This window comes from Hyla sarda, chromosome 9 (genome assembly GCF_029499605.1).
Source record: "Hyla sarda isolate aHylSar1 chromosome 9, aHylSar1.hap1, whole genome shotgun sequence".
Taxonomy (NCBI): Eukaryota; Metazoa; Chordata; class Amphibia; order Anura; family Hylidae; genus Hyla; species Hyla sarda.
The window spans coordinates 163,992,822-164,050,132 of NC_079197.1; the positions used below are offsets into that span (position 1 = coordinate 163,992,822).

Here is a 57,311-nt window from a genome sequence, read left to right on the forward strand (position 1 = left end):
CCCGGACAGCCGTTGGCTGTCCGGGCATGCTGGGAGTTGTAGTTTTGCAACAGCTGGAGGCACCCTGGTAGGGAAACACTGGTCTAGTTGCTTGTTCCTTACAATGGAAGTCTTAGTATATTGGTAAGCCTAACCTGCAATGTAAAGCATGGGGGATGCACAGAGCCCGAGCCTTAGGCTGTAATTAGGCAATGTACAGTGTTAACCATCTCACCTTCCCCCACAGCTCCTCTGCGAAGGTGCGCACTTTGTCCGTCATGTCAATGGCTCCTGTGTCATTTAGACGACTCAGAAAGTCTGCAGTGTTTGAACTGCGCCGGGCGATGCCGACAAGGAATTGCGCCACGTGGCGATCGCTCATTCCCAGGACATCGTGGAGCCGCTCCTTCACCCACGCTTCTATTCCGTCCATACTGGATGACACCTACGGTTCTCGGATACGCCAGCCGCGCTCTGGACGTCATGCAGGAAAGACAGGGGAAGACTGGGGGAAGATGATGAGAAAAACAAAATATACAGTTAAAGGGATTTGATAGAGCAGGATACAGAATGAACAGAATGCTTTAAGGATGCCCTATGGCTGTCTCGGCAATGCTACAGCTTACGATCCGGCAGCGTCTGTCCGCGTCCGATAAGAGTTGTGCAGGAGATCGCAAGTAAAGAGACTTCTGTTTTGTTAATTGCTGCCACAACGGGATCTTTCAATTAAAAAAGAGAACTCCGGGATACAAAACGTATCCCCTATCCCAGGCATAGGCAACCTTTGGCACTGCAGATGTTTTGGACTACATCTCCCATGATGCTTTGTCAGCATTGTGGCTGTAAGAGCATCATGGGAGATGTAGTCCAAAACATCTGCAGTGCCAAAGGTTGCCTATGCCTGCCATATCCTAAGGATCAGATTGGGGTGGGGGTGGGTTCTCCGATCGCTGTGACCCCCCATAATCTTCAGCACAGGCCCGGTTCTCCTCCTGAATTGGGCGTGTTGACCACGGTGTAAAACTACAAATCCCAGCATGCCTTCGGCTCTCCAGGCATGCTGGGAATTGTAGTTTGGCAACAGTTATAGGCACCCTGGTTTGAAAACACTGGTTTAGAAAAAAAGGGACCTAAAAATTATACAGACAGTACTTTCCACGTTGCCCCTGGCAACCAGTCAGTTCCCAGCTTTTCTTTTTCCCACTGTAGGTTTGAAAATGACAGCAGTGTTTTGATTGGTTGCCCCGAGCAACCAATCACTAGACGCCTCCTCTGCATCTGCGGAACATACCACGTGGCTCACCAGTCGATTACAGCACTACAAGTCCCAGAAAACTTTGCGCCTACGTCCTTTACAGAGACTCAGTGTCACAATATTGCAATACAATAAAAAAAAAAAAAAAAAATATTATAACTCACCTATAACGCGTCAGTAAAACGTACACCGCTTCCCCGCACACAAAACAAGACGGACAAAATATTCGGCACTGGCGACTATTGATGACGTCATTCGCTCTCGTTGGTGCGCTCATCCGCATAGTGGAACGCATGTGCGTGTCGGCAACGTCACGTCCGGGTAATGCGGTACACATGCGCAATGGGATTCAGTAGAGTCGCGTGTTACTCTCAGTACTGCAGTCACTATGGAGCTGGTTGCTGCCATTGATGAGATACAATCGTTATGTGTAAGGATCGTTATTGGCCCCTAGTGGTCAGGCCTGGAAAAACAATAGTAATGCTCTGCGACTTATGTCAATAAGAAAGGACCTGTGCAAGTGATTCAGTTGCCCATAGCAACCAATAAGATTGCTTGTTTATTTATTTATTTATTTATTTTTTTATAAAAGAAGCAATTTGGCTGCTATGGCAACAGGTCAACTTTCCACAGTGTTTTAACCCCTTGAAGCACCAAATTTTCATTTTTACGCTTTTCGCTTTTCTCTCCTCGCCTTCTCAGAGCCATAGTTCTTCAATATCCCATCTAGAGACCCATATGAGGCTTGTTTTATGCGGGACTAATTGTACTTTGTAATGATATCTCACATTTTACCACAGAATTTGCTGTGAAGTTACTCCAAATAATTTGTGGACTAATATTGAGAAAAGAAAAAAATGCAATTTTGGGGGTTTCGTATATGGAATGGTCACTGTGCAGAAAAATTGACATGCTATACAACGATAAACAATTTGTATAGTTTCTGCTATGTTTTACTGCTTGTAAAACTCTTTAAAGGGGTACTCCGCTGCTAGATATCTTATCCCCTATCCAAATGCTAGGGGATGTGATGTCCCCAGCAGCGGGACCCCCGCGATCAGACATCATCTTCTAAACAAATGCCGGGTTCCTGCAGCGGTGATTGCGATGTCACGGCCACGCCCTTTCGTGACATCACACCACGCCCCCTCCATTCATGTTTATGGGAGGGGGCGTGTCGCAGACACGCCCCCTCCCATAGACATGAATGAAGGGGGCGTGATGGCACGCCCTTTCGTGACATCACACCACGCCCCATCCATTCATGTTTATGGGAGGGGGCGTGTCGCCCCCTTGTGACTCCACACCACGCCCCCTCCCATAGACATGAATGAAGGGGGCGTGGTGTGGAGTCACAAGGGGGCTCAACCATGACATCACAATCAAGGCCTATGAACCCTGGAGCACTGGAGTACCCCTTTAAGGCCAAGGTATATCACATTTTGTGAGAAAAAAAATGGAGTGATTCTTCCACAGCAACTAATCATTAGCTGAGTTGTGATTGGTTGATGTGGAAAAATCACTCCAGTTTTTCTCTCACAAATTTTGATAAATCTGGGGCAAAAATTGTATCCAGTATCACAAAACTTATGCCCTATGGGAGAGACGGAGATACAGTGTTCGGGTATCTCTGGCTCACCCATAGAGATGCATGGAAGGGTCATGTCGGCCACTTTGTGCCATGGTCGACACATTGCATTTAGAGATGAGCGAACTTACAGTAAATTCGATTCGTCACGAACTTCTCGGCTCGGCAGTTGATGGCTTTTCCTGCATAAATTAGCTCAGCTTTCAGGTGCTCAGATGGGCTGGAAAAGGTGGATACAGTCCTAGGAGACTCTTTCCTAGGACTGTATCCACCTTTTTCAGCCCACCGGAGCACCTGAAGGCTGAACTAATTTACGCAGGATAAGTCATCAACTGCCGAGCCGAGAAGTTCGTGACGAATCAAATTTACTGTAAGTTCGCTCATCTCTAATTGCATTCATGCAGAGAGCCAGGCCACCGGGCAGGAGATTGCTGGGGGTCCCAGCAGATCGAACCCTACCCGAACCGCCCCCCCCCCCCCCAAGTGGATGACACTTAAAGTGTATCTGTCATCAATAAAAACTTTTTATTCAATGTAGATAATACCATTATATGTTTATTTTTAATATACAGTGATTAAAACATTTGCATATTTCTGTGTAAAAAACACTGACGCTGTGGCTATTGCCTGTGTGTCTCTAAGAGGAGTCCAAATACAGGAAGTGAGAGCGGGACAAGCAGGACTCTGTGTAGGCTCCTGGCTTGTCAATCCTCCTGCTGTGTGAGCCAGGAGCATATCACAGAGACTCACTGCACAGAGCCCTGCTTGTCCTCAGTGTACAGAGCCCCGCTTGTCCTCAGTGCACAGAGCCCTGTTTGTCCTCACTGCACAGAGCCCTGCTTGTCCTCAGTGTACAGAGCCCCGCTTGTCCTCAGTGTACAGAGCCCTGCTTGTCCTCAGTGTACAGAGCCCTGCTTGTCCTCAGTGTACAGAGCCCCTGCTTGTCCTCAGTGTACAGAGCCCTGCTTGTCCTCAGTGTACAGAGCCCCTGTTTGTACTCAGTGTACAGAGCCCCTGCTTGTCCTCAGTGTACAGAGCCCTGCTTGTCCTCAGTGTACAGAGCCCCTGCTTGTCCTCAGTGTACAGAGCCCTGCTTGTCCTCAGTGTACAGAGCCCTGCTTGTCCTCAGTGTACAGAGCCCTGCTTGTCCTCAGTGTACAGAGCCCCGCTTGTCCTCAGTGTACAGAGCCCTGCCTGTCCTCAGTGTACAGAGCTCTGCTTGTCCTCAGTGTACAGAGCTCTGCTTGTCCTCAGTGTACAGAGCCCTGCTTGACCTCAGTGTACAGAGCCCTGCTTGTCCTCAGTGTTCAGAACCCTGCCTGTCCTCAGTGTACAGAGCCCTGCTTGTCCTCAGTGTACAGAGGCCTGCTTGTCCTCAGTGTACAGAGCCCCGCTTGTCCTCACTGCACAGAGCCCTGCTTGTCCTCAGTGTACAGAGCCCTGCTTGTCCTCAGTGTACAGAGCCCCGCTTGTTCTCAGTGTACAGAGCCCCGCTTGTCCTCAGTGTACAGAGCCCTGCTTGTCCTCAGTGTACAGAGCCCTGCTTGTCCTCAGTGTTCAGAGCCCTGCCTGTCCTCAGTGTACAGAGCCCTGCTTGTCCTCAGTATATAGAGCCCTGCGTGTCCTCAGTGTACAAAGCCCTGCTTGTCCTCAGTGTACAGAGCCCTGCTTGTCTTCAGTGTACAGAGCCCTGCTTGTCCTCAGTGTAGAGAGCCCTGCTTGTCCTCAGTGTACAGAGCCCTGCTTGTCCTCAGTGTACAGAGCCCTGCCTGTCCTCAGTGTACAGAGCCCTGCTTGTCCTCAGTGTACAGAGCCCTGCGTGTCCTCAGTGTACAGAGCCCTGCTTGTCCTCAGTGTACAGAGCGCTGCTTGTCTTCCGTGTACAGAGCCCTGCTTGTCCTCAGTGTACAGAGTCCTGCTTGTCCTCAGTGCACAGAGCCCTGCTTGTCCTCAGTGTACAGAGTCCTGCTTGTCCTCAGTGTACAGAGTCCTGCTTGTCCTCAGTGTACAGAGCCCTGCTTGTCCTCAGTGTACAGAGCCCTGCTTGTCCTCAGTGTACAGCGCCCTGCTTGTCCTCAGTGTACAGAGCCCTACTTGTCCTCAGTACACAGAACCCTGCTTGTCCTCAGTGTACAGAGCCCTGCTTGTCCTCAGTGTACAGAGACCTGCTTGTCCTCAGTGTACAGAGCCCTGCTTGTCCTCAGTGTACAGTGCCCTGCTTGTCCTCAGTGTATAGAGCCCTGCTTGTCCATTGTGTACAGAGCTCTGCTTGTCCTCAGTGCACAGAGCCCTGCTTGTCCTCAGTGTACAGAGCCCTGCTTGTCCTCAGTGCACAGAGCCCTACTTGTCTTCAGTGTACAGAGCCCTGCTTGTCCTCAGTGTACAGAGCCCTGCTTGTCCTCAGTGTACAGAGCCCTGCTTGTCCTCAGTGTACAGAGCCATGCTTGTCCCCAGTGTACAGAGCCCTGCTTGTCCTTGCTGTACAGAGCCCGGCTTGTCCTCAGTGTACAGAGCCCTGCTTGTCCTCAGTGTACAGAGCCCTGCTTGTCCTCAGTGTACAGAGCCCTGTTTGTCCTCAGTGTACAGAGCTCTGCTTGTCCTCAGTGTACAGAGCCCAACTTGTCCTCTGTGTACAGAGCCCTGCCTGTCCTCAGTGTACAGAGCCCTGCTTGTCCTCAGTGTACAGAGCCCTGCTTGTCCTCAGTGTACAGAGCCCTGCTTGTCCTCAGTGTACAGAGCCGTGCTTGTCCCCAGTGTACAGAGCCCTGTTTGTCCTCAGTGTACAGAGCCCTGCTTGTCCTCAGTGTACAGAGCCCTGCTTGTCCTCAGTGTACAGAGCCCTGCTTGTCCTCAGTGTACAGAGCCCTGCTTGTCCTCAGTGTGCAGAGCCCTGCTTGTCTTCAGTGTACAGAGCCCTGCTTGTCCTCAGTGTACAGAGCCCTGCTTGTCCTCAGTGCACAGAGCCCTGCTTGTCCTCAGTGTACAGAGCCCTGCTTGTCCTCAGTGTACAGAGCCCTGCTTGTCCTCAGTGTACAGAGCCCTGCTTGTCCTCAGTGTACAGAGCCCTGCTTGTCCTCAGTGTACAGAGCCCTGCTTGTCCTCAGTGTACAGAGCCCTGCTTGTCCTCTGTGTACAGAGCTCTATTTGTCCTCAGTGTTCAGAGGCCTGCCTGTCCTCAGTGTACAGAGCCCTGCTTGTCCTCAGTGTACAGAGCCCTGCTTGTCCTCACTGCACAGAGCCCTGCTTGTCCTCAGTGTACAGAGCCCCGCTTGTCCTCAGTGTACAGAGCCCCGCTTGTCCTCAGTGTATAGAGCCCCGCTTGTCCTCAGTGTACAGAGCCCCGCTTGTCCTCAGTGTACAGAGCCCTGCTTGTCCTCAGTGTACAGAGCCCTGCTTGTCCTCAGTGTTCAGAGCCCTGCCTGTCCTCAGTGTACAGAGCCCCGCTTGTCCTCAGTGTACAGATCCCTGCTTGTCCTCATTGTACAGAGCCCTGCTTGTCCTCAGTGTACAGAGCCCTACTTGTCCTCAGTGTACAGAGCCCTGCTGGTCCTCTGTGCACAGAGCTCTGCTTGTCCTCAGGTGCAGATCCCTGCTTGTCCTCAGTGTACAGAGCCCTGCTTGTCCTCAGTGTACAGAGCCCTGCTTGTCCTCAGTGTACAGATCCCTGCTTGTCCTCATTGTACAGAGCCCTGCTTGTCCTCAGTGTACAGAGCCCTACTTGTCCTCAGTGTACAGAGCCCTGCTTGTCCTCTGTGCACAGAGCTCTGCTTGTCCTCAGGTGCAGAGCCCTGCTTGTCCTCAGTGTACAGAGCCCTGCTTGTCCTCAGTGTACAGAGCCCTGCTTGTCCTCAGTGTACAGAGCCCTGCTTGTCCTCTGTGTACAGAGCTCTATTGGTCCTCAGTGTACAGAGCCCTGCTTGTCCTCAGTGTACAGAGCCCTGCTTGTCCTCTGTGTACAGAGCTCTACTTGTCCTCAGTGTACAGAGCCCTGCTTGTCCTCAGTGTACAGACCCCCTGCTTGTCCTCAGTGTACAGAGCCCTAATTGTCCTCAGTGTACAGAGCCCTGCTTGTCCTGGGTGTACAGAGCCCTGCTTGTTCTCGGTGTATAGAGCCCTGTTTGTCCACCCACACTTCCTGTATTTGGTCAGACAATAGACACACAGACAATAGCTGTTGGGGCTAAAATATACACCTTTTTTTTATTTATAACTTTTTATCCAACTTCAGACAGCAAAAAACAAAATATTACACACACAATTGGCCCATCATAAAGTCCCCCCACCCACCAAAACAGCCTAACAAGGAAAGGATAGCTGCATGGCCAAATCACTTTCAGGTAGACCTCAGCCGCCCAACAAACACACAGCAGACACGAAGACAGACCACAAACGCTCACACACACACACTCCCGGAGCACTCCTCCCAACTCTCTGCCCAGTCCAGACAGCCAAACTAACTCGGAGAACTAACCCTCTTAAGGGGAACCACCAACTCACCCAGCACAAGCCAGGGCATCCAGACCTTATCAAATTTCTTGGGGCAGTTACGGCTAGTATACAACATCCTATACCATGGTATATATTTATTAACCAAATTGAACCATCTCGAAATAGGGGGGGGGGGGGGGAGAGGTATCCTTCCATGCCATTATCAATACATTTGTTACATTGGACTGTTTCTTTCAAAAAAGTATATGTAGCTTCCTGGGATTACTGTTGTGTATTATCCTGCAAATTTATGAAGTGTCCAGTAGATGGCGGACTGCACAAGCATATGAACTGAGCAGTGACTAAAGCTGGGGAAGGTGGAGTTTTGTGGACATGTACTCATGACCATCCTTGATTTTTCTGTTGCCGCAGAGCAAAAAGAGAGGACACAGATTGACAGACTGTGAGGGATCCTGGTTCAAATAGTGTCTGCAACAGAGGAGAGGAATCTGATAGCTTGTTGAATAAGATCCAGTGCTGGTTGCAGGAAGCCTCTGTGTGCAGTGAGAGGAATTTAAAACTGGGCATGATCTGATTTAAACCTGTGCAAAGGTAAGCCTAAAACCTTTCTTTCTTTCCCACAACAGGGCACTCTGTACTTACATACTGAAAAAAAGACCTTGAGATCTATTCATGGACATTTTGGGAGTTTCGGCCTACTCCAAGTAACACTGTGGAGCAGGAATTTGTATGGGCCACATCTATTCAATGTGCACCAACTGAATGTTCTTAAAGTGGTACTCCGCCCCTGGCATCTTATCCCCTATCCAAAGGATAGGGGATAAGATGTTAGATCGCCGCGGTCCCGCTGCTGGGGACCCCGGGGATCGCCGCTGCGGCACCGCGCTATCATTACAGCACAGAGCGAGTTCGCTCTGTGCGTAATGACGGGCGATACAGGGGCCGGAGCAGCGTGACGTCATGGCTCCGCCCCTCATGACATCATGGCCCGTCCCCTTAATGCAAGTCTATGGCAGGGGGCGTGATGACCACCACGCCCCCTTCCCATAGACTTGTATTGACGGGGGTGGGCCGTGGCATCACGAGGGGCGGAGCCGTGACGTAACGATGCTCCGGCCCCTGTATTGCCCGTCATTAAGTGCAGACTGATCTCGCTCTGTGCAGTAATGATAGCGGGTGCTGCAGCACTAATCCCCGGGGTCCCCAGCAGCGGGACCCCGGCGATCTGACATCTTATCCCCTATCATTTGGATAGGGGATAAGATGTCTAGGGGCGGAGTACCCCTTTAATGGCCGCTAGGGTGAAGATTAGGGTGGGCCGCTGTTGTGATTGTGAGTGGGTTAGACCTATATACACATTGTATTTGTCTGATTTTGTGCTATACCTTATTGTTTATGGTATCAACTAGTAGATAGAGTAAGTGAAAAAATTGCACTAACCCATTGTGGCAATCTTTATCCGACTTTATACAAACTTCAGTGTATACAAACACGCAGCGAGGAGCTGCGTACAGACAAACAGGAGTGAAACTCAGCAGTTTGTTATGTTATTCATGGTTGTTTTTCTTTATGCAATACAAAGTTAGCTTCAAGTTAGCTTTGTCTCAGAGATGTTCCCAATGGGACCCCCATCCATGCCCTAGATGATCCGTTGGGTGGAGGCTCTGACGCAGATAGCGGAGGCCCAGGGTCGACTTGCTGAGCGCAAAGAAGTAACAAGAGTCAGGGACCACAGGGATATAGGGATATACTTATTTGGTTCAGATTGTGTCTAGTGTACAGTGGTCCCTCAACATATGATGGTAATCTGTTCCAAATGGACCATCGTTTGTTGAAACCATCGTATGTTGAGGGATCCGTGCAATGTAAAGTATAGGACAGTGTTCTACAACCTGCAGACCTCCAGATGTTGCAAAACTACAACACCCAGCATGCCCGGACAGCCAACGGCTGTCCGGGCATGCTTGGAGTTGTAGTTTTGCAACATCTGGAGGTCCGCAGGTTGAAGACCACTCGTATTGGAAGGCGTACTCACCTGTCCCTGCCGCTCCGGACCGTCACCGCTGCCCGGGATGTCGCCCTCCATCGCTCCGGCAAGGCCTCTGCTTCACCGTCATCCGCGCTCTCCGTCGCCGCCGTCACATCGCTACGCACGCCGCTCCTATTGGATGACGGGACGGCGTGCGCAGCGACGTGATGACGACAATGGAGAGCGCTGACGATGCAGGGGATCCCGAAGAGGACGCGCCGGAGCCCCGAGGACAGGTAAGTGATCGTCAGTGGACCACACGGGGAACCGTAAACAGCTATCCGGTGGCAGCTGAAGCAGTCTGCGCTGCCGGATAGCCGTTTATGCGATGGCCCCGACAGACAAAAGCATCGAATGTTGATGCTGCCTTCAACATGTGATGGCCTCTGAGAGTGATCGTATGTTGAAATGATCATATGTCAGGGCCATCATAGGTCGAGGGGTCACTGTATTTGGTGGCAACTAGGTGAGGAGCAAAAAGGAAAGTTTGTCTTGTCTACAGTCATATCTCAGGAGTGCCACGGCATACAGGAAAAAGACCTCTGACATCTGCGCCTCCCGCACTATTAGCCAGTATCAGCAGGTTAGAGTGGGTGACCCTGCTGTCAGTTTCCCTTTAATGCCTATACAGCAATATCAGCCATTTCAGCCTGGTATAATTGTGATGTGTTAAATGGGGGGTGGGGCGGCGGAGTCGGCCACTGGAACCCCCCCCCCCCCCCCCCCCCCGGCATTCTGAACACAATGGCTTTTCAGTTTTTGCATTTTCTTTTTTTGCTCCTTGCCTTTAAAAAATCATAACTATTTCAATTTTGCACCTATAAATCCATATGATTGCTTATTTTTTGCGCCACCAATTCTACTTTGTAATGACGTCAGTAATTTTGCCCAAAAATCTACGGTGAAACGGGAAAAAAATCATTGTGCGACAAAATTGAAAAAAAAACGCTGTTTTGTAGGGGCTTCTTTTGGGGGCTTCCGTTTCTACGTAGTACATTTTTCGGTAAAAATGACACCTGATATTTATTCTGTAGGTCCATACGATTAAAATGATCCCCTACTTATATAGGTTTGATTTTGTCGGACTTCTGGAAAAAATCATAACTACATGCAGGAAAATTAATACGTTTAAAATTGTCATCTTCTGTCCCCTATAACTTTTTTATTTTTCCGTATACGGGGCGGTATGATGGCTAATTTTTTGCGCCGTGATCTGAAGTTTTTAACGGTACCATTTTTGCATTGATAGGACTTATTGATCGCTTTTTATTCATTTTTAAATGATATAAAAAGTGACGAAAAATGCACTATTTTGGACTTTGGAATTTTTTTGCGCGCACGCCATTGACCGAGCGGTTATATTAATGATATATTTTTATAATTCGGACATTTCCGCACGCGGTGATACCATATATGTTTATTTTTATTTTTATTTACACTGTGTTTTTTTTTTATTGGAAAAGGGGGGTGATTCAAACTTTAATAGGGGAGGAGTTAAATGATCTTTATTCACTTTTTTTTCCACTTTTTTTTTGCAGTGTTATAGCTCCCATAGGGACCTAGAACACTGCACACACTGATCATTGTTATCCCAGAGGGACCTATAACACTGCACACACTGATCTTTATCATTGATCACTGGTTTCTCATAAGAAACCAGCGATCAACGATTCTGCCGCATGACTGCTCATGCCTGGATCTCAGGCACTGAGCAGTCATTCGGCGATCGGACAGCGAGGAGGCAGGAAGGGGCCCTCCCGCTGTCCTGTCAGCTGTTCAGGATGCCGCGATTAGCCGCGGCTATCCCGAACAGCCCGACTGAGCTAGCCGGCCACTTTCACTTTCACTTTTAGCCGCGCGGCTAAAGGGTTAACAGCGCACGGCGCCGCGATCGGCGCTGCGCGCTATTAGAGGCGGGTCTCGGCTTCACTATGACACCGGGCCCGCCGTGATATGACGCGGGGTTACTGTGTAACCCCGCGTTATATCAGGAGAGCAGGACCAAGGACGTACCGGTATGTCCTTGGTCCTTAAAGGGTTAAAGTGTACCTGTGGTCAACAAAAACTTTTTATGTAATGTAGATAATACCATTATATGTATATTTGTAATATACATTGGTTAAAAATTGTGTATATATTTGGGTGAAAAAATGCTGCAGCTATTGTCTGTGTGTCTCTATGATGAGTCCAAAAACAGGAAGTGAGGACAGGACAAGCAGGGATCTGTGCAGGCTCCTGGCTTGTCAATCATCCTGATGTATGCTCCAGGAGCATGTTATAGAGCCTCAGTGCACACTGTCCTGCTTTTTCTTACTGCACATATCCCTGCTTGTCCACCCTCACTTCCTGTATTCACTTCCTGTATTTGGACTCCTCATAGAGACACACAGACAATAGCTGCAAGGACAAAAATATACACATTTTTTTAACCAATGTATATTACAAATATACATATAATGGTATTCTCTACATTATATAAAAAGTTTTTGTTGACCACAGGTACACTTTAAGTGGCTGTGGTCATGACGTCACGCCATGCTCCCTCCATTCATGTCTAAGCGAGGGGGCGTGGCGGCCGCCACGCCCCCTACCGTAGACATGAATGGAGGGGGCGTGGCGTGACATCACGACCACAGCCACCAGAAGCCAGCGTTCTGAAAATTATGTTCAGAACCCCGGGGTGCCGGCCTGGAGATCACGGGGGGTCCCAGTGGCCAGACCCCAAACGATAAGGCATCTTATCCCCTATCCAAAGGAAAGGGGATATGATGTCTAAGGGCGGAGTACCCATTTAAGAATCAGATGATTAAATCTGATTAGATCTTGACCCCCACTAAAAAAGATACAGCTAGGGGCCCACTGAATTAGCAATGATTCTTACTGCGAGCCGTGAAATGTCACTGGTCACATTTTCAATGGAATTTGTCCAGCATGAATGGCATTCTTCCAAAGTGACATCACGGAGAGTATTGGATTAAGACTGACAATACTGCTTACTGTTGTTCTCAAGTGCTGTCCCATGCCTCCTCCACACTGCACACAGAAGGGCAACACACAGACACATTCATCCATTCAGGCTCAGACTGGCCCACTGGGGAGCTATTGGAACCCCAAGTAACTAGGGTGTTGTAGGCGCGTTTCAGCATTTTGCCGTGATTTATGAAAGGTTGTGGTAAAAATTGCATCATTATCCCGTGATTAGCAAAATGCAGAAACTCACGGGCAGCCCTTTAGCTCCTGGTGGTTGACAGAGCCAACACTAGACCCGCCTGCAGGCCATTCTTGGTGATATCATTAAAGAGTACCTGTCATCAAACCATATTTTCTAAACTAACTCAGATTATATTTCCTAACTACTCCTAACACCCCTCCTTCCGAGCTTTAAAAAGCTGTTTATCATACCTTTCCCCTTGCTCACATTGTGTGAGCTCCCGGCAGGAGAAAGTGGGCGTTCCCCAGCAGGGAGAACTGTGCCTCACCATGCCCCGTATGCACTTTCTCAGTTTGGACTTCTGCAGGTCTGGGTGGAGACCAAACTAACTGTTTGACTTGCGCAGGGAACACAACAGAGCCACCTAGTGGCTGTTTTTTCAATCACATTAAAAACATATAAAAGTTGAGAATTTTAACAGCAAGTAATAGCGAAGTGTCCTATAATTACATAAGGAATAATATATTAAAAGTATAGTTTGGTGACAGCTACTCTTCAAAGGTTCTATCTACTGCAGCATCTATCTAAGGCTCTATCTACTGCAGCAGTAAGTACTTGGGGAAGCATGGTGAAGGCTTCAGTGTGAGGGAGGGGGGGGGGCCCGAGCAGTCTGTGTGTAGGGGGTTAAAGGGGTACTCTGCTGCTCAGCATTTGGAACAAACTGTTTAGAACGCTGGAGACGGCGCTGGGAGCTTGTGATGTCATAGCCTGCCCCCTCATGACGTCACGCCCCACCCCCTCAATGCAAGTCTATGGGAGGGGGTGTGACAGCCGTCATGCCCCCTCCCATAGACTTGCATTGAGGGGGTGGGGCTATGATGTCACGAGCTCCCGACACCGGCTCCAGCGTTCGGAACAGTTTGTTCCAAATACTGAGCAGCAGAGTACCCCTTTAAGCAGCAGTCTATAAAGGGGGTCCATGAGCAGCAGTCCTTTTGTGAGAAAGTGAGTGAGAAAGGGGGGGTCACAACAGTCTATACTAGGGATGTGGTGCCATGAGTGGCAGTCTGTGGGGGAGATTTATCAAAGGATTTAGACTGGTTTTTCCTGTCTAAATTTGTTGCACAGAAAGTCGCAGTCTAAATATGTGCGACTTTTCTGTGACTTTTGCCCGAGAGGATTTTTAGAACATGATGCATTCTAGTCTATTTTAGATGGAAATGCATTGAAAAATACATTGGTGCTGAATTTATCAAAAGCGACTTTTCAGCGACAAGTCGCATCGGCTAAAAGTACGCCGAAATGTCAGACCACGTTGGAGCAGGTTTAAATACAGTCTAAAGCATAGATCATGCAGTCTGTGCACAGTATTTATCAAGAGCCGTGCGCCTTTTGATAAATTAGGCGCACAATAGACCAGACTAACCCTCTCTCTGTAGGTTGGTCTATATTAATGTAGGATATAGACAGCTTTGATAAATATCCCCTTATGTGACTGAGGGTCATGGGGATCAGCCTATGAACAAGGGGTCCTGGAGTATAATTAATTTTGGTCTTGGGCCCAAATATGTTGTAGTTACACTGTGATCTCTATCTCTGTCCTTAGGCACTGTTACATCCAGAGTATAGTATTTGGGGTTGTTGGGCAGCATTGTAGGCACAGTAATGGGGGAAACTAGATAGCAGTAGGCACAGTATTGGAAGCAGAAGGAGTTGTGTTACTATAAGGGTGCGCTCCCACACGGCGTGTACGCAATGTATTTGATGCTGCGCAAAATTTACGTCAGTAGCGGGAAATACACTGCGTATTCCTTGATCCTGATCTGAGGAAGGGAGGGATCCTCCCGAAATGCGTAATCTTGTCCGTTTTATTATTATTTTTTTTAAATAAAATGTCCTGACTTTCCTATTACCTTTAGCATCCGCCTCATCTGTCTACAAGAGTCTGCAGCGCCATACCTGAGGGTTTTTTCCTGCTCTACTTCTAATATTGACTCCCAGGACGACATGTTTCCTCCTGCAACCCATCGGCATAGCAGCGACTCGCACTACAGTACCCCGATTATATCATGGGTGATATGCTTTTTTGCATAGATCTCAAGGTGAGCGGCCATCTATAAGCCCCGAGGGGTTGCCCCCCACCCACCACCCGATCTATTGAGGGTAAATACACGATGCGCCGTCCGTCGGTCCTTTCTTTTCTTTTCTCTACAGATTCACTATACACACAGAGCTTTCCAGCAGCAGCCCTATGCGTATAGTGAGTTTTGGAGGCGGGGCCGTGTGCTGGCGTGACTGTGACGCGCGGCTCCGCCTCCAAAACTCACTGCACACATAGGGCTGCCGCCGGAAAGCCCTGTGTCTATAGTGAGCAAGGAATACGCAGCGTATTTCCCGCTGCTGCCGTAAATTTTGCGCAACGTCAAATACGCTGCGTATATACGACGTGTAGCTAAGGCTAAGTTCACACTACGGAATTTCCGCCTCCAACTCCACTTTGAAATTGCAGGCAGAAATTCCGGTTGCTAAAATGTATAGTGTAGTGAATGGGTTTCCGTTCACAAATTCACATTCCGGAATTTGTGATGCGGAATTTGTGTAAGGAAAATTCGCTTGGAAATTTCCGCCTGAAGAAAGGCGTTGCTCATTCTTCAGGCGGAAATACTCGCGGAACACATTGCAGTCTATTGGAGACTGCAGTGTCCGCGCGGTCCTAGCGCCGACTGATTCAGTCGGCGCTGGCCGCACTCGGGCGGAAATTTTCTGCCCGGAGATTCCGCAGTGTGAACCTAGCCTAAGTGGTAGGGGTGGCTGCAGTTGTGAGGAACTAAGATGTCCTAGTATAGTCTGTAGGAAAAGTTGTCCTATTGTTCTGGGCTGGATAGAGAAGACCTACATTCAGAGAAGACATCAGCTGTGAGTCACTGGAGGCCATTGTTCTGCATTCTGTGTCTGTCTGATCAGGTCAGAACCGCTCTTACATGGCCGCATTACAGATTTTAGGGTCTGCACTATTTCACACAGCTAAATGTACGAAGAATTCACTATAGATTTGGACTCTATGATACATTTGTATTATGAAAAAGAACCATTTCAGTGCTCGCCTATGGGCCTTATCACATGGGGGGATTATTACTGTTTGATATCGACCTGTGTAAGGCTGCATTCACACCAAGTTTTTGCAATACAGTTTCCGCGTCAGGTTTTTGATGAAAAACAGATTCCTCAAAACCTGACTTAACTGTATCAAAACGTGTGTACACATTTTAACCCGTATACAGTTAAAAACCGTATATGGTTTGAAAAATGATGTCTCCATGTCTCCATTCATTTGTTTGATTAACCCCTTAAGGACCAAGGACGTACCGGTACGTCCTTGGTCCTGCACTTCTGATATAACGCGGGGTTACACAGTAACCCCGCGTCATATCATGGCGGGCCCGGCGTCATAGTGAAGCCGGGACCCGCCTCTAATAGCGCGCAGCGCCGATCGCTGCGCCGCGCGCTATTAACCCTTTAGCCGCGCGCTCAAAGCTGAGCCGCGCGGCTAAAAGTGAAAGTGAAAGTTCCCGGCTAGCTCAGTCGGGCTGCTCGGGATAGCCGCGGCTAATCGCGGCATCCCGAACAGCTGACAGGACAGCGGGAGGGCCCCTTCCTGCCTCCTCGCTGTCCGATCGCCGAATGACTGCTCAGTGCCTGAGATCCAGGCATGAGCAGTCATCCGGCAGAATCGTTGATCACTGGTTTCTTATGAGAAACCAGTGATCAACATAGAAGATCAGTGTGTGCAGTGTTATAGGTCCCTATGGGACAATGATCAGTGTGTGCAGTGTTATAGGTCCCTATGGGACCTATAACACTGCAAAAAAAAAGTGAATAAAGATCATTTAACTCCTCCCCTATTAAAAGTTTGAATCACCCCCCTTTTCCAATAAAAAAAAAACAGTGTAAATAAAAATAAACATATGTGGTATCACCGCGTGCGGAAATGTCCGAATTATAAAAATATATCATTAATTAAACCGCTCGGTCAATGGCGTGCGCGCAAAAAAATTCCAAAGTCCAAAATAGTGCATTTTTGGTCACTTTTTATATCATTTAAAAATGAATAAAAAGTGATCAATAAGTCCTATCAATGCAAAAATGGTACCGTTAAAAACTTCAGATCACGGCGCAAAAAATGAGCCCTCATACCGCCCCATACACGGAAAAATAAAAAAGTTATAGGGGTCAGAAGATGACAATTTTAAACGTATTAATTTTCCTGCATGTAGTTATGATTTTTTCCAGAAGTCCGACAAAATCAAACCTATATAAGTAGGGGATCATTTTAATCGTATGGACCTACAGAATACATATCAGGTGTCAATTTTACCGAAAAATGTACTACGTAGAAACGGAAGCCCCCAAAAGTTACAAAACAGCGTTTTTTTTTTCAATTTTGTCGCACAATGATTTTTTTTCCCGCTTCACCATAGATTTTTGGGCAAAATGACTGACGTCATTACAAAGTAGAATTGGTGGCGCAAAAAATAAGCCATCATATGGATTTTTAGGTGTAAATTTGAAAGAGTTATGATTTTTTAAAGGCAAGGAGCAAAAAACGAAAATGCAAAAACGGAAAAACCTCCGGTCCTTAAGGGGTTAAAACTCCAAAATAAAAAACTGTGCAAAGTCAAAAACCATATGGTGCAGACCGGATGGAACCGTACGCACATACTGTTCTGTACGGTTCTCATTGACTCCCATGTTTAAAAAAAAAATATGCAGGTTAATACGGTTTTTCACCCGGACCAAAAACTGTGGTAGACTACGGTTTTGGGAACGGGAAAAAAAAACTGACAAAACCGTATAAGACGCAAAACGGATGTATCTTTTGACATACGGTTTTCAATGGAGAGTAAATGCATACGGTTTTCAATACGGTTCCGTACGGTTTTCACATTGAAAACGTATACGGGAACTGTATTGCAAAAACGTGGTGTGAATGCAGCCTAATAGAGCAAAATCACCATACCTTTGGCCACATATCTCACAGTGTAATAAAGGGATGTATGGAAACTGATAATAGCAAAGGGTTACACAATGCTGTTGTGTTAAAGGGGAACTCTGGTACATAAGTGTTTACACAAACACTGTATCTCCGGCTCTCCCATAGAGATACATTGAGGGGTGTGTCGGACGCCGCATTGTGTCGTGGTTGACAGTAATCTGTGCACGGAGTAGAGGTCGGTCTATGCATGGAGACACCCAAGGTGCCGGGCAGCAGATCATGGAATCCTGTGGATAGGGGATAAGTACTTATGTACCGGAGTTCCCCTTTAAGGCTTTGTAAATGGATGCCAACCTAAGAGATCAGTACTTTTATAAATCCCTAAAGTGGTACTCCAGGATAGAAAAATGTATCCTCGATCCTGGGACCCCCGCAATCTCCTGCCGGGCGCCCTGGCTCTCCTCATGAATGGGCCATGACGACCACTGCACAAAGCTGTGGCCCACACCGCCCCCTCCATGTGGCTCTATGGGAGAGATACTAGAGTGCAGAGGTCTGGCTCTCCCATAGGGACACGCTCTATTTAGGAGGAAAGCCAGGGCACTGGGCGGTAGATCATGAGGGGTCCCAGTGGTTGGACCCCCGCGATCTGACACTTATCCCTTATCCTTAGGATAGGGGATACATTGTTTTATATCCCAGTGTACTCCTTTAAGTGTATAGTGGTTACCTATACAGTGGTCCCTCAAGTTACAATATTAATCATTTCCAGGACGGCCATTGTATGTTGAAACCATTGTATGTTGAGACCATAACTCTATGGAAACCTGGTAATTGGTTCTGAAGCCACCAAAATGTCATCCAAAAAATAGGAAAAAGTGGGGATTAAAGAAAAATAAGTAGATAACTAATATAGATAAAGCAAATCCTTACATATAAAAGTAATAAAGATCTGCTGGGAGCTGTAATCACTGTCTATGTCAGTGTTTCCCAACTGCAGGGAGCCTCCAACTGTTGCAAAACTACAACTCCCAGCATGCCCGGACAGCCAAAGGCTGTCCGGGCATGCTGGGAGTTGTAGTTTTGCAACAGCTGGGGGTACCCTGCTTGAGAAAACACTGGACTATGTAAAGGACAGGAGCTTCTTCGGGGTCCTGTACAGTACACAAAGTGTCCCAAAAAAGTAACATGGAGCCGCCCTCACCTGGTGTCCAAAAGGAGCAGCTAACCCTGGCACAGGTAAAGAGTACAGAACATGTAATACCTCCCTGTACTGTAGGGGACGCTACCAGACACCAGTCAGTGCATACGCTTCAGTAATACAGGGGTTTTACCAGTGTAATGTCCATTCTGATTGGTCGGTTCTTCCAGCCATTGACACGTTTCACAGATCTGGACTGTTTGTACATTGTATGTTGAGTCTGGCTTCAACTTACAATGGTCCAGAATAGACCATTGTATGTTGAAACTATTGTATGTTGAGGCCATTGTAAGTTGAGTAACATCGGATGGCTCGTGCACTACAGAACGTAGCTCCTCCATCTCATATACAATTCTTAGACAACTTCTCAGTACAGAAAATAAAACGGATTATGTAGCCATTACTGTTAGATCAGGTTTCCTTATTCATTGTATTTGTATCTGGGACCAGTTCTAGCCGGTTTGGCTACTTATTTAATCTAGTTCCAACTCCATCTGGAGAAAAAAAGAAAAGAAGTCAAACAAAACCTCCTGATGATGTAAGAACATGTTGAGAATTCAGGGCTTGGATTACTTTTTTATGGTCCTTTAGCTGTAGTTCCATTTATAACCATTAGATGGTGGTAGTCTTGAATATTTTTGCACGTGGGAATGAGGAGAACTAAGCTCCATGGGGGGGAGATTTATCACAACATGTGCAGAGGAAAACTTGCCCAGTTGCCCATAGCAACCAATCAGATGGCTTCTTTCATTTTTCACAGGCCTTCATGAAAATGAAAGCAGCGATCTGATTGGTTGCTATGGGCAACTAGACACGTTTTCCTCTGCACAGGTTTTGATAAATCTCCCCCAAAATATTTATATAAAGGTTTTGCCTCCTCTGACGTATTGGTTTAACACAATGGCTTTGATTTACTATTGTAAACCCGACACGTTTTGTCCGGTTGTGCGACAGAAATCTGTCTGCGCCAGGATGTGCGCCAAAATTGAAAACAACCTGACTAGCTCTCCCTGACTAGCCGGCTTCTTACATGACAGTGGGCTCAGCCTATCACTGGACATCGCTGCGGCCGGTGATAGGCTGACGGCTGTCCGACGTTCCAGTTCCCAGCGTAAGGCCGACGTAGCTAAGTTAAAGTTTATTTTATTTATCTTTTGCAGCCCGGGCATAGGGATACAGTGTACAGCAGTGGTCTCAAACCTGCGGACCTCCAGCTGTTGCCAAACTACAACTCCCAGCATGCCCGGACAACCGTTGGTTGTCCGGGCATGCTGGGAGTTGTAGTTTTGCAACATATGGAGGTCCGCAGGTTGGAGACCACTGGCGCACAGTGAGTTCCAGTGTCAGCAGCCCCCAACAAAGAGGAGGAGGGCAGTGCTTGTCATATGTGAGTAGTACCCCACTGGGCTGATAATTAATTGGGGGGGGAGCAGAACAGCGCTGGTGGGTCACATATGATTAGTTCCCCAATGTGGGGACAGCGCAGCAGCGCTGGGCTGATTCATTCATTCCCGAGGGGGAGGGGCCCAACCGGTATTACGGTATGGGAAAAATTCATATCGTACAGCTCAAAAATTTCGGTATTCGGTATGAACCGTTTTACCGCCCAGCCCTAATTACACTTAGATTTTTCACTATTGAGTATAACAGATGCAGGTCCTGGCCTGATCATGGGTGAGATTACCTGAGTTGTATGCATCATGTGGACTGAGGCTGTGACTTAAAGGGCTACTCCGGCCCTAAGACATCTTATCCCCTATGCAAGGGATAGGGGATAAGATATCTGACCGCGGGGGTCCCACCACTGGGGACCCCCGCCATCTTGCATTCGGGACTCACCTCTTTGAGCTGCACACCGCGCTGCCAGCTCTGCAAACTGCCGGGTGCCGACCACAGGGCCAGGGTATCGTGACGTGACGATTCTGCCCCCGTGTGGTCACACGGGGATGGTGTCGTGATGTCATGATACTTTAAAGGGGTACTCCAACCCTAGACTCCCGGGATCTCGGCTGCAGCACCCCGCTGTCATTGCTGCACAGAGCAAACTCGCTCTGCGCATAATGACGGGCGATACAGGGGCCGGAGCATCGTGACATCACGGCTCCGCCCCTCGCGACATCACGGCCCACCCCCTTAATACAAGTCTATGGGAGTAGCATGGCAGTCATCACGCCCCCCCCCCCCCATAGACTTGCATTGAGGGGGCGGGCCGTGACGTCACGATGCTCCTGCCCCTGTATCGCCCGTCATTATTCACAGAGCGAGTTTGCCCTGTGCAGTAATGACAGCGGGGTCCTTTGAATAGGGGACAAGATGTCTAGGGGCAGAGTACCCCTTCAATTGATAAAGTTAATCCAGTAGTGCTACAAAAAGTCACAGTGTAGCCATGGCCTTATGAGAAAACTAGAAGGGCTTGGGAACAGTTTGGGAGTTCTTCTTTAAAGAGGGCTTGTGATCGACCACAGTGTTTTTATTTGGCACATGGTGAAAAAAAGAGTTCAAAGGGGTTGTCCTACTTGGTTACATCCGGCTTTTCCCGCTTCTGCTGTTAGTAGCAGCAGGATGTGATTTGGAAAGCCGAAAACAGCCGAAGAAGGGAAGTTACACAATTTCCATTGACTTTATTGGGAGTTGCGCAGACGGCATAGCCATGCCATTTATTCAAAGTCAATGGGAGTTACGCAAATTGTGCATCTTCCCCACTTGGAAACTTTCGGCTTTCTTGATCACCTCTGGCTTCTGCAAACTGGTTGGAGAAGCAGGAAAGTAGTGACAACCCCTTTATTTTGTTTGGAGCAGCCATCTGCACCATAGGCCTCCTGATTTATACCATTACATTGGGTCATTTGAAAGTCTGAGGTGTGAATTGACCTACTGGGCTCTTTGGGGGATGTTAAAGGGATATTCCCTTTCTGACTTTTCAGACCCCCGTGATCTCCAGAATGGGGCCAAAACTTTCCCTGCTGCATGGATCGATGGGTTGGCGCACACTCCATACATAGTCTAGGAAAGCACCAGTAATAGCCCATACTGTGTATAAGGGATATGTTTTTTTAATGCTGGAACACCCCTGTAAACTTACTTGATTAGTAGAGTGCACTTGCACGACTCCTTCCACTCTTTAGTGAGCATACTCAACTTGGACTATTATTCAGGCCTAGGAATGTTTATGATTTTAAGCCAATAGACCTGCCTAGGGCTGCAGTTCTATTTTTTTTTGTGTCACTTATTTATTCACTTTGTATGTCACCCGGATTTCTCAGGATGTGGTCCCCTTCTGATTGCTCATCTTAGGAGTCATCTATGAGGTGTGTCTTTTTCCTGTTTCTCACTCCTACAACCTCGCTTTCCCTTAAAAGGGGTATTCCGCTGCTTCTGAGACGGGGACGTGACATCATGGTCATGCCCCCTTGTGACGCCATGCCACGCCCCCTCCATTCATGTCTATGGGAGGGGCCGTGACGGCCATCACGCCCCCTCCGATAGACATGAATGGAGGGGGCGTGGTGTGATGTCACGAGGGGGCATGACAGTTGCCCATAGCAACCAATCAGATTGCTCCTTTCATTTTTTTAGAGGCCTTTGCAAAAATTTAAGAAAAGATCTGATTGGTTGCTATGGGCAACTGGTCAACTTTTCCTCTGTACAAGTTTTGATGAATCTCCCTAAAAGATGTTTAAACCCGGAATACCCCTTTAGATGGGATGGCAAACCTACCATGTTTGAGTTCTGGGGATGTGCGGGCAACCAACATCACAGCACAGCGGCAACACACAGCTCCAGGAAGGTGAGGATACTGGTTCTTGACAGTGCTATGTCTGCCTATGAATTCCTTCTCCTTTTCGAGAGAACTTGTGATCATCTACTGGGACTTTCACCGATCACAAGTATGCATGCTGCTCCTCTGTTTAAGCTATGGGACTTTATGTAGAGATACATCACTCTCAAATGAGTTGTGGGTGCAGGAGTAGGAATCCCAATCCTTAAACTATTATGTAGATAAGACTTCGTACACCACTTTTTAAATTGAATCAAGATAGCTTTTATTTGCAATCCATAACAGAGATCTCTGTTTTGGATTGCAAATAAAAGCTACCTTGATTCAATTTAAAAAGTGGTGTACGAAGTCTTATCTACATAATAAGCTATGGGACTGCCAAAGATAGCCGTATGCAGTGAGGTTATCAGCTATCTTTGGCAGATAGTCCCAAAGCGTTGAATGGAGTGACAAACAGAGGGAACTCAGGACTCCTCTTCTCGGGATAGGCGAGTTTGGACAATCAGACACTATCCTGTGGATAAGTTATAAGCTTTTCTTATAGAAAACCCTTTATCATGTTCTGGCCACATACAGGTCCTTTTTGATGGAATAAAATCACTCACGTAGACTCTCATAACACTGTTTTATTAACAAAAAACAACACAATATGGCAGTTGACTTTGTATTTTGTTTAGAAATGATAAAAGATAAAAATCTGACAAAATAAAGCCACCAGAAGGTATCTGTGACATGAGACATTCACTATTTTTGTATGACAACCCTTCGTCACGGGTCTAGGAAAGACTGATCCCACAACATGAACAAAGAGCTTTTGAGATAGGATCTTCTGCCCCCCCCCCCCTTGCTATTACAAAATCGAGGGGGCCACAATGCAGTGCCCACAACGGTTCCCTTTTAGCTTTACTCAAAACAGACTTCGAAAACAGAGTTAACAGTAATGTTTACCCAAAATAGCACAATGGTCTTCATTTTTGTGGTCAGTGGCATCTCATTTCATAGACCTCACCCAATCTCAATGACTTGTCAGAAGATGGTTAAGAAAAAGAAATCTCAAATCATGGTCATTGTTAGCTTTTCTCTGTCCTACCAGCATTAATTTATTGATCCCTCCCTGTTTGGGTATAGGGAGAGATCCATCAAGCAAGGTTGACAGGGTAGGCAGAAGCCTCTGTGGACCACCACGATGACTGTTTTTTTCTCTTTCTTTAGGGGCCTAATATTTAGTACCAAGGCTTTTGAACACCTAGTTATTTGGATCTTCCAATGAGCTTGGAGACCTTTGGTCATCGTTACTTCTGTATGTTTGATGGAAGAAAAACCTCATTCTAAGTGTCTTTGGCCCCACATGGACCTTCATCCAAGTGCTGTACAAATGAACTATTAAAAAAAGGCCCAGAAACAAAGTTATTTGAGGGTCTATTGACAGTGTATTAGAGAATATTCTAAGAGTATAATCCATCAACTATACAAACCCTTGGTTGATGAAGACTATGTCATGGTCCGAATTGATCCCTTCACCCTCAATCCTTTTTTTTTTTTTTTTTACCAAGCTGCCACTTTACAGCAATTATGAAAAAAAATGAGAAAAGAACAATTTTCTCTGGCATGATGGGAGTTCTATTGTTTATCAGGGTCCTAATGGGTAAAGAAGTAAAAGTTAAAACTTAATAATACTGAACAAATTGAAACAAATGGGGTATTGACTTTTATTGTGGCATCCTTGACAGCTTGTCCTGGGTGACCCGTGATTGGCTATTATAGTGGTATCTATCATTGTTAGTCCTGTGTGACCCATGATTTACTATCAGGGTGTGTTCACACTATGTAATTCCCGCAGAATTCAGTGTGGTGAACTTTAACATCAGTGTGAATGGGTCTTCCGCGAAACCCGTTCACACTGAGCAATCTCAGCGGCGGACAATTCCGCGGCTGAAATTGTTTAGCACAGAGAATGAGCATGTTCATTCTTTGTGCTGAATTGCATCAGCACTGCATAGCCGTCAATGGTGACGGCGGAGTGCCGCAGGGTCCTACCGCCAAAGTATTTTGGCGGCTGCCAGATCTGAATCTCCACTTGCTGAATTCTGCCAATGGAGATTCAGCGAAATTCATGGTTGCCTATCTTTTACAGAAAATCCTACACCGGGCCACTATTGGAATCATACTCTTAATAGTAAAATATTACAGTACTTTCAAAATCCCATTCATGAATTGCATCCATCCAAGAAACATAAATGAGAAAACATACTGTACATACATATATATTAAAATTCAAAATTAAGTGCAAAACACAGTGCATTATTGAAGCAGATCTGCCTCTACTGGAATACTATAATGTCCGGTGAGCCACAGGTTGGCGACCACTGCCCTAAAGTCACAACTATGGACATAAGTTTCCAACGAGAACAGTAAAAATTAGAAAAAGTAATAATAATAAAAATAAAAAATAAAATATGCCGACACATTCAAAGGGTTTCTTTTTGTATGACCACCCCATTTTTTTCAGCAGACAATCATAAGAAGTGGATTGGCACTCATGATGATGGATATTAGAAATCTTAAAGCCTGGATAGCAAAACACTTGTTTATCAACATTTCCTTGTATAAAAAAAAAAAAAATACAAAAATATAAAAAAATATATATAAAAAAATACAAAACAAAAACAAAAAAGCAGTTTTAAAAAGAAATACTTGCCGGTAATAAGAACTAGCAGTTTTGTATTCATCTGAACCAGTGCGTCCTCATCTAGAACGGTGTCAACAGTCCTGAGCCAATAGAAGTCTTTTGTTCAGTGGCCATTTGTTAAAAAAGAATTCTCGACAGATACAATTTTAGCAGTGGTATAATATAGGTTAAAACCAGTACCATAGAGTATCACTCACTAGGAATACTTCTGGTGTAACCAATAATGTTAAAAACATTAACTGGAAACTTGGTTAGCGGTAAGAAACTTTAACGCAAAGGCTAACTAGCTAAAATTTACATGCTTCCGATGGACTAACTAGTAATGCGTTCAGTGGCTGCTAACAGTAACTTGTTCTACTAATAGTAAAGACATTACACAGTAACAAGATGACTGCTTTTCTGCCAAAAAGAGCCACACCTGTCCAAAGGTTGGAGCTGAGCTGCAATACCCAAATCAACCCATAGACATGTATGGCACTGTTTTTGGAACAAAGCTGCCAGGTTTTTAACCCAGTACAAAACTTTTAACATATAACTACTTATAAAACACTAATAAAGCATGTTAAGATACTATACATGGCTAAAACTAGTCTCCCGGCTAAACATGGTACAAATTCTAAGAACAGGTAATTGTTACTCATCCACTGTTGAAGGATTTCGATAGTCTCACAGATAAATACCGAAATGGTAAAATTGCCAAACAAGTTGTTTGTTCCATCATCAGCAGTTGTTGCCTCCATTGGAATAGTCAATAGTAGCAACAACATCACGACCTCTGGTTAAAATAGTTCCTGAACTTCAGAAGCAACTCTTCGTAGGTAGACCAAGGCCATCTGTTGGTCGTGAATCGTATCGGCTGGTTTTCCCACCGTTTGACTGGTCGTGTGTGCTGCTTTTATTGGTAAACATGGATCGCTCCATTGGTACAGAAATGCCAGAATCCACAGGTGCTTGGTGCTCAGTACCCAAAATGCTTTGTGACCTCTCCTCAGCGTTTGCAGGACTCATCTACAGTAGAAGACAATAGAAACGTGTTATGGGAAAGCATGACAATATCATAGGGTAGTCAACATCTCATCAAGGTACTCACCAACTATGAGAGCTTTCCTTCTTAAGATGCCTCCCAAAAGGGCACTTTCTTCTTCTTCGTCATCCTCTGGCTGAGCAAGCGGAGGGACAGGGACATCCGGCTCCTCTGCCGGGCCATATTCTGCTAACATAGAGCTCTCTGATGGATACTCGAAGGTACTCTCTAGATCCGCTTCTGGAAAGGAAATATTCATCTAAGGACAAAAAAAGTGAACAGAATTGACATTACTGGAAAGGGTTGAGGGTCTCAGAAGTGGAGACATGCAAGATAATGTGTTCATAGATGGCAGTGTGGATTTTTCTAAACACATTCTATATCTAAAAATAAAAACTTTTTTTTTTTTTTTTATTATTTCTTGCAAATACAGCACCACAGGTTGTGTGTAGTGCTGCTTCTCCCATTAACTTCAAATGCAGCTGAGCTGCAATACCACACACAACCTGTCAACAGGATTGGTGCTGTTTTTTTTTTTGCAAGAAAGAAGCAGCTTTTTTTCTATTCTTGGACAAGCTCTGTACATACTATGTCCTGAATCTCATGTACTTGTGAGGCAGGTTGGAGGGGGGGGGGGGGGGTTTGGACGCCTGGCACCCCTGTCAGCTGTTTGTGCAGGACCGGCGTTAGGGCGGGCAAACCAGGCAATTGCCTAGGGCCCCCATCCCCCAGGGGGCCCCCTGCTCAGTAGGGGGGGGGCGCAACTTTTTAAAGTGGCCGCAGGGCCGGCTGCTTGTTAAAGATTAAAAACCGTGACCAGCGGCGGTCCGGACACTTCTGCTTTTTCTATTTTTCATATTTCCTTACCTGGTCGCGCTCGGCAGGCTCAGGTAATGCGGCAGGTCTTGTGGGCTGTGTGGATAATATGACGAGTGACTGCCGGCTCCTCTGCACGGCGTCAGGGATGTCACTCCTCATTCCCTGCAGCCGCGGCTGCTTGAGTTTAGCAGTCCGGCCGCGGCTGCAGGGAATGATGAGTGACGTCCCTGACGCCGTGCAGAGGAGTCGGCAGTCACTCGTCATATTATCCACACACCCCACAATACCCACAGCATTACCTGAGCCTGCCGAGCGCGGCCAGGTAAGGAAATATGAAAAATAGAAAAAGCAGGGGGCGGGGGGCGGAGCAATGAGCAGGGGAACACTATACTGCCAACCTAATGTGGGGGGGGGGGGGGGGGGACATACTGCCAACCTAATGGGGGGAGGGAACTATACTGCCAACCTAATGGGGGGGGGGGGGAACTGCAACCTAATGGGAGGGAACTATACTGCCAACATAATTGGGGGGGGGGGGGGGCTTCCACCTAATGTGGGGGAACATACTGCCTACCTAATGTGGGGGAACTGCAACCTGATGTGGGGGAGCATACTGCCTACCTAATGTGGGGGAACTATACTGCCAACCTAATGTGGGGGAACTACAACCTAATGTGGGGGGGGGGGGGGAACTATGCTGCCAACCTAATGTTGGGGGAACTATACTGCCAACCTAATGGGGGGGGGGGGGACTGCAACCTAATGTGGGGGAACTATACTGCCAACCTAATGTGGGGGGGGGGAACTACAACCTAATGTGGGGGAACTACAACCTAATGTGTGTGTGTGTGTGTGTGTGTGTGTGGGGGGGGGGGGGGTACTATACTGCCAACCTAATGTAGGGGAACTATACTGCCAACCTAATGTGGGGGGGGGGGGACTATACTGCCAACCTAATGTGGGGGGACTATACAAATATGAAATTGTACTATTCCGATCCCTATAACTCTTTTATTTTTCTGTATATGTGGATGTATGAGGGTCATAGGGTCATTTTTTGCGCTTTGATTTGTAGTTGTTATCGGTACCATTTTTGTTTTGATGGGACTTTTCAATTGCTTTTTAGATATTTATGGTATTTGAAGTGACCAAAAATTAGCAAATCTGGTTAGTGCACTATTACAACTTTTGGGGCCCCTCTTGATTTTTGCCTAGGGCCACAATAAGCCTAAAACCGGCCCTGTAGAGGTACAGTGCCCAAAATACCTAGTGAACAGAGCCGGAAGCACACCGCTCCATACATTGAGAAGTGGCTGTGCTAGGCTACTGCATGTCAGCTCCCAGCATCCACTTTAACCACCAGTACCATGTTTTTTCAGCACAATAGCAACCACTCTCCTGAGACTTATCCAGCTGTAGGTATACAGAATGTGACTGCAATAAATAGAAGCAAAGTTGTTTGTAGAATGACAAACTATTTCTAAACGGTTCGTAGAGGCCGGGCTGAGCTGTATCATGCAAGCCTTCTCCTTCCCCCACCCTGCATGATTGATGTATAGGGTTTGGCTTCCAGCACTGATACATGTACAATCAATCATGCTGGTAGCTATGGGGGAGGAAGAAGGCGTGTATGCTTCTGCTCTGCTCAGTACAGCCTCCATGACTTGAGCTTAGAAGGAAAACATGATTTTATAACATTGTAAACAGTCAACAGCTATAGGACAGGTATAATTTGTTTTATTTCCTTATCAGCCATTTGTCCACGCCTGGAGATATAGAGATATATATATCCCTTGATACACTGTACTGACATTTTTCAATGGAGGCACAAAGGCAGATAGGGTACAGGATCAGGTTGTCAGTATGGCAGCTCTATCCTACTAATGGCACAGTATGACATAGGTGCCTTCAGCTGTTGCAAAACTACAACACCCAGCATGCCCTGCCAGCAACAGCAACTTTTGCAACAGCTGGAGGCCCCCCGGTTGGGAAACACTGTTGTAGATACATGATTTATCAAAAACCATTATAGTCAATGTCCAATAAAATTCAGTAGCAATAAGTGTCCGTGGTGATGTGTATTGAGTCTGATCGCAGGCCTGCCAGGAAGGGGTTAACCATGCTAATCTCTTAATTGGCTGGGACCCTGATCCGATTATATCATTAGGGGTCATTTAGGGGAGACAAGCTAAGAAGCCGAGATCTATCCAGGAACAGGAGAAGAGACTGCAACAAAGCGTTAAGGGCAGGGACAAGACGGACAGCAAAGAAAAGACGGAAGGGCCTGAGATATGGGGAACTATACAAAAAAAAATATGGTGTCCAAAGAAGAGGAAGAAGCTCAATCACAGAGAAGTTCTCCTCCTCTCTGAATAATCTTATTATGCCCGAGTTGTTATATCCTCTCAGGCTGCTCAATAAAAGAGTTTATTATCACTCTCTCGCCTCTCCGCAGTCCACATTTCCCTATTATTCCCTTTATCCATTGTCCTCAGGCCATCAATAATCTCTGCCTCTCTCCAGGCCCCGGGGGATTTCCAGACCTTCCATGTTCTCCCCTCCCAATCTCGCCCAGCTGTCTCTCCTCCCCCAACGACCCCAGATGTCGTGAGCCTTCTTCTCAAAGTCTCAGTGGGGAAGATTTATCAAAACCTGTGCAGAGGAAAAGTTACCCAGTTGCGCATAGCAACCAATCAGTTTTCTTTCATTTTTAACAAGGCCTCTCTAAAATGAAAGAAGCGATCTGATTGGTTTCTATGGGCAACTTTTCCTTTGCACAGGTTTTGATAAATCTTCCCAGTACCTCTGCCCCTCCTATTCCTTAACTCTCCCTTAGGGTACATTCAGACGAGCAGATTTACAGCGTATTTAATGCTGCAGATCCGCCGCTGAAGGACCTCTGTATGGTGCCTTTACGTGTGCCTGCTCGGAGCGGCAATACGCTGCTACGTGCAGACACACTGAAGCGAAGTGTGAGTCGCAGCGCATGCACGGTGTACTCGCACGCATCGCGGTCGCTCCCCCTGCACATTGAGCCAGGCAGAGAGCTGCCGTGATGTGCGAGTATACATCGCAGTGTGTCTGCTCGTAGCGGTGTATTGTTGCTATGAGCAGGCACATGTAAAGGCAGCATAGAGAGGTCCTTCAGTGGCGGATCCGCAGCAAAATCCGCGCGGAAAATCCACTTGTCTGAATGCACCCTTAGACCGTTGTCCAGCCTGAGACTGTCTACTCTAGTCCTGGTTGGCCCAGGCCTTAACCAAGCTCATGGCCTGTGCTTCACAACCAGATCAATTTATCAAATATATAAAAAAAAAAAAAAAACACATTAGAAAATAAAAGTTACAGCTGAGATTTTTCAGTAATTTTTGGTGCAGACACAAAGGGGGAGATTTATCAAAACCTGTCCAGAGGAAAAGTTGCCGAGTTGCCCATAGCAACCAATCAGATTGCTTCTTTCCTTTTTAACAAGGCCTCTGCAAAATGAAAGAAGCGATCTGATTGGTTGCTATTGGCAACTTTTCCTTTGCACCGGTATTGATAAATCTCTCCCATAAAGCACGTGGATTGTGTGGTGCCGGCTGCGCTCTTGTACTTTTGGACTTCCTAAAAGACGGCTACAGACATGTCGGTAATGTAGTCAGTCTGGAATGTAACAAGCAATCGGTGCCGACCAGTATGAACATTTTAAGGTTCTACTGAATGAAAAGGTATTCAGCTTTATGGTTGGTCCATGGCCATGTCCAGACAAAATAACACTGTAGACACTCATTCATCTAGTCAGGGGTCAAGTCCTGGGAAAAACATGTGGGAACTCAAATACAACATTTCCACTCAAGGGCTGGTCCTGCAGGATTCCTGCTAATGGGAACAGTGTTCCTGCTGTGGAAAAAGTGCAGGAACTCCGTTCCCATGTGTTCTGGAAGGAGTCGTGCCCAACATCTAGTGCCAGGTATTGATGTGAACAGGGCAGGCCATGGGCTGCATGGGGCCCTGTGCCAAATCACCTTTTGGTGTCCCCACCCTATTTTTTAAGCATCATTATATAATTTAAATCTTTCACCTATTGGGCTTTACAGTCCCCTTGCCACCAGGGATTTATAGAAGAAAAGAACAGAGGTCATCTTTACAGTGTTTAAGTGTAGGGTCACATGTAGCGTGCAATACGCTGTGGATGCACTGGCGCCAGTCACCAGAGTGAGCTCCCTGCTGCTGGGAGTTGCGGCGCATCCTCAGCGTGAAATACCCTGTGGATGCGCTACTTGTGACCCTACTGTAAATCCCCAGGCAAATCATAGCCCAAGACTACAGTGAACAGGATACAGATCTACACAGAAGTCCCAGACTTGGACCATTGTCGAAATTATGCTCTTAAAAAACCTCTTTGGTGCAATGTGTCTAATGTTCCAGACATCGGAAAATCACGTCAAGAATATGAGAGAAAACACTAACAGAGTTAATGTGAAAAATGGGGAACTTCACAGGGTAATTCAGAGTAAAGGAAAATCCCAAGCAAAAGGAGAAATAGAATGTTCTATTCTTACATAAAACATGGCGACACTGTGTATTTGTTGTAAAGCCATGTGTAGAGTTGAGTGTGACATCACCAGATATGGAGTCAGCGGAGTGACATTCCCTGGCGGGTGACATTGTCCGTGTGTGATATCGGGAAGTGTCTACGCATCTTCTGGATTCCGTCCCGCAGACTTGCATCCAGGGCACTGATAATCTCCTTATGCTGTCTATATATGGCCTCCCTTTTCTTGACCTTCTTCCTGTCTTTCCAAAGTCAACATTATTTAATGCACAACCGATATAGTAGGGATTCACATATGGGGGTGAGGTCATCATTTTAATTTTCTGTAGTAGTGTGTTTACAGGGGTACTCCGATTATACAAAACTGATCCCCTATCCACAGCATACGGGATAAGTGTCTGGTCCACAGAACGGGGCCAGTCTCTTACCTCTGAGCTCTCTGTCCCCCATCTTCTGGGACAAATTGGCCTCAGGCCGCAGCGATGTCCCACATCAGCCAATGATTGGCGCAGCAGGCTGTCACTCCTGAGACCAGTTTGTCTCTGAAGGTGGGGAACGGACTGCTCAGAGGTAAGAGACTGGGCCCCATCCTAAAGATCACAGGGGAGTCCGAGCTCTCAGACCTCCCGCAATCAGACTCCTATGGATATGGGATACATTTTGTATGATCCCCCTTTTTTTGTGGGTCCATAGGTGTGAATGTGAGGAGGACAACAGCTGGGGTTTCCACTGAGGGTTTAGCATTGGCGGTTTTTCTGACCCCCACCATTTCTTTAATAGAAATCCTTGAGTCACATGATGAAAAAATAAATAAATAAAAAAGAAATCACATGACCTATCATGATAAAGACACAGGTGAACACAACCCCCCCCCCCCAATAAATAAAATAAAAATAGAGCAAGCTGTAATGAGATTGACCAGGAGAGGTGTGACCCGCAGCAAGTCTGCAAATGTCACAGAAGAATGTATTAGCTGTAGCAGATGTGCGACTCTTCACATGAAAGCTTCTAGACCGATGGGTCAGCAAAACACGTGAAACATAAGATGCGAGATCGAGGACTGAAAGACATCAATGAAGTAGGAAATTGGTGCATGTAAAGCCTCTGAAATTGGAGACGCGCCTATAATGGTGCAGCACGAGAGAAGTGTTAAAATGCTGAGGTGTCCTGGATTGCAAAAGGTTATAACATTTCAGTGCTGGTTGGTTCAGTCCAGGCTGCAATACACAGAAAAGGGGAAGGAACTAATGTAACTAAAATACTATTTTCTTTTCCTGTACTTGATGCATCTGGTTTACTGATATGCAAACACAAAAAAAAAAAAAAAAGATATATTTATTTTTACTTTAAAAGGGGTACTCCGCCGAAAAACATCTTATCCCATATCCAAAGGATAGGAGATAAGAGGTCTAATTGCAGGGGACCCCAGCGATCTCCAGGCCGGCAGCGGTGGCGTCCGGGAACACGGAAGTTTGGAGCTTCTGTGTTTGTGATGTGATGCCACGCCCCTTCCATTCAGGTCTATGGCAGGGGGCAAGATGGCTAGCACGTAGCCGTCACGCCTCGTCCCATAGACATGAATGGAGGGGGCATGGCGGCTGTAGACGTCAGTCATCCGGCACGGAGCGGAGTTCACTCCGTGCATGGATGACTGGAGTTCCCGCGCTGGAGATTGTGGGGATCCCCGCGATCGGACATCTTATCCCTATCCTTTGGATAGGGGATAAGATGTTTTTCGGTGGATTACCCCTTTAAGTTCAGGTTCAACTGAATTGACAAACAAATTGATTCTTCCATTCTATCCTAAGAACTAATCAATCTGGAAAAACAGACAAAAAAAGTTCCAAAAATATTGTTTTTCCTCTGGGAAATGCATTACCATCCCCTTTATTAAAGGGGTTATCCAGGAAAAAACACACACATATATATATATATATATATATATATATATATATATATATATAATCTCAACTGGCTCCAGAAAGTTAAACAAATTTGTAAATTACTTAAATTAAAAAATCTTAATCCTTTCAGTACTTATGAGCTGCTGAAGTTGAGTTCTTTTCTGTCTAAGTGCTCTCTGATGACACCTGTCTCAGGGAACTGTCCAGAGTAGAAGCAAATCCCCATAGCAAACCTCTTCTACTCTGTGCAGTTCCCGAGACAAGCAGAGATGTCAGCAGAGAGCACTGTGGTCAGACAGAAAAGAACAACTCAACTTCAGCAGCTGATAATTATTGGAAGGATTAAGATTTTTTAATAGAAGTAATTTACAAATCTGTTTAACTTTCTGGAACCCCTTTAATGATGTACAACAGGGTATAAACCCTCACGTATCAAGATCTGGGGTACTGCAGATACCAAACTATTCTATCTTGAAATAATTAAAATAAACACACTGGATTGGCAGCCTCTACATGTTTCGCCGTTACAACAGCGTTCTCAAGAGGCAAACAGTGGCAATGGCTCGCTGTTTGCCTCCTGAGAACGCCCTTGTAATGGCGAAACACGTAGATGCTGGCAATCCAGTGTGTTTATTTTAATGATATCCAGATAGAATAATTGGGTATCTGCAGTACCCCAGATCTTGATACGTGAGGGTTTATACCCTGTTGTACATCATTAACACATTACCCATCTGGCATCATTTTTAAGATTTCTGGGTTTACTTTGAGTTTTATCTGAACACTGATTAAAAGTAAAAGTTTAGGAGTATTTCAATAAGGGTGTTTTACCCCGGGCTACAGCACTGGGGTTTGGTTAAGATATATAAATTAAGAGGGCCCCTTATGCCCTTTGGGGTGAACTGTTACTTATATATGCATTAGGAACAGACCCACCGTCCTGTGTGCGCAGTAAGGTTTGGAGGCGGGCCGAGTCCAAACCTTATTGCACACACAGGGCGGGGTATTTCACGCTGAGGACACGCCTCAACTCCCCGCAGCAGGGAGCTCGCTCTAGTGACTGGCGCCCGTGCATCCACAGCATATTTCACGCTACGTGTGACCCTCCAAACCTTACTCTGCGCTCACTGCGAAATTCAGCCAGCGGAATGGACGTCCACCCAAAGAATGAACATGTTAATTCTTTGGGCGGAATTCCTCCATACTGCATTGCCGTCTATGAAACGGTGCACGTCCGATGAATTTGACGGCGCCTGCTGTAAGCGGAATTCCACCGGCTGAATGTCCACAGAGAGTGTACTGTAGCGATACGTTCCTGTGAATTCCATCTGTTACAGTAGACTTTTCATGACGGTACTGGCTGTAATGATTTCATCCACCAGCTGCCCGGCCCACTATCAGCTGTCTCCCCGTAATTACATCTTTTTTCATTCTGTATTCTATTTTCTATTACTCATTGCTTCCATTTCCGTCAGCTCATCCTCCCCCCACGTCAGACATAGACTGAAGGCCAAATCGGGAGGATTTTGTTCTTCTCCGACTGCTGGATGTATATTAAAATATTTATTAACCCCCTATATAGGAACGTCTGCTCTGGCATCCACGGGGGCATGAGCCGGGCGATGCGAAATTAATGAGCAGTTACAATTTTTTGGGAAGCAGACGTCCAAAAAAGGTGTCCAGACCCAGATGGTGCAACGCAGGAGAGAGAATGTTTCTCAGAATGTTATCAGAATGTTTTCCAAAATTTAAAGAGCCAGTGTTTTTTTTTTTTCCCTCGTCCCTAATAAAAGGGTATCATATGTGGTAGATCAACGTTTCCCAACCAAGGTGCTTCCGGCTGTTGCAAAACTACAACTCTCAGCATGCACGGACAGCCTTTGGCTGTCCGGGCATGCTGGGAGTTGTAGTTTTGCAACAGACGGAGGCACACTGGTTGAGAAACACTGCCCTAGATTATAGTGCAATACATTAGTGCCAACTTTTCAGAAGGTTTAAAAGGGGTACTCCACTGGAAAACATTTTCTTTTAAATCAACTGGTGTCAGAAAGTTAAACAGATTTGTAAATTACTTCTATTAAAAAATCTTAATCCTTCCAGTACTTATCCGCTGTTGTATACTACAGAGGAAGTGGTTTTCTTTTTGAATTTTCTTTCTGTCTGACCACAGTGCTCTCTGCTGACACCTCTGTCTATTTTAGGAACTGTTCAGAGTAGAGAGAAAAACCCCATAGTAAACCTATCCTGCTCCGGACCGTTCCTGAAATGGACAGGAAAAGGTGTCAGCAGAGAGCACTGTGGTCAGACTGGAAAGAAATTCAAAAAGAAAATAACTTCCTCTGGAGCATTCAGCAGCTAAGTACTGGAAGGATTAAGATTTTTTTAAATAGAAATGATTTACAAATCTGTTTAACTTTCTGGCACCAGTTGATTTGAGAAAAAAAAAAAAAAAAGAAATGTTTTCCAGTAGAGTACCCCTTTAAGTAGCTGATACTTTTGGTTACCCATTGATTGCCGGCTGGCAATTTGGCCAATTGAAGTGTGTTGTCTCAGCTATGCTTAGACCCATGAAGTCCTCTCTCCCTTTAGGTCGATGGTCTCAAAACTGCAGCCCTCCAGATGTTGCAAAACTTCAACTCCCAGCATGCCCGGACAGCCGTTGGCTGTCCGGGCATGCTGGAAGTTGAAGTTTTGCAACATCTGGAGGGCCACACATTAAAGGGGTACTCAGAGACCTTTTTTTTTTTTTTTTTTTTTTATGAACTAGTGACAGAAAGTTAAACAGAATGGAAAATTACTTCTATTACAAAATCTTTACCCTTCCTGTACTTTTTAGCAGCTGTATGCTACAGAGGAAATTCTGTTCTTTTTGAATTTATTTTTTGTCTTGTCCACAGTGCTCTCTCGCCGACACCTGATGTCCGTATCAGGAACTGTCCAGAGCAGGAGAAAATCCCCATAGCAAACCTATGCTGCTCTGGACAGTTCCTGACAAGAACAGAGGTGTCAGCAGAGAGCACTGTGGACAAGACAAAAAAGAAATTCAAAAAGAACAAAATTTCCTTGGTAGCATACAGCTGCTAAAAAATACAGGAAGGGTAAAGATTTTTTTAAATAGAAGTAATTTACAAATCTGTTACATTTTCTGGCACCAGTTGACTTATAAAGAAAAATTTCCACCGGATTTCCCCTTTAAGACCACTGCTTTAGGTGCTATGGCTCATAGGTTCCCTACAACGTCACATTTATATAAAGTCATTGGTTATGGCCACATTAAAGGGGTTATCCAGGAAAAAAGATCTCTCTCAACTGGCTACAGAAAGGTAAACAGATTTGTAAATTACTTCTATTAAATAATCTTAATCCTTTCAGTACTTATGAGCTTCTGAAGTTAGGGTTGTTCTTTTCTGTCTAAGTGCTCTCTGATGACACCTGTCTCGGGAGCCGCCCAGTTTAGAAGAGGTTTGCTATAGGGATTTTCTTCTAAACTGGGCGGTTCCCGAGACACGTGTTATCAGAGAGCACTTAGACAGAAAAGAACAACCTTAACTTCAGAAGCTCATAAGTACTGAAAGGATTAAGATTATTTAATAGAAGTAATTTACAAATCTGTTTAACTTTTCGGAGCCAGTTGATTTATATATAAAAAAGTTTTTTCCTGGATAACCCCTTTAACTACTGAGTGGGCTCTGCATTGCTCCTCTAAGATCACAAAATGTCTCCCTGCTATCGTCTCATCTGACTAAATACATATTGAAGTTGCAGTCAATGTTGTAATAATTTTAGTAATAGAAACTTGCAGGATCCGAATTTCAGGGGTCACAAAGTCACATAGTGTTGTGTAAATCTGCAGTAAACATCCATCTAAAAGAGCTTCCTGCGTACGGTTTTAGTACCTTCCTGTGTTTACATGTACACAGCAAATAAAGGGAACATGTATCCGAAAGGAAAATCCCATAAAGGAAATTCCCATAGGAGGGTATAGGATGACAGGTGTCCTATACGGTCAAAAAGTTGAGATTCATCAAAAATGTGCACAAAGGAAAAGTTGCCCATAGCAACCAATCAGATCGCTTCTTTCATTTTGCAGAGGCCTTGTTAAAAATGAAAGAAGCAATCTGATTGGTTGCTATGGGCAACTCAGCGACTTTTCCTCTGGAAAGGTTTTGATAAATCTCCCCCCTGGTCTTGCCCCAGGTCAGATCAGTATTGTATATTAGACAAGCAGGCGGCCCATGAGAAGCCATTGCCCCACTAATACAGGCCTGCGGTCAGGAACAGCCGTCTCGCGTTCCCAACAGCCACCAAATGCCCACGATCACCCATTACCCCTCCCCAGAATCTCCTCCCCACAACTTGATATAATAGCAGAAAGTAGGGGACCACTATGAGGGAGTATGACAGTCATATCAGACTACATATACGGTTTGTTGTCTGTTACCATGGAGACACATAGGTCTGCTTAACAGCTGTAGGCAGAAAATTTTAGATGCCCTGGAGCAAATTAAATTGTTGTTGTTTGTATATGTCCATTATATCCGAACTAAGAGAGTGGCCCTTATTTACTAAGAGTGTTGTGTAGTTTTCTTTGTGGGTTTTAATTCCCTACAATTTATTTTCCACGGTATTTACTAAAGTTTCCCTACATTTTCCACTTCCCCTACACTTTGCTTTTTTTATTAAATTTTATTTTATTTATTTTTTTTTTTATCACCTGCTCTGATCTGTCTGGTTTTCCTCATCTGAAATCCACCACATTTTCTGTGGAAACCATAGTAAATATGTGTTTTTTTTTGTGAAAATGTCGGGAACACACCCCTTTTTGGAGACCGCACCCCCTTTTCCCAGCAGTTTCCCCCCTTTTTGGGGTTTTCTTAGCAAAATGGAGAGTTTGTCGGGGTTTTCAATTCTGGCGCATATTCTGGCACAGACAGAATTTCTGGCGCAATGTGACAGAGTCTGGCGCGCAACCCGACAAAACATGTCGGGTTTGCAATAGTAAATGAGGGACAATGTGCACACTCCCGTTTTTTTATTATTAATTTTTTGTATGCATTTTCAGCCAAAAAAAAAACTCGCCCATTTTTCTGCCATCTGGTCCAAATCGAGCCTTTTTTTGCATATTTATTTTCAGACTTTCTTAGACACAGCTTTTTTTACGGCTGACAAAATGGCCCAAAATACTGTGTGTAAACATAATCTAAGATTGTCTTTGAACATGAGGACTATTGGGTGCAAAGAGCAATTCTTGATTTGAGGGGACCCTATAATTAATATTATATACATACATACACACACACACACACATATATATATATATACATACATATACACACACACTTATTATTATAATTTTTTTACCTTAAAAACGTACTACTTTAAAAACGTATGCCCTATCCAAGACTCCCTGCCATCTCCAGAACAGGGCCCCGCATGGGGTGGTGTGTCGGCATGCACTCTATTTATTCTCTATGGGAGTGCTGTACTCTGGCATCTCTGGTGTTCCCATAGACAGTACCATATGCATGTGTCGACATGGTGCCCCATGCACTAGGAGAGACTGGTTCCTCTTCTGGAATTCGTGGGTGGTCCCAGAGGTCAAACGCCCCACAACAAGACATTTATCCTACAGATAGAGAATCGGCTGACAACATATATGTGCACAGAGAGCTAGAGGCCCCAGTTACGTCAATGGGCCGAATTTACATCGGCAACCAATGACAGGATACCGATGTGTACGCACAGAGGGCCAAACCATGATGTGACAGAGCTCTTACTGTTGTATATAAATATATATCTACACACACACACACACACACAAATACATAGGGGGAACAATAAATAGAAATAACTGTGGTATGCAACTAAACTGGGGAGCCCAGAATGCCTATATCCTGCAGCTCTGCAAACACTCCGTAACTTGTTTTAGCCTGCCAATGGAATGATGAGAGATAACATTCTATAGGGGGGAGTTGTCACATAGGGGGGTGCGGAAAAGGAGGAGAGATGAAGGACAACACTGGTGTAGAATTAAAGAGATAATACACCAGTTATACATTACATTTGTTTTCTTGCACAGCACTGCGACTGAATAGATTGAAAGGATTTTTTGTTTTTAGGGATAACATTATTATACTTTAACATTTTGATGCAAATAAAGTCAAGGACAAGGATAAACCATTTCTTACCTTCTTCTTGTCCTGACTGTGTTTGGCGAGACAGGACCTCGACAAAGCCAGGTAGCCCCCAATGACTTTGATCTCTTCTGCTGTTGGATAACGTTTCTTGCCAGACTCCGGCTTGGTTCCCGGGGATTTAGCCTCTGTGACAGCATACCCATTCTCGCAGACTGCAACTTTTCGTGGGTTGACTGTAATCGTATTGCCCTTCCTCCTTTGCACAGCTTGATTCTCTCCAGTTGTCCTTTTGATAGCCTGGAAATTACAAGTGACTTTTGAAGGACTGAGCCCGGTTTCACCATCTTCGTCTGTTTTTCCGGCATTAACCTTGAAGGTTTCAGGCCTTGACAAGATTGGAGAAACCTGGGTAGCCTGCTTTAACCTGGCTGGAGATGCTGGAGACGCTGGGCGCAGCTGGAAAGGAAAAGGCCTAACTTCATCTGTCATGCTTTGCCTGGTGGTGAACCCACTCATGGCCATGGGGGCCGCACAGGTTGAAAGCTCGGATGGCTCTGACTCAACAGAGGAAGAGGAAGGAGTGACGTAGGTAGAGAGAATGGTTTCCTGAGTTAAAGTCTGGTTTCCCGTGGCAGTATGAAAGCAGGAAGGCGAAGGCGGAGCAGGGTTTGCAATACTTGAGACCTGGGTTTCAGGCTCCACTATTACCGGAGTAGTGGGCAGTACAGTTTTGGTTACTCCTTCTTCTCCATTTACCCGTTGTAAACATGGGTCACTATCATCTTCTGTCCTTGAACCTCCAAATCGGCTAAGCAACCGGCTCACCCTTCCTTTAACATCTACGGATGGAGGTTGATGCTCCTCTAATGGAGAATCTTGCTCCTTCACGTCATTTGGAAGATTTGTATCTCTTACTAGGTCATCTACCTTTGGAATACGTTGGACTGTTTGCTCGGTGGTAGACTTTGGTCTAGTGCAAGAATATTCTGGTATTCGTCTTTGCTTCTCCTGTTGGATAAATGGATTTTTTTGAACTGGTCCAATATTTTCTCTTAAAACCCGACTCTCTTTTTCCTCTTCTTCTCCGCCACCTCCTATTTTTTCCTCTTGTTCTCCTTCAGTCTCTGTTTTGTTCTCCAGCATAGAAGCCTCAGCCTTGGCCTTCCTTCGCAGAATGATCTCTCTCTTCCAGGGAGGCATCTTGGCAAGTCGTTCATCTTCCTCCCTCTCTCTCCTTTTCATTTCTTCTTCTTCTTTTCTTTTTCTTTCTAGGAGATGGACCTTCCAGTCTGGAACCTCCATCATTATCGTATTGATGGATCCAAGGGTTAAGCTTGGATATTGACTTGAATTCCTGGGTTATTTTTCACAAGCCATGATCAATAGTTGCCAAGGAGGCATGGCAGAAGGAGAAAAGCCAGATTGGTTTACCGTAGTTGGATGTTTCTGAGGAAATACAATACAATACAGTGATTAAAAGGTCAGAAAAGATGGCAACATGAAATAAGAAAATTGATTAAGCAACTACTATGGAGACATAGATGATAATAATAACAAACAACAGTAGTAAGAAGATGGAAAAATAAATATTTGGCCTTCACATTTATGGTGGTCACATCTATTGAGTCTAAAGGAACATGAGAACAGCATAATACTATATACTAATATATATGTCTCTCAACCATTGTCTGAAATGGTTGAGAGACGTACGACATTAATAATATGGCATCTTATGGTAATCGTCCATCACCCACTTGGTACCCGCTCTACACCTGGTGCTCTGTGGCAGCGCTAATATGCATTTCACTATGATAATTGCTCATCTATTTATCATGGGGAATAATAGCAAACACCAAATTAAGGATTACGGGTTGTAATTCCAAAATTGTATGTAGCAAGCCAAATATTTTAGCAATGACAGAGGAGGAGGGGGCGACAGTGTAAACAGACTAATTGCAAATGAAAGTGGGATGACACAGTATGATGAGACAGTGGGAGAGCAATAATAGAATTAACCGAGTGTAGTGAGACAGCTCAATGCAACCAAACAATGGAGGATAGAAAAGGGGGGGCTAGCACAATGCAATTATATGACAGCATGGTGCCAAGACGGTAGAGCAAGAGTGCAGTGCAATGGAATGGTAGTATGGGACTTTGTGGTGAGCCAGTTAAGTGCCAGCGCGATGGCAGTAGACAGAGACATCCCGGTGCCACGGCAGTAGACCGAGACATCCCGGTGCCACGGCAGTAGACCGAGACATCCCGGTGCCACGGCAGTAGACCGAGACATCCCGGTGCCACGGCGATAGACACATAGCCCGGTGCCATGGCAGTAGACTGAGACAGCCCAGTGCCATGGCAGTAGACTGAGACAGCCCAGTGCCATGGCAGAAGACTGAGACAGCCCAGTGCCATGGCAGTAGACTGAGACAGCCCAGTGCCATGGCAGTAGACTGAGACAGCCCAGTGCCATGGCAGTAGACTGAGACAGCCCAGTGCCATGGCAGTAGACTGAGACAGCCCAGTGCCATGGCAGTAGACTGAGACAGCCCAGTGCCATGGCAGTAGACTGAGACAGCCCAGTGCCATGGCAGTAGACTGAGACAGCCCAGTGCCATGGCAGTAGACTGAGACAGCCCAGTGCCATGGCAGTAGACTGAGACAGCCCAGTGCCATGGCAGTAGACTGAGACAGCCCAGTGCCATGGCAGTAGACTGAGACAGCCCAGTGCCATGGCAGTAGATTGAGACAGCCCAGTGCCATGGCAGTAGACTGAGACAGCCCAGTGCCATGGCAGTAGACTGAGACAGCCCAGTGCCATGGCAGTAGACTGAGACAGCCCAGTGCCATGGCAGTAGACTGAGACAGCCCAGTGCCATGGCAGTAGACTGAGACAGCCCAGTGCCATGGCAGTAGACTGAGACAGCCCAGTGCCATGGCAGTAGACTGAGACAGCCCAGTGCCATGGCAGTAGACTGAGACAGCCCAGTGCCATGGCAGTAGACTGAGACAGCCCAGTGCCATGGCAGTAAGTAGACTGAGACAGCCCAGTGCCATGGCAGTAAGTAGACTGAGACAGCCCAGTGCCATGGCAGTAAGTAGACTGAGACAGCCCAGTGCCATGGCAGTAAGTAGACTGAGACAGCCCAGTGCCATGGCAGTAAGTAGACTGAGACAGCCTAGTGCCATGGCAGTAAGTAGACTGAGACAGCCTAGTGCCATGGCAGTAGACTGAGACAGCCCAGTGCAATGGCAGTAGATAGTTCGGTGCCATGGCAGAAGAGTGAGACAGCCCAGTGCCATGGCAATAGACAGACAGTCCAGTGCAATAACTAGCCAAGACAGCGAATCAAGACTGCTTTGTGCAACAAGACAGCAGAGCAAGGTTGCCCAGTGAAACGAGACCGCAGAGCAAGGTTGCACAGTCTAATGGGACAGCTAAGCTGAATCTCACAGTGCAACGAGACAGCACAATGCAAGGCTCAAGAAACACAATGGGATCCCCAGGATGACAAGAAGCAATACATCTAGGGGGGCTAGACAGACTATCGTAGGCGGGGACATGGCAACCCAAAACAATGAGATGGTGGAGAGTCCATACAGTGAAATGAGACATCATCAGACCAGTCAGAACGCTCAGTCAAGATAGATGTGACTGCCACAGATGAACAGTTTTATAGTAAGCGGCCTGTCTAGAGACAATGGAGAGACAAAGGAGCAGCTGTCCACACATACTGACATATAGACAGACATCTATAGGGGGGGGTGTCTCTATAATCTGAGCTATACAGAATGATGGACTGTGGAGACTGACAGTAAAGTGTGTATACATAGAAAGTCACTATCTATCTAGAATATATCATTATATATGTGTAATGGTCCCAGTATACATATCTAGTACTTCCACCACTTCTCCCCATATGAGTAGCGTCTCCCCCAAATGGCGGGTCCTCAGTTTTGGGTCATATGTACGGAAGCCTTTATCTTATGACAACACGTATACATAGGAGTATGAATGCAGAATGTCAATGTATGGGATTAATATGGGACAAGGCATGCCATGTACATACCACGCTGCTCTCCTCCACAGCTGGACCCAAACGCTTCCCAATCCTCGGTGTCTCTCCGCTACGTCCTTACGATCATTCCCGACTCCGCTTCTCCGGGGAAGAGACCCTATTACAAATCCAAGGCGAATCCATCAACAACTTCTCCTTTTCATTGCCAACGACCCGAAAAAAAAAAAAAAAAAAAAAAAAAATATATAAAAAAAAAAATCACAGCTCCGTCCCGGTCTGTGTCGGCGATATTATTCCAAGCTTTATTTAAAAAAACAAAAAATTACAAATTTTTACAGAAATTTCTAAAAAGACAAATGGCCTCCAAACATCCCCAAAAGAGAAAAAGGAGTGAGAGAAAAAAAAAAAAGAAGAAGAATTTGATTCACAGACAGAAGGAGCCTGAGAGGGTGGAGGGTGAGGTTACTGCTATGAATAATACTGAGAGTAAAGGGGGAGGGTGGAAGGAAGGAGGGGGATATACAGCCCTATTAACCCTCGCACTGCCGAGGCAGCCCAGAGCCTCCGGTAATATTACAAAAAAAACACATTCCGATACTAAGTGCTCACTTCCTATGACAACTTCCTCTGATCTTCCCTATAGAGAAGGCGAATTAAAAAAATAAATAAAAAAATAAATAAATAAAAAAATACTAAAGACATCAAAGATGCGGTCTCAAATCTTCCAGATCTCAGCGTTCTCTGCCCAAAATGTCGCCTTCATGTATAGTGGGTTTTTTTTTTTTTTTTTTTTTTTGTGTGTAAATGTATCTGTACGGTAAATAAATTAAAAAAAATCCTGGATTATCGGATGTTCTGGATTATCAGACAGTTACGCAAATGTATTAAACCTTCTAAGGATAGCGGATGTTCCAGATTTTCTTACAGTTCCTAAACAAGAATAAGGTTAGGTGAGTGTTTTTCCAACCAGGGTGCCTCCAGCTGTTGCAAAACTACAACTCCCAGCATGCCCGGACAGCCTTCGGCTGTCCGGGCATGCTGGGAGTTGTAGTTTTGCAACAGCTGGAGGCACCCTGGTTGAGAAAGCCTGCCCTTTTCTGGCCTAGAGGGGGATACAGGAACTTTTCTTCATATTATCACCCCGTTCACCGATCACACCCTGTTACCTTCATCTCCCCCTGCTGGGAGTTGTAGTTTTGCAACAGCTGGAGGCACCCTGGTTGGGAAACCCTGCCCTTTTCTGGCACAGAGGGGGATACAGGAACTTTTCTTCATGTCATCACCCCGCTTACCGATCACACCCTGTTACCTTCCTCTCTCCCTGCTGGGAGTTGTAGTTTTGCAACAGCTGGAGGCACCCTGGTTGGGAAACCCTGCCCTTTTCTGGCCTGGAGGGGGGATACAGGTACTTTTCTTCATGTCATCATCCCACTTACCGATCCTGTTTTCCAACCAGGGTGCCTTTAGCTGTTTCAAAACTACAACTCCCAGCATGCCTGGACAGCCTTCGGCTGTCCGGGCATGCTGGGAGTTGAAGTTTTGCAACAGCTGGAGGCACCCTGGTTGAGAAACCCTGCCCTTTTCTGGCCCGGAGGGGATACAGGAACTTTTCTTCATGTTATCACCCTGTTTACCAATCACACCCTGTTACCTTCATCTCTCCCTGCTGGGAGTTGTAGTTTTGCAACAGCTGGAGGCACCCTGGTAGGGAAACCCTGCCCTTTTCTGGCCTAGAGGGGGGATACAGGAACTTTTCTTCATGTCATCACCCTGCTTACCGATCGTGTTTTCAAACCAGGGTGCCTCCAGCTGTTTCAAAACTACAACTCCCAGCATGCCCGGACAGGCTTCGGCTGTCCGGGCATGCTGGGAGTTGAAGTTTTGCAACAGCTGGAGGCACCCTGGTTGAGAAACCCTGCCCTTTTCTGGCCCGGAGGGGATACAGGAACTTTTCTTCATGTTATCACCCTGTTTACCAATCACACCCTGTTACCTTCATCTCTCCCTGCTGGGAGTTGTAGTTTTGCAACAGCTGGAGGCACCCTGGTTGGGAAACCTTGCCCTTTTCTGGCCCGGAGGGGGATACAGGAACTTTTCTTCATGTTATCACCCCGTTTACCGATCACACCCTGTTACCTTTATCTCTCCCTGCTGGAAGTTGTAGTTTTGCAACAGCTGGAGGCGCCCTGGTTGGGAAACCCTGCCCTTTTCTGGCCTAGAGGGGGATACAGGAACTTTTCTTTGTGTTATCACCCCCACTTACCAATCACACGCTGTTACCTTCATCTCTCCCTGCTGGGAGTTGTAGTTTTGCAACAGCTGAAGTCTCCCTGATTGGGAAACACTGGCCTGGTACATTATTTACACAGTATTCCAAAAATGTATCCATGAGCTCCCATTGACCAGACAGGGGCCAAATGGGCGCCCTCTTGGGTATAGGTACATGGGCCAAAAAACCTCACCCCTGTGCAGCACTGTGCCATGGCGTTTGGTCAGAGCGGAGGGGAACGTCCTGAAGCTCCTTCTGATTTCAGAGATGAACCACACAGAAAGTTATAAAGGGGTTTTCTACAATTAGAAAAATAAAATAAACAGTGCCACTTCTGTCCTCAGGTTGTGTGTGGTATTGCAATTTTTGTTTTTTAATCAACTGGTGCCAGAAAGTTCATCAGATTTGTAAATGACTTCTATTAAAAAAAATCTGAATCCTTCCAGTACTTATCAGCTGCTATATGCTCCAGAGGAAGTTCTTTTCTTTAAAAAAAAAAATTTTCAGTCTGATCACAGTGCTTTCTGCTGACACCTCTGTCCATGTCAGGAACTGTTCAGAGCAAGAGCAAATCCCCATAGCACACCTCTCCTGCTCTGGACAGTTCCTGAGACAGACAGAGGTGTCAGCAGAGAGCTCTGTGAAAAGAAAAGAACTTCCTCTGGAGCATACAGCAGCTGATAAGTACTGGAAGTATTAAGATTTTTAAATAAAAGTAATTTATAAATCTGTTCATCTTTCAGGCACCAGTTGATTAAAAAAAAATAATGATTTTCCACCGAAGTACTCCTTTAAGTGAATGGAGTCAAGCTGTAATACCACACACAACCTGAGGACAGTTGTGGAGCTGTTTTTCGAAGGAAATTTTTGTTTTGACACATAAATCATCAGTTAATGTTCGTGTGAACATACGGTTAGGCTTCCATGAGTACAGAGGGTCACCACAGAAATATAAAATAAAATAAAACACCGCACACTATACTTTTTTTTTTTTTTTTTTGCATTGTGGCCAGAGGTTGACGAATGCCATTGTATGTTGGAGGTATATGATGGGGAACACTTGTAAGAGTTATTGTCATTTGAAAAAAAAACAAAAAAAAATTTAGACATGTCATGCAAACATGTCAAAACTTTTGATTGGTCGGGGTCTCAGAGCTGAAACCCCCACCGACCCCTTGATATGGCCGGGAGAAGTGTGTGGCATTGCACTTAAAGGGATACTCCGGTGGAAAACTTCCTTTTTTTTTTAAATCAGCTGGTGCCAGAAAGTTAAACAGATTTGTAAATTACTTCTATTAAAAAAATCTTAATCCTTCCAGTACTTATCAGCTGCTGAATATTACAGAGGAAATTCTTTTCTTTTTGGAACACAGAGCTCTCTGCTGACATCACGAGCACAGTGCTCTCTGCTGACATCTCTGTCCATTTTAGGAACTATCCAGAGCAGCATATGTTTGCTATGGGGATTTTCTCCTACACTGGACAGTTCTTAAAATGGACAGAGATGTCAGCAGAGAGCTCTGTGTTCCAAAAAGAAAAGAATTTCCTCTGTAGTATTCAGCACCTAATATGTACTGGAAGGATTAACATTTTTTGTAATAGAAGTAATTTACAAATCTGTTTAACTTTCTGGCACCAGCTGATTAAAAAAAAAAAGTTTTCCACTGGAGTACCCCTTTAACTTCCCGACTTGGTGCTGGTTCTGACTGCAGGAGATCGGTGGGGGTCTCAGCACTAAGACCTAGACTGATTTAAACTTTTGATATGTCGGCATGACTTTAATGCAGTGTGAACATAGTCTAAGGACCCATGTCCACGGGTCAACTGGCTGCAGGAAATTAGTGCCGATCACGGTGATTGGCGCTCATTTACGGAGCCTTTACAAGGTGCGGCCAGGAGGCACGCACAATTAATGAATTATTTGCGTGATGCGCGACCGCTAAAGATGATTTTTATCGTCCGCATAAAAGATGAGATCAGCTGTCGAATGAGCATTTGCGCTTTCGTCAGCTGATCGCTGACCCTTTTAAATAAGTGGATTATCAGGACTGACCATTCCTAGGAAAACTCATCCACCCAATAATTCACCTGTGTAAAAGGGCCTTAAAGGGGTACTCTGGTGGAAAAAAAAAATTTCAATCAACTTGTGCAAGAAAGTTGAACAGATTTGTAAATTACTTCTATATTAAAATCTTAATCCTTCCAGGACTTATCAGATGCTGTATGTTCCACATGAAGTTCTTTTCTTTTTGAATTTCCTTTCTGTCTGACCAAAGTGCTCTCTGCTGACACCGCTGTCCATTTTAGGAACTGTCCAGAGTAGCAGCAAATCCCCATAGCAAACCTGTCCTGCTCTGGACAGTTCCTGATATGGAGAGAGGTGTCAGCAGAGAGCACTGTGGTCAGACAGAAAAGAACTACACAACTTCGTGTGGAGCATACAGCAGCTGATAAATACTGGAAGGATTAATATTTTATAGAAGTACGTTACAAATAAGTTACTGTCCACATTACGTTTGAGCCCTACGTCGCAGATATACGTTAAAGGGGTACTCCGGTGGAAAACTTTTTTTTTTTTTATGAACTAGTGCCAGAAAGTTAAACAAATTTGTAAATCACTTCTATTAAAAAATCTTTACCCTTCCTGTACTTTGTGGCAGCTGTATGCCAGAGAGGAAATTCAGTTATTTTTTTAATTTCTTTTCTGTCTTGTCCACAGTGCTCTCTGCTGACACCTCTGTCCGTGTATCAGGAACTGTCCAGGGCAGGAGAAAATTCCCATAGCAAACCTATGCTACTCTGGACAGTTCCTGACATGGACAGAGGTGTCAGCAGAGAGCACTGTGGACAAGACAAAAAATAAATTCAAAAAGAACAGAATTTCCTCGGTAACATACAGCTGGTAGTAAGTACTGGAAGGGTAAAGATTTTTTTAATAGAAGTAATTTACAAATCTGTTTAACTTTCTGGCACCAGTTGACTTATAAAGACCTAAAAAAAAATGTTTTCCACCGGAGTACCCCTTTAAACCTATTGGACCTTTGGAGGTTCTTGGGTCACGTTTTACCCATAAACCTTTGTAATGGTGATTGACACAAGTATTGGACCAATTAGCTCTAGTCCAGCCCCTGCCCATATAAGGGAGCTGTAGCCAGTTATCGCTCTCTTGGGTTGCTGCTCTCGTGGATGCCGGACTAGCAGGACGGATCTGCGCAACTTGCAAAGACATGTTAGGCCTGAAAACCTACCGGCCTCAGCGGAACTTAAACCGTGAGTTCTAAACTACCCCCGCTAAAGTTAGCGTGACTACTGGACCGCAACTAATCCCCTAAATCCAGTGGAACAGCGCATATTATCCTAAAGACTCTAAACTGCTTAAGTCCCAACCTTTGTCAATCTCCAAAGAAAGCTTGCATGTATAGCAACTGTTCCGGTTATGAAGCTTGCATAAAATCTTCAGTAAAAGTTACAACTGTTTCAGAAAACTCTCCGGTTGTGGACATTTCATTATTATCTACCTCCCTATTGCTCTTGGGAAGGGTGGCGGTAGGACAAGCATTACTGAGGATCCCTCACCCTGGCGTCACGAAGAACAAGGGTTAACAAGCACCCTTTAGTCACTGCACAGCTACACTCTCCATACCCTACATTCCCCAGGCTATCACAATAGGGTAGGGGTCTCCAAACTGTGGACCTCTGGGTGTTGCAAAACTACAACTCCCAGCATTCCCTGGGAATGCTGGGAGTTGTAGGTTTGCAACACCCAGAGGTCCACAATTTGGAGACCATTGACATAGGATGTATACCAAGGAAACAAACTTTTGGGTAACACTGTATGAATAGAGGCACTATTGACAAGTTTGGCACATGCGTTGGTTGCCCATTTGATATACCATGGTTCTCAAATGTCATGTGAACAGAGCTTTATATGAGCACTATATGTTATGACTTTTGTGCACAGTATTATTTGGGCGCTATATGGTAAATCATGGGTACAGGAGGGGCATCAAGCATCATCCAACCTAAGGCCGGCTCTGAATCTGTTGATAATTGAACGTATACATTCTCCATGGGGGGAGATTTATGAAAACCTGTCCAGAGGAACAGGGCAACTCAGCAACTCTTCCTCTGCACAGGTTTTCCTAAATCTCCCCTCATGACTCTACATTAGTGAACAAATACGTTCAGCCGAGTGAACGCGTTAATTATGGGATCGAAATAATAACCGGCAGCCGAAACTCATCTGCAGTTCTCAGCCAGCTTTGTCTGCAGACAACCCCCCTTTGTCTAGTGAATTTGGAGCAAAACGCGACTGTAGGATTCATATAATATTACACGATGCCCATAAAAATAAATGTAGAGCCATGTGATTCAGGGGGTGTGTCTGTCAACAAAAACTGTAGTCTGTTTCCAAGGGCAACGAGCAGAGTTATGAACACTGGCTGTAATTTAGAATCATAAATTTCACCCATCACAAGATACGGCATTGGTTCATGTAAATTTGGTAAAGTTCACATGTGCATGCACACACAATTGGAACGTACTTGTCAGATCCCCCCCCCCCCCAAAAAAAAGAAAATAATTAATTTGTTACTCAGTACCTAATCCCTATTTTTTGTGCCTCTATCACCTATATTTATAAAAAAAAAAATCCCTCTTTTCATTAGCTCGAAGTGTTAGAAATCCTCTCAGGGGAAGGGGCGGGGGGGGGGGGGGGTGTCCCATGTTGTGATGGTGGGAGGTGATTGGTGTGTGGTGGAAGGGGGGGTGTCCCTCCCTTGTAGTGGTGGGAGGTGATTGGTGTGGGGTGGAAGGGTGGTGTCCCTCCCTTGTGGTGGTGGGAGGTGATTGGTGTGTGGTGGAAAGGGGTGTGTCTCTCCCTTGTGGTGGGTGGAGGTGATTGGTGTGTGTTGGAAGGGGGCGTGTCCCTCTCTTGTAGTGGTGGGAGGTAATTGGTGTGTGGTAGAAGGGGGCGTGTCCCTTCCTTGTGGTGGTGGGAGGTGATTGGTGTGTTGTGGAAGGGGGTGTGTCCCTTACTTGTGGTGGGTGGAGGTGATTGGTGTGTGGTGGAAGGGGGCATGTCCCTCCCTTGTGGTGGTGGGAGGTGATTGATGTGTGGTGGAAGGGGGTGTGTCCCTCCCTTGTGGTGGTGGTGGGGTGATTGGTGTGTGGTGGAAGGGGCATGTCCTCCCTTGTGGTGGTGGGAGGAGATTGGTGTGTTGTGTTAGGGGGCATGTCCCTACCTTGCGGTGGTGGGGGAGGTGATTGGTGTGTGGTGTTAGGGAGCATGTCCCTCCCTTGTGGTGGTGGGAGGTGATTGGTGTGTGGTGTTAGGGGGAATGTCCCTCCCTTGTGGTGGTGGGAGGTGATTGATGTGTGGTAGAAGGGGCGTGTCCTCCCTTGTGGTGGTGGGAGGAGATTGGTGTGTGGTGTTAGGGGGCATGTCCCTCCCTTGCGGTGGTGGGGGAGGTGATTGGTGTGTGGTGTTAGGGGGCATGTCCCTCCCTTGTGGTGGTGGGAGGTGATTGGTATGTGGTGTTAGGGGGAATGTCCCTCCCTTGTGGTGGTGGGAGGTGATTGATGTGTGGTAGAAGGGGCGTGTCCCTCCTTGTGGTGGTCAGAGGTGATTGGTGTGTCTGCTCATGCAGCCTTGTCAATGAGTCATCTTTTGTCCATGACATATGGACAAGCTGATACTGCTGCAGGACTGGTTAGTGTCCCAGTAAGTATGGTGACCCCTAGTGGTGGGATTTTCAAGGGCCTTTTTTTTTTATTCATAACTTTTAAAACAACCACATTACAAAAGGTCTTTAATTTCCATCAGTAACAACATGTAAAAACTTTTTGGATCTGACATTGCCCATTTAACATAATGGTATTGATTACTTATGACTGGTCACAGACTTGACCAGGAATATGGTATGGAAGGTCAAATAACAGTAGGAACTGATGGTTTCGGTCATTATAAACATTTACATATAGGAATTATAGCTTCAGCCTAACATGACCTGTTGGATTGCAGTCATTTCTATAAGTGATCCCAGTCTTTGGATTTCCACATGCCATAGAGCAGCCCTGATATAGATTTTGTACTTGGCTCAGGAGCTTCAGTTTATGTCAATAACTGTAGTTGGTGTGAACAGCAATGGTGGCCACCCCTAAGGACTGATAATCCCATACACTAACCATACTCATTAGATTAACCCACACAAATGTGTTGACTTTGGTGGGCTTGGTCGACCACTAAACATGTATGGTGGCCTCCCCTCTCTGTTCTGATGGCAAATGCCTGATCCTTTTGTTCTGAATAGAAATAGGTCTATAGTCAAAGGATCGTGTACTGCCTGATCCTCTTGTTCTCGGTTAGATGAGCTGCTGCCAGTTCAGTCTGTCTGACAGCGGCTTTCTCCTATTGAGAACACATTTATGCTTGGCCAAGCTGGGAATCGGGAGAGATAGCTGTCAGCCGAATGAGCAATACTTTGTGTAAGACCAAATTTAGTGTTCAGGATTGATAAGATATTGGTGAGATTCTGTATCTTCTGATAGTTTGCCACTTGAGCCTTAAGGATTGGATTGGATTTTAGCTGTTGTCCTGTAGTCATTTGTGTTGCCCTTGAATCAGTAGAATTACCGTCCTTCTATGGCCCTGAATGGGCCGTTTACTGATTGAATCAGACCCATTGTCATAGACATTGTAATGTACTTATGATCAAACTCCAAGATTGCAAACATAGACTGAAGATAGATCATACAACTACTATTTGTCTGCTATGGACTTGTTATAGTGTCCTCCTTCTGAGACCCCCAGAGATCAGAGGAAACCTGCAGTAAGTGTTTGCTCACCACAGGGGAACTATTACACAGGGCCCATTCATATGATTGGGATGTCTGTGTAATATAGGACGGGTCCTCCAGGTTAGGAGACGCTCTTTGTAATCGCTCTCCATCCTGGCCAAGAGATAAGGATTCTGACCAGGGTCTATATGAACTCAGAATTCTCTAGCGAGTATTTTAAAACTAAACTAAACATCATGGAGTGGCAGCTTGTCTTCCTGAGAACAAGAAGATCCGACATGTTGAAATCCAACATTCCCAACCCTTCTCCCCCTGAGACATCAGGGTGATTAGGGAAGCTCCCATACTCATTAGCTGGTTGGTCGTACCGTACTTATCAGCTGCTGTATGCTCCAGGGGAAGTTGTGTAGTTCTTTTCTGTCTGACCACAGTGCTCTCTGCTGACACCTCTGTTCATGTCAGGAACTGTCCAGAGCAGAAGAGGTTTGCTGTGGGGATTTGCTCCTGCTCTGGACAGTTCCTGACATGGACAGAGGTGTCAGCAGAGAGCACTGTGGTCAGACTGAAAAGAACAATTCAACTTCCTCTGGAGCATACAGCAGCTGATAAGTACTGGAAAGATTAAGATTTTTATATAGATCTAATTTACAAATCTGTTTAACTTTCTGGAACCATGAGTTGATTTGAAAAATAAAAAATAAAAAATTGTCTTCCACTGGAGTACCCTTTTAAAGAAGTACTTCAGTTATGTTAAACTTTTTTCCTATTGACAGGATAGGAGAAGATTAGCTTGTGAAAAGGGAGGGGGTGGGGGGTCCAATCACTGGGCCCCATGTGATCTGTAAAACTGGCTCGTCGTTCTCTTACTTTTGGCCCCCACCTTCTGAGATGAGCTGGTCTTAGGATGGATGGCCCACTCTATCAACTACCAGCTGCTGTGATGTCCTACTTCAGCCAGTGAATGGCCCATCACTCCCCAGTTCATCTTGAAAGGTGGGGGTCCGAGCAGGTCCATTCTGGGATGCTGGGATGCCTAGCGGTCAGATCCCCCCACCGTGTCTCCAGAACGAGGTCTGTCTCTCACCTCAGAGCTCACCGGCCCCCACTTCTGAGACCGACTAGTCTTGGGAGTGACGCCAACCAATCACCTACTGAAGTAGGACAGTGTTGTAGCCAGTTGTAGGCTTCTGAGCGGGTTAGGGGATACGTTTTACATAACTGGACATAACCAGAAAACCTCTTTGGAACTCTCATTGTAAACAAGTGCCGATTTTGTTGATTGGTGCTCATTTACAGAACCCATTACACAGCTCGGTAATTCTGAATGGATGGCTGTCAAATGATCGCTGGATCGTTCATGCGGCCCTTTGCTGTCATTATCCTTCAACCGGGTATCCCCTACTTAGCTGGGAAATGGGTGGCCGAAAAATCACTGGCCGTATTATAAAGGGCTATGTCGGGTTGTTTGGTCAAATATCTCCCCCTGTAATAGGGCCCTAGTACCCTAGGTCCACCAGAGGATACCTTGGTTAGGTCCTATCATTTACCCATTGACCAAAAGATTATTGTCATTATCAGTCATTTTTGGTGTGGTTATAGCTAAAATCCAGGGTGGCAACAGGTAAGAAGATACATAACTGCCACCAGTGAGTAGTTGGTTAAAGGGTAGCTCTCATCAAAAAAACTTTTGATATATTATAGATTAATGTATGCAGAATAATTTAACATTTGCATTTTATTAAAAAATATGCTTCTTTCTATTTAATTTTCCACTTTGAAAAAATGACCACTAGAGGTCTTCCTACCAGTCCTGGCCTGGATTTCAGACTCATGCTGGAGTCCTAAATCTCAGACTACAGCCGGGACACAGACAAGCTCAGCACTGCTCCCTGCCTGTCAATCAGACAGGCAGGAGCCTGCACTTTGCTCATAGCACAGCAGGGCATACTCCTGACTCTGCCTTACTGCATGCCCTCATTCATTTTACTATCTGAGCTCCGATCTTTCTTCTCTCTGCACATGCAGTTGTAAACAGAGAGGAGAAGATTCAGAGCTGCCAGCTGAGCTTGTCTGTGTCCTGGCTGCAGTCTGAGATTTAGGACTCCAGCATGAGTCTGAAATCTATAAAAAGGGCTTGCGGCCAGGACTGGTAGGGAGACCTCTAGTGGTCATTTTTTCAAAGTGGAAAATGAAATTGAAAGTAGCATATTTTTTTAATAACATGCAATTGAAAAGTTATTCTGCATACATTACTCTATAATATATCAAAAGTTTTTTTACCTCTTAAATTTTTTTTTTCTTTTTGTAGAAATCTAGGTTTATAAAAAAAATAAAAATAAAAAGACCACTAATGGTCCCCATTTCATCCATAACATTATCCTGTCTGGCTACAGCATCATTTTTGTCTTAGCTGAAGCACAGACTAGGACAAAGTCCAGGAAGTGAGGGCAGGACTAGCGCTCCTCTGTGCTCACTCCTGTCCTATCAGACTGCAGGATGAAACAGAAAGAAGGGGGGCGACAGAGCAGCCTGCAGTGATTAAATAAAGAGACCCAGCACACCAGATTTAGAGAGGAAGTGAATGCATGGGGAATGAGGGCGGACTCAGTGCTTGCCTCAGACACGCCCCTTCCTGAGCAGTGGTTGTCAGAATCAGTGAGCAGTAGAACTGAGGGATTTGTGCGCCAAATACAGAAGCTAGACACATGACATGTAAAGAATCTGCCTGACCGCGTGAGTAACATATACTGTATAAGCGTTATTTTTTTTTCTGTGATATGACAGGTTCACTTTAAAGGGGTACTGCCGTGGAAAACTTTTTTTTTTTTTTTTAAATCAACTGGTGCAAGAAAGTTAAACAGATTTGTATATCACTTCTATTAAAATCTTTATCCTTCCAGTACTTTTTAGGGGCTGTATACTAAAGAGAAATCCAAAAAGAAATGCATTTCCTGTGATGTCCTGACCACAGTGCTCTCTGCTGACCTCTGCTGTCCATTTTAGGAACTGTCCAGAGAAGCATATGTTTGCTATGGGGATTTTCTCCAGTTCCTAAAATGCACAGCAGAGGCCAGCAGAGAGCACTGTGGTCAGGACATCACAGGAAATGCATTTCTTTTTTGGATTTCTCTTTAGTATACAGCCCCTAAAAAGAGCTGGAAGGATTAAGATTTTTTAATAGAAATGATTTACGAATCTGTTTAACTTTCTGGCACCAGTTGATTTAAAAAAAAAATAAATAAAAGTTTTCCACGGTAGTACCCCTTTAATCCTCCTAAAAAGTGGGCACTAATAGTTATATAGATTTTTCTCAAATCTAGGGCAGTGTTTCCCAACCATCGTGCCTCCAGCTGTTGCAAAACTACATCTCCCAGCATGCCTGGACAGCCTTCGGCTGTCCGGGAATGCTGGGAGTTGTAGTTTATCAACAGCTGGAGGCACACTGGAGAAGAAAAATTATATAGTAATGTTGAGTAACCATTTGATCAATCGCTGTCTAGACTTCTAAGAGGTAAGTAAACATACAATTGGGATGGGCTTTACCACATCTATCCCATAACCTTATCCTAAGGAATTACCTGCTATTATCTCAAATCCATTCAATTTTGTTTTCTATTCTGTTACCGTCCCTTTAAGAAAAGTAATTAGCTAAGCGGACAGCCCTCTAACCTTTAGAAAGGGCTGATGCTTTAGGGAACGTGGGAAAAGTACAACGTCATGGGGAAAAAAGGAAAATCTGGCAGTCAGGTAAAGGGCACAGGAGGACATCACTGTCTTGGAGATTTCCAGCCTTTTTCCTTACAAATGGAATGAAACTAAAATATTCAATAAATATTTTATGGCTATCATCATTCATAGTCATCATTGTGCACTCCCTGGTGGTCATGGGAGGTAATACACACATAAAAAGCAAGTACAAATCTAATATTCATACTGTAGCAAGGGAAAATAATTTAAAGGGACAAATGCAATAAAATAATTGACCCTTGCCAATCATTAGATTCAGTGTTTACCCTCAGTCCCTTCATCCTGCTGATCGCTGGTGGTGCTGGTGAGGTCACTGTGTGTTCCTGTTCCTGTTCTGTTCCTGAGTTATACCCTGTACTATACTCCAGAGATGCACTCACTATTCTGCTGGTGAGGTCACTGTGTACATACATTACATTACTTATCCTGTTCTGATCCTGAGTTATATCCTGTATTATACTCCAGATCTGTACTCACTATTCTGCTGGTGGGTCACTGTGTACATACATTACATTACTTATCCTGTACTGATCCTGAGTTATACCCTGTACTATACTCCAGAGATGCACTCACTATTCTGCTGGTGAGGTCACTGTGTACATACATTACATTACTTATCCTGTTCTGATCCTGAGTTATATCCTGTATTATACTCCAGAGCTGTACTCGCTATTCTGCTGGTGGGGTCACTGTGTACATACATTACATTACTTATCCTGTTCTGATCCTGAGTTATATCCTGTATTATACTCCAGATCTGTACTCACTATTCTGCTGGTGGGTCACTGTGTACATACATTACATTACTTATTCTGTACTGATCCTGAGTTATATATCAGACAGGAGGCTCATATCTTATGCATTATTCTTTCTTTAATAATGCCCATAGCAGAACACTTTGGTATCAATTCAATAAAAGAAAAACTTCAAACTACAACTCCCAGC

General features: G+C 45.5%; 2 protein-coding genes across 6 annotated transcripts in view; both read right to left on the reverse strand.

The window, feature by feature from the left end:
* Window positions 1–1,545, reverse strand: part of DHX16 (DEAH-box helicase 16) — a 38,798-nt gene extending 37,253 nt beyond the window's left edge. For 2 of the 4 annotated variants that reach the window (XR_008847985.1, XM_056540606.1), the window contains exons 1-2: window positions 1,399–1,545; window positions 215–484 (exon numbers count right to left, since the gene is read on the reverse strand). Coding sequence is in view for 3 of the 4 variants with exons in the window: in XM_056540606.1 (XP_056396581.1) it covers window positions 215–412 (198 nt within the window). In the remaining variant the exon portion in view is untranslated. Of the gene's footprint in view, window positions 1–214; window positions 485–1,126; window positions 1,247–1,398 lie in introns of those variants that run through there. The other 2 variants (XM_056540608.1, XM_056540607.1) reach the window with 2 other exon arrangements.
* Window positions 1,546–23,031: 21,486 nt separating this feature from the next.
* PPP1R18 (protein phosphatase 1 regulatory subunit 18) lies at window positions 23,032–44,102 on the reverse strand. Of its 2 annotated transcripts, XR_008847986.1 has the most exons (5): window positions 43,604–44,102; window positions 39,585–40,979; window positions 26,203–26,395; window positions 23,778–26,120; window positions 23,032–23,718 (listed from the first exon to the last, which is right to left on the reverse strand). XR_008847986.1 is itself a non-coding variant. In XM_056540609.1 (4 exons), the coding sequence occupies exons 2-4, from the start codon at window positions 40,836–40,838 to the stop codon at window positions 26,101–26,103; spliced, it is 1,467 nt and encodes a 488-aa protein (XP_056396584.1). In that variant the 5' UTR covers window positions 40,839–40,979; window positions 43,604–44,102; the 3' UTR covers window positions 23,032–26,100. The 2 variants fall into 2 exon arrangements, 1 of the variants encoding a protein (XP_056396584.1); XM_056540609.1 differs by having other exon boundaries at window positions 23,032–26,120.
* Window positions 44,103–57,311: the final 13,209 nt, after the last annotated feature.

Excerpts from the sequence above, each read along its gene's own strand:
- PPP1R18 (XM_056540609.1), bottom strand. The coding sequence starts at position 40,838 with ATGATGGAGGTTCCAGACTGGAAGGTCCATCTCCTAGAAAGAAAAAGA. Across the intron at positions 26,396-39,584 it reads ACAGTCAGGACAAGAAGAAG|ATGAATATTTCCTTTCCAGA; the intron begins GTAAGAAATGGT and ends TTTTGTCCTTAG. Across the intron at positions 26,121-26,202 it reads AAGGAAAGCTCTCATAGTTG|ATGAGTCCTGCAAACGCTGA; the intron begins GTGAGTACCTTG and ends CTTCTACTGTAG.